This window comes from Ursus arctos, unplaced genomic scaffold, assembly GCF_023065955.2.
Source record: "Ursus arctos isolate Adak ecotype North America unplaced genomic scaffold, UrsArc2.0 scaffold_12, whole genome shotgun sequence".
Lineage (NCBI taxonomy): Eukaryota > Metazoa > Chordata > Mammalia > Carnivora > Ursidae > Ursus > Ursus arctos.
The window spans coordinates 14703847-14775935 of NW_026622786.1; the positions used below are offsets into that span (position 1 = coordinate 14703847).

At 40.0% G+C, this 72089-nt stretch overlaps 2 protein-coding genes across 2 annotated transcripts in view; one reads left to right on the plus strand and one right to left on the minus strand.

Annotated features, from left to right (window-relative positions):
• LRIF1 (ligand dependent nuclear receptor interacting factor 1) overlaps positions 1 to 16480 on the plus strand; it is a 21415-nt gene extending 4935 nt beyond the window's left edge. The window contains exons 2-4 of the mRNA XM_026484577.4: positions 7983 to 9492; positions 10679 to 10951; positions 12341 to 16480. Coding sequence (XP_026340362.3) covers positions 7983 to 9492; positions 10679 to 10951; positions 12341 to 12778 — 2221 coding nt within the window. The 3' untranslated portion in view covers positions 12779 to 16480. The remainder of the gene's footprint in view (positions 1 to 7982; positions 9493 to 10678; positions 10952 to 12340) is intronic.
• A 20066-nt stretch (positions 16481 to 36546) lies between these two features.
• On the minus strand, positions 36547 to 60179 carry CD53 (CD53 molecule). Its single transcript, XM_026484580.4, has 8 exons — positions 60066 to 60179; positions 43808 to 43887; positions 42153 to 42329; positions 40632 to 40706; positions 40020 to 40115; positions 39415 to 39495; positions 38247 to 38330; positions 36547 to 37414 (listed from the first exon to the last, which is right to left on the minus strand). The coding sequence occupies exons 2-8, from the start codon at positions 43868 to 43870 to the stop codon at positions 37343 to 37345; spliced, it is 648 nt and encodes a 215-aa protein (XP_026340365.1). The 5' UTR covers positions 43871 to 43887; positions 60066 to 60179; the 3' UTR covers positions 36547 to 37342.
• Positions 60180 to 72089: the final 11910 nt, after the last annotated feature.

A 72089-nucleotide genomic window follows, 5' to 3' on the forward strand; every position in this document is an offset into this window, starting at 1 on the left:
GTCTTGGTTTGGTTTGGTTTTTTAATGATGACTTGTAGGTGGAGTTAATTCAGCTAACATTGTTTACAATGTGCCAGTTGCTGTATTAGGTGTAGAGGATATACATATGAATTAGATAACCTACCCTTAAGGAACTTATGGTCTCTGGTAGATTATGTGAATCTCTATTGATATACTGACACAGAAGAAGCTGTATTTTCCTTCATTTTTTTGGAGGGGAAAGGAAGAGAAGAGAGAAAGAATCAATGATTAGACTTGAAAATAGTTTGTGCAATGTAAATGTTTTCTGTAAAGCAAAAACACAGAGGCCATATAATGAAGTATGTGAATGAAGTATCAGAAGCCTGTGTCCTTTGTTTAAAAACCATACCAATTAACCCTGTGTATTCCCATATGCAAATAAGTATAAAAGCATGATAAAAAGTCTGCTCTGTTGACGCTTCTAATCTGTGAGCCAGATGTTATTGACAGATTCATTGACAAAAGTATGTAAATAAACAAAAGGAGACTAAAGAAAAGGTATTGAGATAGTTCCGTTAAAGTGGAGATTTGAAAGAGCTTATATAAGTTTTTTGAGGGCATACTATACTTGGTATTGGGAGAAAAATTACAAAGTAACTGATAGAGTCTCTGTAAGAAAAACAAAATTTTTCTTATTTTTTAGAAGACATTATATAGAAGGTATTATATAACTCCTAGCATTAGTGGCACCAGTGGGAGTCCTTTAGGGGATTTTAAGTTGGAAGAAAATAATGTGAGTTTGAGGGACTTGCAAATATTTATGGAGAAGATGGAGTTGATTCTCAATTTATAGCTATGTTTTAAATTGTTGGAGAAAAGAAAAAATAACCTGAAGAATACTTGGAGTAAATAATGTACTTGGGATAATCAAGAATAGTAAAGAGACCTTTCTGGGAAGATCAGAGATCTTAAGTTGAGAAGTTATAGATGGTACTGTTGTAGGGATTGGTTGGGTCTAGATTTTAGATGATTTTCAAGTCAAGCTGAATTGGCAATGATGAATCATTGGAACTTTGAGAAAGGAGGTAACGGGATGAAAACAATGATTTAACCTGCCAGAGATGCATTATAATAGTTGCTGAAATCAGAAAAACTAGTTTAAAAGTCAAGCGAAATATAGGGGTGAGATAATGAGGACTAGACACAAGGTGTTGCAGGTCTGATCTAGGTAGTAGAAGTGGCAGTGGTGAAAGAGAAGAATGAGTAAGAACTGTAAAAAGGAAAAAAACTTTACAGACTCTGATTCATTCACTATGCGTTTATTGAATGTTTACCCTTTGTAAGCATCTATACAAGATGCTTTGGGTGAATCAAAGGTAAATAAGAAGGGTGCTAAAGGTAAGTCAGAGATGAATAGGTGATTTAAAACCTAATTGACTTGGGAAATAGTAGTGCTGACTTATGACTGGATGACTGGATGGTAGGATTAGAGTACTAGTTTTCAGTAGAGAGTAATTTTAACTTTAAAGTCGTGGTTTAAAAAAAAAATCATAGGGTGCCTGGGTGGCTCAGTCGTTAAGTGTCTGCCTTCATCTCAGGGCGTGATCCCAGAGTCCTGGGATCGAGCCCCACGTCAGGCTCCTCTGCTGGGAGCCTGCTTCTTCCTCTCCCACTCCCCCTGCTTGTGTTCCCTCTCTCGCTGGCTGTCTCTCTCTCTATCAAATAAACAAATAAAATCTTAAAAAAAAAAAAAAGTCATGGTATTAAACGTGAAAATGGTGAAACAACACAAATATGGAATTGAGGTCAATATTAGGGAACAGGAATAAAGGATTTAACTGTGGGAGTCATTATTGCAAAGGAAATCATTGAAGCAATTGACGCAATAGTGGAAATAGTTGGTACAATCTTTAAGGAAGAATGTCTTGAAGGAGAAACAGTCTCAAGAGTTGTGCTTTGGGGAACAGTCATAGTTGGATACTTAAAATGCAGAAAATGAAGAAGAAAAGAAACAATAAGAAAAACAAGCTAATTGCCCAATGGAAATCATATTTGGTAGAGGTTCACAATGCGCAGTTAGCTAGCAATGTCCGTTTAGGTAGGGAGCACTTAGACAATGAGGATAAAGACAGATTTAACTGTGAGAACAATATTTGATTATCTTTGAGAATGAGATATAGTAGAATAATGGGAAAGAAAATAGACTGCAAAAGAGAGTGAATTTCTAGACAACTTTCTGGCATATCAGTGACAGGAAGTTGGTAGGTGGTCTTAATTGATTTCCGTGGGCATCATCTTCCAACTTCCTGCCACTGCATTTGGAACATAGGTCATAATCATCTCTCTAATCCTATGTGACTTTAGCATCTATATGGATAATTTCTGTCATCTAGTCTTTCAGTACAAAGTTCTTTTTCTCTGGTGGTCTTATTCTTCATTATGTCGCCATCCATCCACTTCTGTAATTCTTATTGTCAGATGCAGTTGCTGCATCTATGAAATTCTTGATTCAGGCATTCTCTTTTCTAAACACCAGTTGCAGTATTTCTAGCTTACTTGTTTAAATACCCCACTCTGACTGTTTTTTAACTTTATCTGGCCCTCCAGTCCAATAATCCCTTTATTTTCTGCTTATACCATTGCCTTTTGTGTTCTCATTTTCTTCTCCTCCTGTTTAGATTCTATATTTCATCATTTTAATAATTTTTACCAATATCCTAAGCTCTTTTGTTCCTCTTTGATTTTTTTGCACCATTCTTCTGAAGCCACTTCAACCCTGGATGAACTCAGGGACTTGCTTTTACTTTGCTTATACCTGGTGTAAGAAAGAAAATCACAAAAGCACAGATTGGTCTCACTATAAAATCATAATCACTACCCATATCCTTGGGCCATCGGCGTTGTCTGATGACTCTAATATTTTCTGAAGTGAACTTATTCTCTCCCAGACTGCTTCAGATCGTTTTGATTCTCCTCAAATTTCTGTTTTTGCTCCTATTCTTAGCAGATGACATTATGTCCTTTTCACAGGAAAATTAAAGCCATTAGATCAGAATTACCTCAACCTTCTGCCTTGTCAATTTTTGCCATTCTAACTGGCTTAAGGTGGTATCTCAATGTGGTTTTGATTTGAATTTCCCTGATGGCTAATGATTTTGAACATTTTTTCGTGTGTGTTAGCCATTTGTATGTCTTCATTGGAAAAGTGTCTGTTCATATCTTCTGCCCATTTTTTGATTTGTTTGTTTCTTGTGTATTGAGTTTGAGAAGTTCTTTGTAGATCTTGGATAGCAGTCTTTTATCTGTAGTGCCATTTGCAAATATCTTCTCCCATTCTGTGGGCTGCCTCTTAGTTTTTTTGGCTGTTTCCTTGGCTGTGCAGAAGCTTTTTATCTTGATGAAGTCCTACAAGTTCATTTTTTCTTTTGTTTCTCTTGCCTCTGGAGATGTGTCATGAAAAAGGTTGCTTTGGCCGATGTCATAGAGGTTGCTGCCTATGTTCTCTAGGATTTTGATGGATTCCTGTCTCACATCGAGGTCTTTCATCCATTTGGAGTTTATCTTTGTGTGTGGTGTGAGAGAGTGGTCAGGTTTCATTCTTTTGCATATAGCTGTCCAATTTTCCCAGCACCATTCATTGAAGAGACTGTCTTTTTTCCACCTGATGTTTTTTCCACTGGATGTTTTTTCCTGCTTTGTCAAAGATTAGTTGCCCAAAGAGCCGAGGGGCCATTTCTGGGTTTTCTATTCTGTTCCATTGGTCTATGTGTCTGTTTTTGTGCCAGTACCATGCTGTCTTTCTGATCACAGCTTTGTTGTACATCTTGAAGTCCTGCAATGTGATGCCCCCAGCTTTGTTTTTCCTTTTCAACAATTCCTTGGTGATTCGGGGCCTTTTTGTTTGTTGGAGAGTATGTGGAGAAAGGGGATCCCTCCTATATTGTTGGTGGGAATGCAAGTTGGTACAGCCACTCTGGAAAACAGTGTGGAGGTCCCTTAAAAAGTTAAAAATTGAGCTACCCTGTGATCCAGCAATTGCACTACTGGGTATTTACCCCAAAGATACAGACATAGTGAAGAGAAGGGCCAGATGCACCCAGTGTTCATAGCAGCATTGTCCACAATAGCTAAATTGTGGAAGGAGCTGAGATGCCCTTCAACAGATGACTGGATTAAGAAGATGTGGTCCATATATACAATGGAATATTACTCAGCTATCAAAAAGAACATTTTCTCAACATTTGCTGCAACATGACGGCACTGGAGGAGATAATGCTAAGTGAAATAAGTCAAGCAGAGAAGGACAGTTATCATATGGTTTCACTCATCTATGGAACATAAGAAGTAGGAAGATTGTAGGAGAAGAAAGGGATAAAGAAAGGGGGGGTAATCAGAAGGGGGAATGAAGCATGAGAGACGATAGACTCTGAGAAACAAACTGAGGGCTTCAGAGGGGAGGGGGTGGGGGAATGGGATAGGCTGGTGATGGGTAGTAAGGAGGGCACGTATTGCATGGTGCACTGGGTGTTACACGCAAGTAATGAATCATGGAACTTTACATCAAAAACTAGGGATGTACTCTATGGTGACTAACATAATATAATAAAAAATATTATTATAAAATAAATAAAATCTTTAAAAAAATTATCTCAGCCTTCTGACATCAAAGGTATAAACTTAACTGCAAATGTGCCTAACCTATTCTTTCAGTGCCAATGGAAGAAGATATTTCTCCACCTGTCTTCAAGGTTCAATTCCTTTACCTGTCTCCTGGTTCCCATGTCCTATCTACTTATCAAATCTTACACTTAATTAGCTCTTTATCCTCTTCCTCTTGATAACTCATATGAGCTCTAATATAGTCTCTGGTTCATCTCACCTTAAAAAAGAGAAAACAGATCCCTTCTTGACCCCATTTATCCTCCATCTACTTGCCAGTCTTTATCTTACCTTTTGCAGTCAGAGTTCATAAGAGTTGCCCATGCCTTCTATCTTAATATCCTTTCTTCATGTTAACTCCTCTGCAACTTTTTTTTTCTCCACCAAACTGTTTTTTTTTAAGCCATAGTGACCCTCATGCCAGTTTATACATTAATCTACATGCTACTTGGCCTTTCAGAAACTTTTAAATAGACTTGCCCATTTTCTTGAAACTCTCTTCCTTTGGCTTCCATTGCATCAAAATCTCTTGGTTTTCTTTCTACTGCTCAAAGAAAATGGGAAGCTGCTGAATTTAAGCAGGGAAGGGTCAGTTTTAACGTGATGAAAGCTTTTAAAGGGAGAGGATGTGGCTAAAGAAGAGACCAGTTCCGAAGCTACTGTAATAGTCCAAGCCAGAGATGATGTTTGTTTGAATTAGAATGGAGAGAGAGAGTTTGGAAAGAATTGAAAAGATTAAGGGAAATTTAGGAGATAATACCAAATTTTGTGATAGATTAAATGTAGATGATTAGAAAGCAGGAAATTGCTTGTTCTGATTTAGGCATCTAAGATAGATGATACACCATGTATCATAGGGGAAGAAAAAAACCAAACACTGAAAAGGCCATGTTGAGTTTTAAGGTGCAGCTGAGATTCTGAATGGAAATTTCATGAGGGAAGTGGATATATAAGCCTGAATTTCAAAAGGGCTAAGATGCAGATCTTTTAATTGTTGCTGTATAAATGGTAATTTAATTGAAGTCATGCACATAAAAGAAATAATTGGGAAAAGCTTAAGAGTAGAAAGAAAGTTCAGTCTAAGCTTTCGTAAATTCCAACATTTGAAGATTGATTCAGGTAGGATGAGTTGACAAGGACAACCAAGGAATCATTACAGAAGTAGGAGAATGTCCTATCTAGGAAGCCTTGGGAACAGAACGTTTTAAGAAAAGGAGCAAGCATTTTTGTTCTCATCCAAATATAGTGTATCATTTATCTCACTTGATGATAATTGCCTGTTTACATGTCCATGTAACCAACAGTTTTAGTTCTTTTAGGGGTTGTGGGTTGAACTAGCTTGGAGACAAGCAAATATTTTCTGTAAAGGGCCAGATAGTAAATATTTCAGGCTTTATGGGCCATATGATCATTTCTGGGGTAACTACTCAACTTGCTATTGTAGCATGAGAGCAGCCGTACATTAAAGCCGTACATTAAAGATGAGTGTGACTGTGTACTAATAAAACTTTATTGATGGATGCTAATATTTGAATCTCATAATTTTCACAGATAACAAAATACTATTCTTGTGATTTTTAAAAGCCATTTAAAATAGAAAAAACGTTAGCTTGTGGGCTATGCAAAAACAGGGAGGGGGCAGAATTTGGCTGAAGGCTGTAGTTTACTGACACTTTTCCCATAATTGATCCTGGTGCCTGAACCATAACAGACACGTAAATTTTTGTTGAATAAATTAAAGTTGAATAAGTTCAGGCCTTTTCTATGTTTTTTTGGGGGTAGGGAGAATTCATACGTTTGTATTCATGCTTCTCTTTAGAGATTAACTTTTAATTTGCTAAAAGTAAATTTAACATTTTGAAGCGCTATCAAGTGGCCAGAAAACGGTTTTAAATATTTAAAAGGATGTAATATTATTTTGGGTTGCAGAAAGGTAAAACTGAGTTCCAGGGCTTCCTAGAATGCATAGGATTTTTGGCTTTGATTTTTATTAATATGTAGATTTTAAAAATACCTGTGGGCAGTAAAATACACCTTTATATCATTGAGAATTCTAATTATTATTATTATTAGTCTTGAATTTTTGTTTTCATTTGATCTTAGTCATATAAGATCATACTGTCAGTATGACGTGAACTCTGCATTTATGTTGCTAGAATTTAGCATGAGAGACAGTCTATAGGCAAGTGAACAAATAGATTAGTGTATATTGACAACTTGTGATGTGTACCATGAAGGAAATTACCAGGTATAATATTATACACTAATTACGAAAGATAGGCAAAGATAGTTAAAGTGGTCAGAAAATGTATCTCTTGGGAAGTATTATTTATGCTGAGACTTGAGTTCTGTGGGTGGGAGAGGAGAGGGGTACCTAGGTAGAGAGAGAGCATATGTGATTACTCTGAGTCCCGTGAGAACTTGGTATTTTCCAGGAATTGAAAAGTGGTTTTAGGCATAAATAACTTGAGATAACTGTATTGAAGAAATCTACAACTAATTGCTTATATAACAGAGACTGGTATATTTTGGATTTTTAAAAATCAGACAATCTGTACGAAGATATAGCTCCTAAGTATCAGGATCAAAATTGGCTAGGTTAAAAAAAATTTCCAGTGTGTTCCACATTTATTGAAAACCCTTTAGGTGAAATGACGTTGCTGTTGTGTATATGGATTGACAGGCAGTTGAAACTAATGTGAATAATTCTCATACCAAGGGGTGTTTAGCACCAAACTTCAAATGTGCTGAAACAATAAGTCAAGGAAGAAAATGGTTCCTACATGAGTAACTCCATTTAGTCTCAGAAAATGTGGCACACTAAGGTATCACCATAGGAGATGCCTTAAGCAAAGGAAGGATGGCTGACAGTAGGACTTGTGAGTCATTGTCAGTGGGAAGAGCACAACAGATTGATTGGAATGAGGACAGAAAAGAGTGAGGGAAATAGAATAAGCATAAGTGGAGGTGAAATGAGAATCCTGGGCAATCAGAGTGAAGGAGGAAGACAAAAGGAAAATTCAAGTAAAAAAAGAAGGGAGGATGCTAATAGTTTAAGAGGAAAATATTCTAATAGGCATAATTTTATACAGGGTAAAACCTTAGAAAAGTCTAATTTACCCATTGCCTAATCATAGGAGAAATTCTAAATCAAAGCCAATCATATCTTTGATTATCTCTTCTACTTCAAAATCTTTGTTTTGCAATATTTCACTTTGAAAACTCAAAGTGACAAATTATATATTTTTACCATATTTTATAAATTTTTATCTTTTTAAAATAATATTTGCAAATATTTGTTTTTAAATAAAATGTATATACCGTCTAGTATGTTGTATTGATTTACTCAATGTTCTTTTAAGTGTTTCAGGCTGCATGTACCAAGTAGTTCAGACGATTGGCTCGGATGGAAAAAATCTTCTGCAATTACTTCCAATTCCTAATTCTTCTGGAAATCTTATACCGCTAGTTCAATCTCCAGTCATGTCTGATGCTTTGAAAGGGAATACAGGAAGCCCAGTTCAAGTTACTTTTCAGACTCAGATTTCCAGCTCTTCCACAAGTGCATCAGTTCAATTTCCCATTTTTCAGCCAGCCAGTTCTTCAAACTATTTTCTTACAAGAACAGTAGATACAACAGAAAAAGTTAGAGTTACTTCTGTGGGAACTGAAACTCTTACCTCATCAGTTTCTAAAGTTCAGAGTCATGGTGTGAAAATTGATGGACTCACCATGCAAACATTTGCTGTTTCTCACTCCTCAACACAAAATGATTCACCTTATATTTTAGTAAATACTCAGAGTCTTCCAATGACTGTGAAGTCTCCAGTTTTGCCTTCTGGGCATCATTTACAGATTCCTGCCCATGCTGAAGTGAAATCTGTACCAGCGTCTTCATTGCCTCCTTCAGTTCAGCAAAAGATACTTGCAACTGCAACCACAAGTACCTCAGGAACAGTTGAGGCCTCCCAAATACCAACCGTTATTTACGTATCTCCTGTAAATACAGTGAAAAATGTAGTTACCAAGAACTTTCAAAACATTTACCCAAAACCTGTTACAGAAATAGCAAAGCCAATGATACTAAATACCACACAAATTCCAATGAATGTTGCTAAAGAGACACAATTAAAAGGTGGTCAGCATTCTCAAGCTGCTCCTGTGAAATGGATTTTTCAAGAAAAGCTACAGCCTTGCACTCCATCTCTTGTTCCTGTTAAGTCTTCAAATAATGTGGCTTCAAAGATTTTAAAAACTTTTGTAGATAGGAAAAGTTTGGGAGATAACACTATAAATATGCCATCATTGAGTGCTGTCAGTCCTAGTGGGACACAATCCAAAAGTATGCCTATTAAAGATAATGCCTTGGTTATGTTTAATGGGAAAGTCTATCTATTGGCTAGAAAGGGGACAGATGTTTTGCCATCACAAATTGACCAACAGAATTCTGTTTCTCCTGATATTCCACCAAGAAAAGATACATCACAAATAGTGAGTTCAAGTCCAGTCACAGAAATATCCAGAGAGGTTGTAAATATTGTTTTGGCTAAAAGTAAATCTTACCAGATGGAGACAAAATCACTTTCAAATATTCAGCCTGCTTCCATGATCAATCTAAGGGCAGAGAAGAATAAAAAAGTGGAGAAACCATCTCTTTCTACCCCAAACCCACATAATATGAATCAATCCATTAACTACTTAAAACAGAGTAAGACTTTATTCACAAAGCCAGCCTTTCCAGATGGATTTAGTACAGTACAAAATGCCCCCAGAAAAGGAACTATCATCCAGAGCATAGAGAAAATAAGTTCCTCTGTTGATGCAACAACTCTTACTTCACAACAGTGTGTTTTCAGAGACCAAGAACCAAAGGTAATTTTCCCATGTCAGGGTGTTCTTTTTATCTATCTATATAGCAAATTTTTCTTTCTTATTTCTCGAAGTTAGTTACCGATGATACCTCTTCCCCCCCCTTCCCATCCTCCACGCCATCACACAAATACCATACACACATGAATGTTTATTAAGTCAAAGCTTTTATCTGAAGGAAATGTTTGAGGAGGGTAATAGAGTCCAAGCTGTATCTTTCTCTTAAATCATTTAGCATGCCACATCTTTAAAACAAAATCAAACAAAAAACTCAGCAACAAGGTTTAGAAGAGTTGGTGAAAGATAATGTGAATTCAAAGCTTGGTAAAATTCTGTGTGTGTGTGTATATATACATGTGTACACATATATATACATATGTACCTACCTATATTTACTAGATTAATGTTAGTATGTGAAAAGATCAGTATTATGCATCTAGGAGAGCTGGGTTTTTTGTTTGTTTTGTGATGGTAGGGAGATATCTGGCAATTTTTTTAGGTAGATAGTAGAAGGGATAGAATGGGGCTAATCAGTACCTTTCAGTCATTTGTGGAAATAGGATTTATCAACATCTTTTTTTTTTTTTAGTAGACAAGTTTCCCTCTTTTGTTTTAAGCCCTTTCTGACTCTTCAATTATTCAACATATCCACATAGTTACCATTATGTTCTACTTAAGATATGTGTGTCTGTGCTAAGTATTTGTGCCCACTCTTTCCTTATGTAGAGGTCTACTTAATAATGTCAGTGTTTCTCCCCTTCGGTAGGGAATTCATTGAATTCTAGATATGTAAGGAGATAAATTCTGAAGTATAAGATCGATTAAAGGCATAAGACTTTTCCAGAAGACTACAATTTCCAACTAATGTTTTATAGATTATTTTTAACTTGTCATTAGTCTGTATTCTTATTTCAGTTTGAGAATCAACTGTTAACCTTTCTAGTTAGAAAGAATCTAGTTTGCCAGAAAGCAAAATAAAGGAGAAATTTTAAAGGAATAGTTTGTTTGTACTCAGTTAAATTCATTTTTTCAAGTGTGGGTGGTAAGGCAAGGGTAATGCAAATCAACCATTTAGGACTTTAGAGCATGTTGTTTTAAGAAAGATGAGATGAACATTTAGTTGCCAGTCTGATAAAATAGCTTGAGTAATTTGCAGTATTGTTTGTGTGTTTTGTTTTCCTAATTCCAGATCCAGAATGAAATGGCATCAACATTAGAAAAAGTTACTCAAGAAAGAAATGACAAGAACTATTCCCAAGGAGGAAGCAATAAGGCATCATATCTGAAGAATGATGCAGAATTTAAAAAAATATTTGGTCTCACTAAAGATTTGAGAGTATGCCTTACTCGGATTCCTGATCATTTGGGCTCTGGAGAAGGTTTTGATTCCTTTAGCAGTTTGGTGAAGAGTGATACTTACCAAGAGACTGAGTTGATAGTGAAGGAAGAAAAGAAAAAACAGGTAATAGATTTTTCGTGTCCTTTGTAGTTACTCCAAAGGTTCATGAATGCATTTTCTTGTTTTGTTTTTTTTTAGTCTGTACATTAATATGAATGATAGTTGTTATCAAATTTGCATATGTATATATATTATACCAAATCAGTGTTAAAAAGAACCATATATACAAAGGTAAAAATACACCCTCAGTTAATTAAAGATGTTGCATTAAGTGTTTCTATTCACCTGTTTATTTTTTTCATCAAAAAATTATAAGAAAATGCCCATAACTTTTTAAACTAGTTATCCTATTTTGAAGACCCTATCTAAAATAAATAATCCAACATGATCCAATGAGCACTGGGTGTTAAACACAACTAACGAATAATTGAACACTACATCAAAAACTAATGAGGTACTATATGTAAATAATCTAAATGTAGGGAAAATATAAGCATGTAGATGTTCATTGCAGTATTACCTTTAATACAAACGTTTTAAGAACTCTACTTGGTCAATAATGATGAAAAGAAACATCCCTATAACTTTGCCTATTGTTATTCCACTTAGAAATATGTCATTGGGGGGCGCCTGGGTGGCTCAGTCGTTAAGCGTCTGCCTTAGGCTCAGGGCGTGATCCCAGTGTTCTGGGATCGAGCCCCACATCAGGCTCCTCCACTGGGAGCCTGCTTCTTCCTCTCCCACTCCCCCTGCTTGTGTTCCCTCTCTCGCTGGCTGGCTCGGTCAAATAAATAAATAAATAATCAAAAAAGAAAAAAGAAAAAAAAGAAATATATCATTGGGGGCGCCTGGGTGGTGCCATCATTAAGCATCTGCCTTCAGCTCAGGGCGTGATCCCAGTGTTCTGGGATCGAGCCCCACATCAGGCTCCTCTGCTGGGAGCCTGCTTCTTCCTCTCCCACTCCCCCTGCTTGTGTTCCCTCTCTCGCTGGCTGTCTCTGTCAAATAAATAAATAAAATCTTTAAAAAAAAAAGAAATATATCATTATACTGTTTAAAATCATGAACTTTAGATCAGAGACCAGTGAACTTTTCCCAGTGAAAATCTTCCATATGTGCTTACTGTGGAAATGGGGAAAAAAATTAAGTCAATTCTTTTTCTCAAATTCTTTACAAATGGCTGTTATATTTTGGTGATAGATGAATACATCTAATACTTAAGCAGGAAAATGTGAATTAAGCAATTTCTTCTCTGTGAATATTATTAGGACATTGCTGTTCATTTTAGTACTGTACAGTGGTAAACAATTTTTTGCTGTAGTTGTTCTCAGTATATTTTGTTGAGTTGAATTTAATAAGTATTTGTTACCTGCAGACCCTGTTAAATTTTGAGAGCACACTGTGTATGTGGCAATAATTTCTTTTTCTTTTGGAATCTTAACATAACAACAGGGTTTTGATAAGAAAAGAAAAGCAAAAACCGGTAAGAAGATGGATCACACAAAGAAGAGAAAAACTGAGAGTGTTTATAACACAGCTGTAAATGGAGGAACTGATGTCACCAGTTCCCAACTCGTCAACAGTATTTTACCAACTTCGGGTGTATCACACCATAACATTCTCACAAGCCGCAACAAAACCAGAGAAGAAAAGAGAACTGAGGTTGAACGCTGTACCCCTGAGAACCAGGAAAAAGGCACATTGAGTTCAAATGCAGCTTTTGAGCAAAGTCATTCCTTTAATAAAAGTTATACTGAAGATATTTTCCCCATGATGCCACCAGAATTAGAAGAAACTATTCGAGATGAAAAAATAAGAAGACTTAAGCAGGTGCTGAGAGAGAAAGAAGCAGCTCTTGAAGAAATGCGTAAGAAGATGCACCAAAAATAATAAATGTTGTTATACTTAAAGACTGCAGTGAAATAGCTGTGTGTTTTTTTCATTAGGTTAATTATAGATGCATTCTGAAAGTGTCTTTGAATATGAAACTTGTTTTTTTGTCAATTAATGATTAAATTTTATTTAAGGACTACAAAAAAGGTTGATTCACACATGACTCTTGTGAATAATCTACATGGGGTATCTGAATCTTTGTCTAGATACCTTTTTTTGGAAGGAAATATTTTCTATTTTTCTATTATTTTAATTAGAATTCCCAAAGTTTGAATATTTGTGCAAGTTTTTTTTTTTATTGTTTGCATCTTTAGCTGAACCGCTCAGGTGGTATTCCAACAGTAGATAATTATTGTATACTACTGAATTATACAATGCAAGGGAGGAAATCAGCTCTAAGCTTAGCCTTGCCAATGGGCTTATATATGTACTCAGTCTGTATCCATAAAATAATACCATTGTTGTAAATTTTTTTAATTTCATGAAAGAAAATGTATTATAACAGTATTATTTAAAAATACAAACATTTCTCAGAGTGAGGGACACTTGTTCTGTGGCTTTTACAAAGTAGTTTTATGTAATCCAAAATGGGTTTTCAAATCCAGGCTATATAATGTATTGTTTGCTTAAAGTGATACGCTATTATTCCTAGATAAATGCTTTTCATTCTCTTCCTCCTCTTCTTTTTCTTCTCCTTTTTTGGAATATGTACATATGTAACTGTGAAAAGTAAATCTGAACAATGGCCACATTTAATACTTCTTAAAATTGTAAAGTGTACTTTTTCTTAATGGAGGCAAACATTTTTCTGTCTGATTATGTTTGCTTTGGAGACTTTGGGAATTGTGTGGGGATAGGGATTAATGGGAAGAAGGAAAAGTTTACCAAAAAAAAAAAAAAAAAAAAAAAGAAAGAAAGAGAAAGAAGACAAATCTCCAGAAGTAAGGACATGTAAACCCTATACATACTGAGAAGGGAGCAGAGCAAATGCAAACTGATCAACTAAATTCTCCTGCCTTTTGTTTTTTTTTTCTTGTAACAGTTTTATTGAGATAATTCACTTACCATAAATTCACCCTTTAAAAGTATACAATTCAGTGGTTTTTATTATATTCACAGAATTGTGCAACCATTAACATGACCTAATTTTAGGACATTTTCATTACTCCCCAAAGAACCTCATACCCATTAGCAGTCACTCCCCAGATCCTCCACCCCCAGCCCTAGGCAACCACTAATATAGTTTATGTCTCTAGGGACGTGTGGAAATTCATAAGCATGGTAGGAATTATTCAGTATGTTTTCTTATGTGATTCGTTTCTTTCACTTAGCTTAATGTTTTCAAGGCTGTAGCATATATTAGTACTTAATTCTTTTTTTAAATTGCTGAATAATAGTCCATTGTATGAAAATAGCACACTTTGTTTTCCATTCATCTGTTTATGGACATTTGGGTGGTTTATGCTTTTGGCTTCTGGATTTTATGTTGCTATGAATATTTGGGTATAAGTTTTTATGTGGACATATGAGTGTATACTTGGGACTGTAATTGCTGGGTCATATCCTAACTCTGTTTAACGTTTTATGGAACCGCCAAACTATACATAGTCAGATATTTCTTCTCCTCCTCCACCAAAATGGATCTTGTCAAAAACACCAGTGACTTCCATGTTGCTAGATCTCCCAGTTGTCTTCATTTATCATGGGAAAAAACAATTTCATGTATCATTGCCTCCTTTGAAAAATTTTAAAGTGTTTTATTAAAGAAGCAGTATGTATGCATTGTAGAAAATTTAAAAGTACAGCAAGCTAAAGTAATAAAAATTGAAGCTTCATATTCTCATCACACTATAAAATATTAATTTTGGTGCTTGGAGATACGTAATTACTTCTTTCATTGGGTTTACTCACAGGTATCTTATGGTTTTTGGTACAGTTGTAAATGGGGTTGATTCCTTAGTTTCTCTTTGCTTAATTTCTCATTGCTTCATTGCTGGTGTATAGAAATGTAGCACATTTCTGTATGTTGATTTTGTATCCTGTGACTTTACTGAATTTGTTCTAGCAGTTTTCTGGTGGAGTCTTTGGGGTTTTCTATATAGAGTATTATGTTATCTGCAAATAGTGGGGGTTTGACTTCTTCCTTGCCAATTTGGATGCCTTTTATTTCATTTTGTTGTCCGATTGCTGTGGCTGGGACTTCCAGTACTATGTTAAATAACAGTGGTGAGAGTGGACATCCTTGTCTTGTTCCTGACCATAAAGGAAAAGCTCAGTTTTTTCCCCATTAAGGATGATATTAGCTGTGGGGTTTTTGTATATGGCCTTTATTATGTTGAGGTATGTTCTCTCTAAACCTACTTTATTGAGGGCTTTTATTATGTGTGGATGTTGTACTTTATGAAATGCTTTTTCTACACCTATTAAGATGATCATATGGTTCTTACCTTTCTTTTATTAATGTGATGTATCACATTGATTTGTGAATATTGAACCACCCTTACAAACCAGGAATAAATCCCATTTTATCACAGAGAGTGATTGTTTTAATGTACTGTTGGATTCTGTTTGCTAGTATTTTATTGAGAATTTTTACATCCATGTTCATCAAGGATATCGGCCTATACTGTGTGTGTGTGTGTGTGTGTGTGTGTGTGTGTGTGTATTTATCTGGTTTTGGTTTCAGGGTAATGCTGTTCTCATAGAATGAATTTGGAAATTTTCCTTTTTTTATTTTTTGGAATAGTTCGAGAAGAATAGGCATTAACTCTTAAATGTTTGGTAGAGATCTCCTTTGAAGCCATCTGCCCCTGGACTTGGGTTTGTTGGGAGAGTTTTGATTACTGATTCAATTTCTTTGCTGGTTATAGGTCTCTTAAAGTTTTCTGTTTCTTCCTGTTTCAGTTTTGATAGTTTATATGTTTCTAGGAATTTATCTATTTCTTCCAGTTTGTCCCAGTTTATTAGCATATAGTTCTTCATAATATCCTCTTGTAATTTTTTTTTTATTTCTGTCATGTTGGTTGTTATTTCTCTTCTCTCACTTGTGATTTTATTTATTTGGATCGTTTCTCTTTTTGATAAGTCTAGCTAGAGGTTTATCAGTTTTATTTTTTTTTTTTCAAAGAACCATCTCCTGGTTTCACTGATGTGTTCTATTGTTGTTTTTGTTTTTGTGGTTTTTTGTTTTTTCTATATCGTTATTTCTGCTCTTTATTTCCTTCTGGCTTTAGGCTTCGTTTGGTGTTCTTTTTCTAGCTCCTTTAGGTTGGAAATACATAATTAAAGGCTGTTAGTAAATAGATATTTGAAGTCATAGGTCTGAATAACATCACTTACGGAGATGGTTTAAACAGAGGGTAAAATTGTGGGTTCGTGTCTGAGTACATTTAAAGGTTGGGATAGACTGGTGATGGGTAGTAAGGAGGGCACGTATTGCATGGTGCACTGGATGTTATACGCAACTAATGAATCATCGAACTTTACATCAGAAACCAGGGATGTACTATATGGTGACTAACATAATAAAAAAACATTAAAATAAAAAAAAAGGTTGGAAAAAAGGACAGTCATGAATTTTGAGGATTGGAAGAAGTGAAAATTAAATGAATTGTATTTATAAATCCTTGAATAGTGTCTAACACATAGTAAACAATATATCAGTGTTAAATAAAATAAAGTCAACTAAAATCACCCTGATATATTGCATTCATCTTCCATTTCATTTTCTTACCTGTTTGTTTTAGCCTGCTTTCTCCTTTGATTTTTCTGCTGCTTTATATTAAGGTTTTGTTGATCATAAAATCAAGTACCTAAATTTCTTCTGATATTATATACCATTATGCTGAAATGTGGCTTGAATCCTTTACAGCAAAAATCCCCAAAGTTTGTCTATGCTGATGGTCTCAAACTCTTACTTTCTGAAGTTCCCTCAAGTTAGTGTTTTATCTTTACCACTCCACTAAAACTGTGTTTTAAGGTCTCCAAAAACATTAAAAATTTGCTAAATCTAATGTCAATTCTTAGTCTCTATCTTACTTGGCCTGTCAGTAGCATTTGACAATTTTTATCAGTCTGTCAGTGAAATGTGTTTTTCACTCTGCATCTAAAGCAGCATATTCTTGTTTTCCTACTTCCTTATTGGCTGCTCCTTCTGTCTCTTTGGCTGATACCCTACCTTCTCCATGATTTCTTACATGGCTCAGTATGTCTTTTATGTGTATACTCTTGTGTTGACCTCTAGTTCTCACACATCAATGCTTCTGCATACTATCTATCCTCAGGAACTCTCATTTGAACTTCAGCACTGTATATCCAATCATCCTCTTGACATTACCGCTTAGAAATTTGATTGCCATCTCAAAATTAACATGACTCAGACCCAGCTTCTGATTATCATCCGCACCCCAAATTTGCCTCAACCAAGATTTTCTCTAAGTTAATGACAAATCTAGGTTTCCATTTATTCAAGTGGAAATACTTGAGAGTCCATCTTGATCTCTCTTTTGCTCATAACCTACAATGTGTCTGTCAGGAAAATTTTTCTGGTTCACATTCCCAGGATACCTGCAGTGTGACCATTGCTCACCACCTCTACTGTGACTACCTCACTTTAATTCATCTGGATTATTGAAATAACCAGCTGTCTCCCTGCTTTCATAAGTATCCTCCTACAACCTGTACTTAGTACGATAGCTGAGTGATTTTGCTGAAAGTATACTACAGTAAGGAGGGGGAAGGGACCAAAAATCCAATAGAAAAATGGGAAAAATACATGAACAGACAATTCACCATAAAAGATTTTAAAACAACCTAAAACATATAAAAAATGTTCACATTCACTCAAAATTCGACAAATGCAAATTAAAACCACTCAAACCATTTCTCATTGGTGAGACTGGATAAGATTTAAGAATATGGCAATACATTCTGTTGGCAATGCTGTGAGGAAATAGACATGTTCGTTCATTCATTGCTGATGGGAATACAAACTGGTAAGATTCTGAAGAGAAATTTGGCAATGTCAAACAAAATTTCATATGCATTAAATTTCAACAAATGCAGCCAGCAATTCTAAGACTCCACCTTGAAGATATGTCTCCAACAATATAAAAATACATATGCAAAAGTTTTTAATTACAGCATTGTTTTTTTAATTGCAAAGTATAGGAGACAGCCCAAATGCCCATTCATAGAAAAAGGTTGAAAAAATCATAGTATGTCTACACCATGGGATACTAAGTATTTGTAAGAAAAGAATGAAGAACTAAGAACTAATGAACTAATTACTAAGACATGCTGTTAAATGAAAAAAGCAAAGTACCTAAGAGTATATATAGCATCCTACCCATCTTATAAGGAAGAAAATACATAGACATCTGTTCATTTGTACAAAAGAAATATAGAAAAGATAAACCAAAAACTATTGACTGTCTAAGGGGAAAGAGAAGAGAAGGAACAGGTTAACAGGAATGAAGTACAATAACATGTCTCCGATAACAGCTTTTTGTATATACCTCTGACTCAGAATCATGGAAGTGTTTTCGCATACCTTTACATACCCCCAGATAAACACATGATTAAAGCCAAAAAGGAAATAGGGGAACCCAAAAAGGGAATGCAAATACTAACAAACGAAAGCATATATTACAAAATAATAGCACAAGCACGCTGAAGGGGATGGGAAAGAAAACTAACCTAAGTGACAGGAAGCGGTATCTTCACCAGGCACTGAAAAGCCAAAGGCTTAAGTGCTATAATCTACTTGGTTAAAGTGTTTCCCGCAAGAATATGAGTTAGCAATCCTGACACTACCTTTAGTTGTATACTAGAATTGAACAAATAAGTACATAGATATTGTAGATAATGAGAGACAGGTTTCTCACCGTTGGAAGATATAAGGTAAGGAGGCAGGCTAAAATAAACCCTGTGGTATTGGATTAGAATAAGAGGCATTAGCATAAACTCAGGTGTGTAAATATATATTCAGACCGATATATATATATGGGGGTATGTGTGGGTTATACATACATATATACACTCATATACTTCCTAACTTTGTTCATCGAGATGGCCTAGAAGCAGTGACACTCCAGAGCCCTGAGCACACCTAACACCAAATCGTGGTTTCTAAACACCATTCTTCAACATAAAGAACCAGGGCTCCTTGTAGAAGCGGATTCCAGGAAAGGCAAGCAAAATACAAAATGAGCCTAGAGCATCTTGTGATGTCGGAAGGTAAGGAAATGCCCTGCAAAAGATGGGGTAATATTTGAAAACAGGAGCCAATTTGAAGGAGCTCCTAATGGCCAAAACTGGAATAAATCGAACAATGAATAATGATGGTCTTTGACCTTAACCCCTAGAACGAATCTTACCCAGTGAGTCTATACCGTATATATATATATATATATATATATATATATATATATATATATATATATATAAATCAAATACATAAAGGAGAAAGAAGGAACAGTTCTTCCTTACAATTGAATTGCAATTACTGGATGTAGACAGAAAGGGGAAATACAGAATCATCATTGCAATTGCCCTAAATAACTTGCAGACAAGATTCACCAATGGATGCTAGAATAAATGGGCAAAAGTTTGAGAAGAAACAAGATTTGCAGTCTCAAAGTATCTCCCCAAAGATGTTTATTAACTATAAATGTAGAGATGGTATTTACTGGGGAAGCCTAACAGACACCAACCCATGCAAATGATCAAGGTAAATACCACCAATAATAAAACATACCAATATCACAAATCCATTATATGGTGCGTAAAGTCGTGTGTGTTTGGTAGTCTCCAAAAATATAGAACCTTTCTGTTATGAATGTTTGTTTCCCCCTAAAATTCATACATCTGAAGCCCTAACCCCCCCCTGTGGCTGTACTTGGAGATAGGGGCTCTAAGGAAGTAATTAAGGTTACATGAGATAATAAGGATAAGGCCCTAATCCAATGGGTTTAGTGTCCTTATAAGAGGAGACATCAGAGTGTCCTCTCTCCACACCCTCACCGCAGCACAAATGCACTAAGCCAGCACACGGAAAGCGCGAAAGGTTATGTGAGGACAGTGAGAATGCTGCCATCTGCAAGCCAGAAAAAGGGCTCTCACCAGAAACTGAATTGACTGGAACCTTGATCTTGGACTTCTAGAACTGTGAAAAATGATATTTTCATTGGTTAAGCCACCTAGTCTGTGCTATTTTGCTATGGTGGCCTTAGTAGACTAATACACTTTCCAAGCATGAGAAAATATCAGATAAACTCAATTTGTGGGGCATTCTACAGAATTACTGATTAGTATTCTTCCAAAGTGTCAAGATCAAAAGACAAGGAAAAGAGTGAAGAACTGTTGCACACTGGAAGAGACTAAGGAAGGAAAAAGCCCAAAGCAACTACATGCAGTGTGGGACCCAGGATAGGATTCTAGAACGGAAAGATGACATAAGTGGAAAAAAATATGTGAAATTTCAATAAGACCTGTAGTTTAGCTAATAATAACACACCAATGTTAATTTCCTGTTCTTGTTGTAGGGTGTTACATTTAGAAGTGGGATAGGGATATAAGGGAAATTTTGTACTATTTTTGCATTTTTTCTGTAAGTCTAAAATTAGATCAAAACAAAAAAGTTTAAAAACAAAAGAAAATCTTTTAAAAATGAAAATCAGAACATTTCCGCCCCTGTTCAAAATCCTCTAGTGGCTTTCTATCTCACTTAAAATAGATGCCAAATTCTACACAACAGCCTAATAATCCTCCACTAATTGTCTCCCTGTTTGCTCTGTAATCTCACCTCCTGCTAGTGCCCCCACCCCTACCGAACTTTAGCCAATCTAGCTTCTTGCTGTTCCTTAAATATAGCAGGCACATTCCTGGCTCAAGTCCTTGTGTGGTATTTCTCAACTACCATTGGTTGTTCCTCCTCTAGGTAACTGAATGGTCTGCTCCCTCACTATATTTTTTTAAAGATTTTATCTATTTATTTGATAGAGAGACAGTGAGAGAGAGAACACCAGCAGGGGGAGTGGGAGAGGGAGAAGCAGGCTTCCCGCTGAGCAGGGATCCTGATGCGGGGCTCGATCCCAGGACCCTGGGATCATGACCTGAGCCGAAGGCAGATGCTTAACGACAGAGCCACCCAAGCGCCCCTCCCTCACTATTTTTGTCTTTACTCAAAGATCACCTTATCAGGGAAGCATTCCCCACCACCCTGTTTAATTTTGCACCTACCAGCCTCCTGCAATTCCAAATTCTGATACTATTTTTCCCCATAACCTGTTACCATTACCAATTCTGTATTTTTTACTTATTAAATTCTATTAGTATATGTTGACATACAATAGAGTTTATGCTGCACCTAAGTTTAAGTTAGGGGAGGCTGCTTTACCTCCAGTTTGTCATTCCAGTTTCAAGAGTGGGAAGAAAGAAGCAATAAGGAAGAGATACATGAAGAAAGCAAAACTTTTCTTCGTGTTTTATTGGATCACTGGCCAAACTGTGTTGCATGGCCACCTTTAGCTGCAAGGAAGGGTGGGAACATTACTGTTCAAACAATATTTACCTCCTGTTGGTAAAGGAGAAAGAGAGTGAGTACTGGGGAGATTGCTGATGATGCCTGCCACAAGAACCATGCCTACCACATTTTCACAAAAGGTTTAGGTTATAAGGACAAAAAATAAATACTTTAAACTCTTCAGACAAAAAAAATTATTGAAGGTAGCCCAAAACGTTCATAATTTCTATTTTTGTTTCAGAAAACAACAGAGCTTTAGAGTTCTAAGGAGAAAAAAATGTAAATCAAGAATTTTCTACAGGTCTAAGTTTTTTAGAAAGATTTATTTATTTGAGAGAGAGAGAGAGCATGAGCAGGAGAGAGGGAGAGGGAGAGAGAATCTCGTGCAGACTCCACACTGAGTGTGAAACCCAACACAGAGTTTGATCTTATGACCCTGACATCCTGGCCTGAGCATAAACCAAGAGTCCAGCACTTAGCCGACTATGCCACCAGGCGCCCCTGCATATCTAAGTTTTGAATGGTGTATGATGTCAACAAAACTATATTCTCATATACTCAAGAGCCCAGAAAATATACTTTTCATCTTTTCTTCTTGAGTAAAATTGCTTAAATGTGTACTATTACAATTGCTCATTGTGTCTTCTTTTTTATATATTGTTAAAGTGTGCATACTGCCTAAAGCCGTCTACAGTTTATTTTTTTATTATGTTATGTTAGTCACCATACAGTACATCCTTAGTTTTTGATGTAATGATCCATGATTCATTGTTTGCGTATAACACCCAGTGCTCCATGCAATACATGTCCTCCTTAATACCCATCACTGGCCTATCCCAATCCCCCACCCCCCTCCCCTCTGAAGCCCTCAGTTTGTTTCCCAGAGTCCATGGTCTCTCATGGTTCTTCTCCCCCTCTGATCCCCTGCCTTCATTTTTCCCTTGTTTCTCCTAATGTCCTCCGTGCTATTCCTTATGTTCCACAAATAAGTGAACCATATGATAATGTCTTTCTCTGCTTGACTTACTTCACTTAGCTTAATATCCTCTGGTCCCGTTCATGTTGATGCAAATGTTGGGTAGTCATCCTTTCTGATGGCTGAGTAATATTCCATTGTATATATGGACCACATCATCTTTATGCAGTCGTCTTTTGAAGGGCATTTCGGCTCCTTCCATAGTTTGGCTGTTGTGAACATTGCTGCTATGAACATTGTAACAGCAATTACAGTGTGTTCTTTAAGAAAAATATTCCTGGGGCCCCTGGGTGGCTCAGTCATTAAGCGTCTGCCTTCGACTCAGGGCGTGATCCCGGAGTTCTGGGATTGAGCCCCACATCAGGCTCCTCCACTGGGAGCCTGCTTCTTCCTCTCCCACTCCCCCTGCTTGTGTTCCCTCTCTTGCTGGCTGTCTCTCTCTCTGTCAAATAAATAAATAAAATCTTAAAAAAAAAAGAAAGAAAAATATTCCTACCTTTGGTAGCTTGTCAATTTAGCTAGGCTGAACTACATTTCCTAGAATTCCCTTTGGTGTACATTTCCAGTTAGGGTTAAGAAGAGATTCTTGTGGGAGAATTGGAGGGCAAAAGTGAAGCAGCAGTCATCTTGTAGCTCTCACACATCGTCTCTGATCTATTGGCTCATCTTGGCATGAGACAGTAGCCAGGTCCAAAACTACTTTATCTTCCCTGAAATCTTTCCTCAGCTTCTCTTTCTCTTTGGGCAGATGACTGTGTTTAGCTCTGTGAAAAAGATGCCTGGCTTCTGGAGGACACGTGTATCATCGAGATCAGAGACAACCAGAAGTGACACAGATTTCAGTCTGTCCTGGTGCCTTCAGCTTGTGCCTATGTGTTCCAATTTGTTCTTGCTCTCTCTCATACTACATTCATCTTTTCTTCCTGACTTTCTGCCTTGCGGACTTCAAGTTTCAAGATCAATGAGAAGACAGTATCTTCTCACAAGGAGGCAAGAAGATCAGACTCCTGGAATCTTTTTACATACACACCACATTCTAGTAGTTCTGCTTCTTCGACTGAACTCTGACTGATACACTACTCTTGAATTTATAAAGAAATTCTCCAATAATTTCTTCTAAAGGGTTTTAGAATTTTACTTTCAAAAAATGGTCTTTACAGCATGTTGATTTTTGTGTATAGTGTGAATAAGAAGTCCAGTTCCATTTTTTTCCATATGCTTAACAAATTGCACCAGTATTCTTTTTTTTTTTTAAGATTTTATTTATTCATTTGACAGAGAGACAGCTAGCGAGAGAGGGAACACAAGCAGGGGGAGTGAGAGAGGAAGAAGCAGGCTCATAGCGGAGGAGCCTGATGTGGGGCTCGATCCCACAACGCCGGGATCACGCCCTGAGCCGAAGGCAGACGCTTAACGACTGTGCTACCCAGGCGCCCCTGCACCAGCATTCTTAATTGAAAAGTCCATCTTTTTTTGAATAAAGTGGAATAACAACTTTATCATATAGCAGGTGTCCATATGTGTGTGGACTTATCTTCCTTGTCTTTTCTTAGGTTCCATTGGTATATCTATGTCTCCGTGAATGCTGTGTTTTGATTACAATAGCTTTGATATAAATCTTAGCAAGTACTCTATTTTACTCCTCTTTATCAAAAGTGTCTTTGAATTCTAAAACAAAAAGTATCTTTGAATTCTTGATCTTTTTCATTTTAATATATATTTTAGAATTATCTTATTGAATTCCGTAATGCAATATGTTGGGCAGGTATTGGGGTCGAATGGAATCAATAGAATATTTTGAAGATAATTGACACGTATACAATGTTGATAGATACAATCTCTAAGCATGGTGCTTTTGAGTTTTCCGTAATGCCTTTCAATTGAGTTGTTTTTTTTTCTTCCAGAAAAAGTTTTATTGGAGCTGGTACAGAGTTTAAATGGATAGATACAAATAACACCAACAACTTAACTACAGATATTTGAAAATATGTTTTCAAATACAGATCAGATTCTGCCATTTATGTTCCAAATATAATTTCCAAAGGGAAACAGTATAGTGAATTTTCCTGTTACAGAAACTGAAATAATAAAAAATGGCTAATTTTATTGGAGGATTATATATACAGCATTTTCCTGTATATTTCTTTTTTATAATTTTTTATTATGTTATATTAGTCACCATACAGTATACCCTTAGTTTTTGATGTAGTGTTCCATGATTCATTATTTGCATATAACACCCAGTGCTCCATGCAATACGTGCCCTCCTTAATACCCATCACTGGCCTATCCCAATCTCCCACCCTCTCCCCTCTGAAGCCCTCAGTTTGTTTCCCAGAGTCCATAGTCTCTCATGGTTCATTCTCCCTTCTGTTTACCCCCTTTATTCTTCCCTTCCTTCTCCTACCGATCTTCCTGCTATTTCTTATGTTCCGTAAATGAGTGAAACCATATGATAATTGGCCATATGGACCCCAATGTTCATAGCAGCGTTGTCCAGAATAGCTAAACTGTGGAAGGAGCTGAGATGCCCTTCAACAGATGACTGGATTAAGAAGATGGGGTCCATATATACAGTGGAATATTACTCAGCCATCAGAAAGAACGGTTACCCAACATTTGCAGCAACATGGACGGCACTGGAGGAGATTATGCTAAGTGAAAGAAGTCAAGCATTTTCATATGCCTCAAATTGTGAAATGTTCATGATGAACATGAATTGCAAATTGCACCTTTACAATAAATTTGTTACTTTGAGAAGAAAAAAAAAAGCAGTCAAGCAGAGAAAGACAATTATCAATTGAGTTTTAAAATATTTTCTAACAAGATGTTGCACAACTTTTTGAAGATTTATTTCTAAATAATAATTTTGATATATTAAAAATGGTAATTAACAATATTTTTTAGTATGATATATAACACTCTAAAAGTGCTTAAAGGAATGATACTGTATGTATTCATCAGTGTGCTGCCTTTTCACTCAATATTATATTTTAAAGATTCAACCATTAGTTCATTCGTTTTCATTGCCATGTGATAGGTCATCGTATGTATGTACCAGAACTTATCCATTCTTTTGTTGATAGACATAGGGCTTTCCCCAGTGTTGGGCTGTTGCAGAGAATGCTTCTATAAAACAAATTTGTATTTGTGTCCTTGTGCGTGTAAGTGTGCTTTTGGTAGGACTTATCTAAGAAGGGAATTACTACATCATAAAAAATGTCATGTTGTTGTAAAGAGATTGTATTAATTTATATGCTCATCAGCAGTTTATAAGAGTTCCCAATATTCCACATTTTGTCCAACACAGGAACTAGTTAGTTCATTTGTTTGTTTATCCAAAGTGATATATCTAGGGGCACCTAGGTGGCTCAGTCGTTAAGCGTCTGCCTTCGGCTCAGGGCGTGATCCCAGAGTCCTGGGATCGAGCCCCACATCAGGCTCCTCTGCTGGGAGCCTGCTTCTTCCTCTCCCACTCCCCCTGCCTGTGTTCCCTATCTCGCTGGCTGTCTCTCTCTCTGTCAAAAATAAATAAATAAAATCTTTAAAACAACAACAACAACAACAACAAAGTGATATATCTATATATCTATATCTAGCTCTATCTGTATCTATACAGAGATATACATAGTGGTATCTTATTTCCTTGATTCCTAATGAGTTTGAGTAATTTATCATATGTTTAGTGGTCATTTGAATTTCCTTTTTGTGAAGTGCCATTTCAAGTCTTTTGCCTATTTTCTGTAGAGAGATTTTCTTGATTCTATAGACATTCTATAGATTGTATTTTTCTTGTCATTTGTAGGAATTCTTTCTATATTCTGAATATGAGATTTTTGTTCACTATATGTGATGCAAATATTTTCTCTTCCTCTGTAGTTTGTGTATTCAGTATTTGGGGATTTTTTTCATAGGTAGAATGTGATCAAATTCATCAGTCGTTTCCTTTCGCACTTATTGAGCCGTATTTTTAAAAGTCCTTATCTCCTCCAAGGTCATGAAGACATTTTTCTGTATTATCTTTTAAAAACTTTATGATTTTTCCTTTCACAGTTGGGTAATATTTCACCTTATCATGAAGTGATCTTCATATGGGTATATTTCTTTATTTTCATACTGATACTCAAATGTCACATCACCATAGTAAGAAATCCATCGTTTCTCCATGTTCTCTAGCACATCTGTTATATATCAAATTTCCATATGAGCATGAGTGTTTCTGTGTTTTGTCTTCTATTCCATTGGTCTAGCTATCCCTATACTGATACTGTGTTGTCTTCATTACCCTAACATTACAATGTCTTTTGTAGTTGAAGTATGGGTTGACACACAATGTTATGCTAGCTTCAAGTGTACAGCATAGTGATTCAACTTTATATATTATGCCACACTCACCACAAATATAGTTACCATCTGTCACCATACAATGCTATTACAATGCCATTGACTATATTCACTACGCTGTACCTTTCATCCTCATAACTTATGTATTCCATAACTGGAAGCCTATACTTCCCACTCTCCTTCATCCATCTTGACCAGCCTCCTCCCTCCCCAGCAAACACTAGGTTGTTATCTGTATTTATGGGTCTTTTTTGTCTGTTTTGTTGGTTTTTTAGATTCCCCGTACAAGTGATATCATATAGCATTTGTCTTTCTCTGATTTATTTTACTTAGTATAATACCCTCTAGATCTATCCAGGTTGTTGCAAATGACAAAAATCCCATTCTTTTTTATGACTGAATAATATTTCATTATATATGTACGTGTGTGTATCACAATTTCTTTATTCATTCATATGTTTTTTATGTTTTATTTAAATTCCAGTTAACACACAGTGTAATATCAGTTTCATGTGTGCAATATAGTGATTCAACACTTCCATACAACACCTGGTGCTCATCACAAGTGTGCTCCTTAATCCTCATCGCCTATTTAACCCATCCCTCCACCCACCTCCATTCTGATAACTATCAGTTTGTTCTCTATAGTTGAGACTGTTTCTTGGTTTTCTCTCTCTCCTTTTTCCCACTTTGTTCATTTGTTTTGTTTCTTAAATTCTACAAATCAGTGAAAGCATATGGTGTTTGTCTTTCTCTGACTGACTTATCTTGCCTAGCATAATACTCTCTAGCTCCATCCCTGTCATTGCAATTGACAAGTCTTCATTCTTTTCGATGGCTGAGTAATATTCCATTGTATATATGAACCACATCTTCTTTATCCATTCATCTGTTGAAGGATATCTTGGCTCCTTCCACAGTTTGGCTATTGTGGACATTGCTGCTATGAACATTGGGGTGCGGGTGCCTCTTCTTTTCACTACATCTGTACCTTTGGAGTAAATACCCAGTAGTGCAGTTTTTGGGTCATAGGGTGGCTATATTTTTAACTTCTTGAGGAACCTCCATACTGTTTTCCAGAGTGGTTGTACCATCTTGCATTCCCACCAACAGTATAAGAGGGTTCCCCTTTCTCCAATTTGTTGTTTCCTGTCTTGTTAATTTTTGCCATTCTAACTGGTGTAAGGTGGTATCTCATTGTGGTTTTGATTTATATTTCCCTGATGGCTAGGGATGTTGAACATTTTTTCATGAGTCTGTCAGCCATTTGTATGTCTTCTCTGGAGAAGTGTCTGTTCCTTCTTCTGCCCATTTCTTCACTGGATTATTTATTTTTTGGGCATTGAGATTGATAAATTTTTTTACAGATCTTGGATACCAGCTCTTTATCAGTAATGTCATTTGCAAACACCTTCTCCCATTCCGTGGGTTGCTTCTTAGTTTTGTTGACTGTTTCCTTTGCTGCGCAAAAGCTTTTATCTTGGTGAAGTCCCAGTAGTTCATTTTTGCTTTTGTTTCCCTTGCCTTTAGAGTTCCCTAGGCTCATAATGCCTTGTTTTCTCATATTTTTAGTGAATTTTAATTGTGAGTAGTTCAATTTAATTAAAAATTTGCTTTTTGAGATTCATGGAGACTTGGTATTATTATTATTATTATTATTATTATTATTATTTTCCAAGTTTTTATTTAAATTCCAGTTAGTTAACGTACACTATAATATTAGTGTCAGGTGTAGAGTTTACTGACTCATCACTTATATAAAATACCCAGTGTTCATCACAACAGACCTGATATTATTGTGGGCTCATTCAGAAAGTGTGTGCATTTTGCTTCTGCCAGAGCCTGAGATAACATTGTTTGGGACTACTTCAGACTAAATTTTAGTTTGAGAGTTTGAAGATCACTCAGACACTTTAAGTTTGCACTTTAAGTCTACATAATAGCCAGATTATAGATTCCACTTTTTAGGAACGTTGCCTTCCCTTGCTAAATTGCCAAGTTGCAGACAGATTTCCATGTAATCTTTTGTGAAAGTGAGTAGTATTTCTAGTTTACTCTTATACTTAGGTATAGCACTTTGGTGCCTCTGACTTAAAAGAGGAAAGATCTCTACTTAGACTCTCCACCTTAGACCCTGAAATTTGCCATGTACCCCCTGTGCCATGAAAACTGAAATCCAAGTTCACCTAGCTTGGTAAATCCTCAAATTCCTCTTGCCTCTCTGGTTCCCGTCAACACAAAATCTCTGGCGTAAGAATGCCTTACTTCCATTCCAGCTGGACAGTGCTCTTAATAAAATATTTTAAAGCTTTTATCTAGCACATTAGTTGTCTATAAAGTTTAATATAGTAATATTGTTTATCTTATCAGAAACAGAAATCTTCTTTTTCTGGAGGAGCGGTTAAGATGGCGGAGGAGTAGGAGACACCTTTTTCAGCCGGTCCCCCGAGTCGAGCTGGATAGGTACCAGACCAGCCTAAACAACCACGGAACCAGCCTGAGACGCAGGAAGATGCATCTGGATCTCTACAAATGAACATCTCCAGTGCTGAGTATTGAGGTACGAAGCGGGGAGCCATGAAACCGTGCACAGATATCGGAAGATAAACGGAAGGGGGAGGGAGCCGCTGGGTTCGGGCGCCGGGAAGCGGCAGCCACTTGCACGGGGGAGCGGGCGGACTTGTGGTCGGCACCGCAAACAGCAGACTAAGACCCTGAACCGGGTGTGCGCGCCACCAGGCTTTTCACAGAACTCCAGAATCCCGGTGCGCTCACCAGGCATAGACTGAGACCGGGAGCTCCGGGAGTGCGGGGGCGGCGGGCAGCTGGCAGCGTTAGAAACACAAAGGACAGAGACGCGCCGGCCCTGGAAGTGAGGGCTGGGACGCCGGGTGTGGGGCGCACATCCCGGGACGCTGCGGAGTTGAGCAGCACCAACAGTAACAGAGTTAAAGTGGCCAGAACATCAGTGGAGAACGGGCCGCAATCCCTCTGTTCCGTGACAGAGGCTGAAATTCGGCCGCTGCTGCTCTGACTCTCAGAAGAGCCACAGCAAACCGCCAGGGAAAGCCGCCAGAGAACAAAAGCCTGGAAATACCGGCTCAGGGAGTGCCCATCCCCATCCCCCCTCGCAGGGGACACGGAGACTCTACCCAAACAGGGTTGCCTGAGTATCGGCACGGCAGGCCCCTCCCCCAGAACACAGAAGGCAGGCTGAAAAATCAAGAAGCCCACAACCCGGGGCACCTGAGTGGCGCAGTCATGGAGCGCCTGTCTTCGGCTTAGGGCTTGATCCCGGCGTTCCGGAAAGGAGTCCCTCATCGGGCTCCTCCGCTGGGAGCCTGCTTCTTCCTCTCCCACTCCCCTGCTTCTGTTCCCTCTTTCGCTGATTGGCTCTCTGCCACATATAAATAAATAAAATCTTTAAACAAGAAGCCTACATCCCCAAGATCCCTATAAAACAAGGGGCATGGCCTGGGACCCAGTCAATAATTTGGGCTCTGGACAACCACGCAACCTCTCCTCATCAGAATGACAAGAAGGAGAAGCCCCCCCACCCCCGCAAAGAAAAGACAGTGAGTCTGTGGCCTCTGCCACAGAAATAATGGATATCAATGTAACCAAATTATCAGAAATGGAATTCAGAGTAACGATGGTCAAAATGATGAGTACAATTGAAAAAAGTATTAACGAAAAGGTTACTGAGGATATAGAATCCCTAAGGTCAGAAATGAGAGCAAATTTGACAGAAATTAAAAATTCTATGAGCCAAATGCAGGCAAAACCAGAGGCTCTGACGGCCAGGGTCACCAAAACAGAAGAACGTATTAGTGAATTGGAGGATGTGTTAATAGAGGAAAAAACGAAAATAGAAGCTGGTCTTAAAAAAATCCACGCCCACGAATGTAGGTTACGGGAGATTACTGACTCAATGAAATGATCCAATGTCAGAATCATTGGCATCCCCGAGGGGGTGGAGAAAAACAGAGGTCTAGAAGAGATATTTGAACAAATTGTAGCTGAAAACGTCCCTAATCTAGCGAGGGAAACAAACATTCGTGTCCAAGAGGCAGAGAGGACCCCTCCCAAGCTCAACCACGACAAACCTACGCCACGTCACGTCATAGTGCATTTCGCAAATATTAGATCCAAGGATACAGTATTGAAAGCAGCCAGGGCAAAGAAATTTCTCACGTACCAAGGCAAAAGCATCAGAATTACGTCAGACCTGTCTACACAGACCTGGAATGAGAGAAAGGGTTGGGGGGGCATTTTTAAAGATCTTTCAGAGAAAAACATGCAGCCAAGGATCCTTTATCCAGCAAGGCTGTCATTCAGAATTGATGGAGAAATAAAGACATTTCAGAATCGCCAGTCATTAACCAATTTCATAACCACGAAACCCGCCCTACAGGAGATATTAAGGGGGGTTCTATAAAGGTAAAAAGGCCCCAAGAGTGATACAGAGAAGAAAGTCACAACCGATACAAACAAAGACTTTACTGGCAACATGGCATCATTAAAATCATATCTCTCAGTACTCAGTCTTAATATTAAATGGCTTAAGTGCTTCCATAATGCGCCACAGGGTTGCAGATTGGATAAAAAAAATGACCCATCCATTTGCTGTCTACAAGAGACTCATATCGAACCCAAAGATGCATTCAGACTGACAGTAAGGGGATGGAGTACCATCTTTCACGCAAATGGACCTCAAAAGAAAGCTGAGGTAGCAATTCTCATATCAGATAGATTGGATTTTAAATTAGAGACTATAGTTAGAGATGCAGAAGGACACTATATTATTCGTAAGGGAAGTATTCAACAAGTGGATATGACGATTATAAATATATATGCCCCCAACAGGGGAGCAGCAAGATACACAAGCCAACTCTTAACCAGAATAAAAAGACATATAGATAAAAATACATTAATAGGAGGGGACCTCAACACTCCACTATCAGAAATAGACAGAACACCCTGGCAAAGACTAAGCAAAGAATCAAAGGCTTTGAATGCCATACTTGATGAGTTGGACCTCATAGATATATATAGAACACTACACCCCAGAACCAAAGAATACTCATTCTATTCTAATGCCCATGGAACATTCTCAAGAATAGACCATGTTCTGGGACACAAAACAGGTCTCAGCCGATACCAAAAGACTGAAATTATCCCCTACATATTCTCAGACCACAACGCTTCCAAATTGGAACTCAACCACAAGGGAAAATTTGGAAGAAACTCAAACACTTGGAGACTAAGAACCATCCTGCTCAGGAATGACTTGATAAACCAGGAAATCAAAAATCAACTTAAACAATTTATGGAGACCAACGAGAATGAAAACACAACGGTCCAAAACCTATGGGATACTGCAAAGGCAGTCCTAAGGGGGAAATACATAGCCATCCAAGCCTCACTCAAAAGAATAGAAAAATCTAAAATGCAGTTTTTATATTCTCACCTCAAGAAGCTGGAACAGCAACAGAGGGACAGGCCTAATCCACTCACGAGGAAGCAGTTGACAAAGATGAGAGCAGAAATCAATGAATTAGAAACCAGAAGTACAGTAGAGCAGATCAACAGGACTAGAAGCTAGTTCTTTGAGAGAATCAATAAAATTGACAGACCACTGGCAAGACTTATCCAGAGAAAAGATAAAGGACCCAAATTATTAAAATTATGAATGAAAAAGGAGAGATCATGACCAACACCAATGAAATTGGAAGGATTATTAGAAACTATTATCAACAGGTATATGCCAAAAAACTGAGCAATCTGGAAGAGATGGAGGCCTTCCTGGAAACCTATAAACTACCAAGATTGAAACAGGAAGAAATTGATTTCTTAAACAGGCCAATTAATTATGAAGAGATTGAGTCAGTGATAAACAACCTTCCAAATAACAAAACTCCAGGCCTGGATGGTTTTCCTGGGGAATTCTACCAAACATTCAAAGAAGAAATAATACCTATTCTCCTAAAGCTATTTCAAAAAATAGAAACAGAAGGAAAGCTACCAAACTCATCCTATGAGGCCAATATTACCTTGATCCCCAAACCAGGCAAAGACCCCATCAAAAAGGAGAATTACAGACCAATTTCCCTAATGAATATAGACGCCAAAATCCTCAACAAGATCCTGGCTAATAGAATCCAACAGTACATTAAAAGGATTATCCATCACGACCAAGTGGGATTCATACCTGGGATGCAAGTGTGGTTCAACATTCGCAAATCGATCAGCGTGATCCATCATATCAACAAGAAAAGACTCAGGAACCATATGATCCTCTCAATTGATGCCGAAAAAGCATTTGACAAAATACAGCATCCTTTCCTGATTAAAACCCTTCGGAGTGTAGGAATAGAGGGTACATTTCTCAATCTCATAAAAGCCATCTATGAAAAGTCTACAGCAAATATTATTCTCAATGGAGAAAAGCTGGAAGCCTTTCTCTTAAGATCAGGAACACGACAAGGATGCCCACTCTCGCCACTATTATTCAACATAGTACTAGAAGTCCTTGCAACAGCAATCAGACAACAAAAAGGGATCAAAGGTATTCAAATCAGCAGAGAAGAAGTCAAAATGTCTCTCTTTGCAGATGACATGATACTCTATATGGAAAACCCAAAAGAATCCACTCCCAAACTATTAGAAGTTATAGAGCAATTCAGTAATGTGGCGGGATACAAAATCAATACTCAGAAATCAGTTGCATTTCTATACACGAATAACGAGACTGAAGAAAGAGAAATTAGGGAATCCATCCCATTTACAATAGCACCAAAAACCATACATTACCTTGGAATTAACTTAACCCGAGACATAAAGGACCTATATTCTAGAAACTATAAATCACTCTTGAAAGACATTGAGGAAGACATAAAAAGATGGAAAAATATTCCATGCTCATGGATCAGAAGAATTAACATAGTTAAAATGTCCATGCTACCCAGAGCAATCTACACTTTCAATGCTATCCCGATCAAAATACTGATGACATTTTTCAAAGAACTGGAACAAATAGTCCTTAAATTTGTATGGAAACAGAAAAGGCCCCGAATCTCCAAGGAACTGTTGAAAAGGAAAAACAAAGCTGGGGGCATCACAATGCCGGATTTCGAGCTGTACTGCAAAGCTGTGATCACAAAGACAGCATGGTACTGGCACAAAAACAGACACATAGACCAATGGAACAGAATAGAGAGCCCAGAAATGGACCCTCAGCTCTTTGGGCAACTAATCTTTGATAAAGCAGGAAAAAACATCTGGTGGGAAAAAGACAGTCTCTTCAATAAATGGTGCTGGGAAAATTGGACAGCTACATGCAAAAGAATGAAACTTGACCACTATCTCACACCATACACAAAAATAAACTCCAAATGGATGAAAGACCTCGAGGTGAGACAGGAATCCATCAAAATCCTAGAGAAGAACATAGGCAGCAACCTCTATGACATCGGCCAAAGCACCCTTTTTCATGACACATCCCCAAAGGCAAGAGAAACAAAAGATAAAATGAACTTATGGGACTTCATCAAGATAAAAAGCTTCTGCACAGCCAAGGAAACAGTCAGAAAAACTAAGAGGCAGCCCATGGAATGGGAGAATATATTTGCAAATGACACTACAGATAAAGGACTGGTATCCAAGATCTACAAAGAACTTCTCAAACTCAATACACGAGAAACAAATAAACAAATAAAAAAATGGGCAGAAGATATGAACAGACACTTTTCCAATGAAGACATACAAATGGCTAACAGACACATGAAAAAATGTTCAAAATCATTAGCCATCAAGGAAATTCAAATCAAAACCACACTGAGATACCACCTTACGCCAGTTAGAATGGCAAAAATAGACAAGGCAGGAGACAACAACTGTTGTAGAGGATGTGGAGAAAGGGGATCCCTCCTACATTGTTGGTGGGAATGCAAGTTGGTACAGCCACTCTGGAAAACAGTGTGGAGGTCCCTTAAAAGGTTAAAAATTGAGCTACCCTATGATCCAGCCATTGCACTACTGGGTGTTTACCCCAAAGATACAGACGTAGTGAAGAGAAGGGCCATATGCACCCCAATGTTCATAGCAGCAATGTCCACAATAGCTAAATCGTGAAAGGAGCCGAGATGCCCTTCAACAGATGACTGGATTAAGACGTTGTGGTCCATATATACAATGGGATATTACTCAGCTATCAGAAAGACGAATTCTCAACATTTGCTGCAACATGGACGGTACTGGAAGAGATAATGCTAAGTGAAATAAGTCAAGCAGAGAAAGACAACTATCATATGATTTCTCTCATCTATGGAACATAAGAACTAGGAAGATCAGTAGGGGAAGAAAGGGATAAAGAAAGGGGGAGTAATCAGAAGGGGGAATGAAACATGAGAGACTGTGGACTATGAGAAACAAACTGAGGGCCTCAGAGGGGAGGGGGGTGGGGGAATGGGATAGACCGGTGATGGGTAGTAAGGAGGGCACGTGTTGCATGGTGCACTGGGTGTTATATGCAACTAATGAATCATCGAGCTTTACATTGGAAACCGGGGATGTACTGTATGGTGACTAACATAATATAAATAAAAATCATTAATAAAAAAAATAAAAAATAAAAAAATAAAAATAAAAAAATAAAAAATAAAGTAAAACACAAAGCTAAATCAACTACACTATAAAGTAAATCATAGATGATGTCTAAAATGGATAAATCAATAAGTTGCAAATGAATTATTTTAAAATATGGAGAAAGGCATCCGTAAGTATCACACTTAACAGCTAAGCCCACGGAAAGGGACTGCATCGGGGAAATGGATTGCATTAGCCCTGGGGTGCGGGCACATGGGAAGGAATTGGTTAAAAGACTCCTGCTTTCATTATAAGCCTTTTTTAGAACTATTTGAATTTTCATTTTTTATTTTAACTATCCATATGTATTAATTTAATAAAGAATGCAAATTAATTAAAAGAAAAAAAAATCCAGATACAGTAAAAAAAAAAAAAAGAGTAGGACATATCATTTAAGTCCTGGTCGACATAATAAGGAATCTGTCTTTTATCTGAAGAGAAGCATAGTATCAAATGTTCCCCTATAGCTACCTCTAAACTGACCAATTTTCCTTAAAGGGAGGTGGGAAATCCTACACAAAGCTTCAGGAACAAAACCCAATTCTTCTCTCCTTTTCTCTGCCTTCTCTACATTTGGTTCTGTATTAGATATGTTCTGATTTTATGATTTATTACATATGGTTATTAGATCATTTAATTTAGCTTATAAACAATCCAATTAAGCTTTTCTTGGCCCAAAAGACATGTGGTTGGCAACCTCGAAGATGGCCCCCAGCGATTTCCGCTCCCTGGTATTCACACCCAGTGTAACCTTATGCCCTTGGGTGTGGACTGAACTTTTTGACTCATTTCTAAGGGATATAATATGGCAGGATTGATGTGATGGCACTTCTGAGTTGGGTTATAAAAGAATTATGGCTTGTTTGGGGTACTGTATTTCATGTTCTCTCTTGGATGTTTTGTAATGGGGGAAACCAACTGTAAGGTCATAAGGCAACCTTGTGGAAAGTTGCATGTGGCGAAGAACTGAGGCCCACTGAGAGGCGCATGGAAGATCTTGAAAGTAGATCCTTTTCCGGTTGAGCCTTCAGATAAATGCAGCCCTAGCTGACACGCTGTAGTCATTTGAGAGACTATGATCCAGAATCACGCAGCTCAGCTGCTCCCAGATTCATCGCTCACAAAAAATGTGAGATAATACATGTATGTTTTCAGCCATTAAGTTTTGGGATAATTTGTTATGCAACAATGGATAACTAATATACCTGGCTTGCTGGCAGGGCAATCAGTCTGAGTCGCAGAAAATATATTTGAAATATAGGAATGAGAATGTAATGATTGAGATCATAAGCTATTTTATTTATTGAAGAGATAAAATAGTACATTAACAAAACCTTATTTGATAGAAAAATAACACCAGAACTCTTACGAATGTGATTATCAGCTAAACCACCAGAGATACTGGTCCTGTTGAATTCTTCCATAGCTATGTAACTCAAAGGCTAAGAGATTGGCTGAAGTCAGGATATGAAACACTGGACAGTTTCTTCTGGAAGGACAGAATGAATCAATAAGACCCTTAAATAAGGAAGTTGCAAGAAACCTTACCCTTTGGAGAAAAAGTACTCTGTCATTCCAGGGCCCAGGCCCAGCCAAAAGGAAGCAGAGGGTTGTGACAATGATCCAATGAGTCTGGCCTCAGAGCTCCCTTCAGCTTGTCTTTTGCTTGGCTTTGGAGAGTGGACTGGGCATGCTTTAGAGGCTAGAGCCTTATTTGACAATAAGAAGATACAAAAATGTAAGTCCCAGGCCCATCCTTTGATCTTGAACCATTAGTGCTGCAGTTTCTCTTGGCTTCTCATGTCCAAAAAATGCTCAGGTATTAGTGTCACCACCTTGAAGGGCATAGCTGCCCCACGAGTGGGTGAATTCTTGTTCTGGTGCCTGAGATGGGAAATGCCTGGCTAATACCCTCCTTTCTGGTTCTATGATACAGGGACCAAAACAGGGAAAAGATGAGAGGGGGACAAAGACACCAGGCCAACAGGTGATCATTTAGGGCTTCATGCGAATAACCGATTTTGGGTTTCCAGAGATGAAATAAGCCTCTCCAGCACAAGGCAGTATCATGTCACAGCCCTAGGGCCTGGCTGGTTTTATCAATCTGGCAGTTCAAGGTCAGCGCAAAGGACATCCCCAACACCTGAGAAAAGAGTTGAGAAAATGTGAGGTCTTAATAGTCGGAGCCATCTCTCCCACACCCCTGGGATTAGCCCCAGAGAAAAAGAAAGTATCCATCACACTGGAACCACCCTTCCTGCCATTACTTCCAATTCCTTCTCTATTCTCTCCTTTAGCTTTAGAATGGTAGTGGGGGTGATGGTGTCAAAACAGTAGAGGATAGAGTGTTGGGACATTTTTGTCTCCTTAAGAAGTCACTTGTATAGTCAAGCACTGCACGAGTCAACACTTTGTGCAATGAGTCTCTCTCCCTGTGCCCTGAAACTCCTTAGTTTCTAAGCAGAGAAAAATGATTTCACTCCGAGCTTCTTGATTAAATCTGAGCTATTCTGTGACATACCCAAAATACTTGGGTATAAAAATAGTAGAAATGTCACACAATAAAAAAGAACACAGAACTATCGGCAATTCGCCCCTGACTTATCATGCTAAGCAGAGAAACAAGGAGGAAATGGATGATTTTTATCATCAGCTCCTGCTTGGCACACAAGGCCAATTTTTCACATAGATTGTTTACCCATCACAAGCTTTTCCATACCAGCTGAGTGAATGACTAAAGTGGGGGTCTGCTTGATGACTTTTAATTTGACTATAAAGCACTCATATTTCTTAGGGATAAGTTGACCAGATAGATCTTGCACCATATTTTCTGTATGCTTTAAATTGGTAACGACATCATTCCCCACATGACTGAGGAAATACGTATTTATCGAGCATGTACCTGGTACTGTTCTAAAACGTTACCCGACTTACCTACTTTAATCTTCACAATAGTCCCATGATTAAGGTCTTACCTGGATCACGCATACACAGATAGTGATGATTCCAATGTGCAGGAAGTTGGAGTGAAACCACAGTTTTGCTTTCGCATAGCAACCCTAGAAAAAATTACAAGTACAAAGGATACCGCTACATTATTCAACTTTATCAGGAAGCTAATTTCAGAAGATAGTTTATATTTTGCCTTATGCCAAGAGACTTAGGCCACTTTGTTTTCTTTCTACGGATGAAGAAACAGGCATAAAGTAGAGAATATTAGACTACAGACTTTTCTGGTGGCGTTGTCATCGCAGTGGCACCTACTGTGGAAATCCTAGATTTCTACACACAGTTAAACTAGCTCCTGAGAGGCATTTCACCAATAGATGTCCTTACGTTCTTTAAACATCCACTGCTGACTTGGGACAAATAAATGGGGAGATAGCCTATGCAATTCTAGGATTCGTTGCATTTCAGCTTCTGCTGAAACCTGAATCTATCATGGCCCTACCAAGCTCCAGGGAAGGGCTAGTTGATGACTGTCTCATTCTTTCTTCATAGACCTCAACATTTCTGGAGATTTTCAAACAATCCCAAGGTGAATAACACCAGGTAACAGAATTTAGGAACTTAATCTCGTTGGGATACAATCTTGGCTTCTTCTCTGGGCCTAGGCTGGAGGTCTGAATTAAGTGGGCAGGCTGTTTGAACAGTTCTACCAACTCTCTCTCCCTCAACTCCAGACTCCTTTACTTATGATTCATTTCACCAAGGGGCTGGATGTTGACATTTCCAAGGAAGAAGAGCAGAGAAACAGGAAGAGGGGGAAGTTTTCTACCTCAACTTTACAATTTTCACTTTCAACCATAAGACCTACCTCTTGCTCAAGAAAAATGTAGATATAATCCTAGGCCACTATCACATAAACTTTTCCCCTCTAATGTAATAGTTTAGGGTAGCAAGATTTGTGATGGCATCTCTAGACTAATGAGCTTGTTTCTTTTTTTTTTCTTCCTTTTCTTTAGTTGTCTGGACAACTTTTGTCTAATTTGTCTAGTTACTTGGGTTTTCTCCCTGGCTTCTATTCTATCCAAGGTTCCTTGCTTCTGGTTGGGAGGACTAAGACCTGTATGACTGGAGTTTCTAAGATAATTGAAAGTTTAACCAAAGGGGCTAATAACAGAAAAGTTGCCAAAAAATTACCTGAACTTGTGGATCTGAGGGGCAAGATGCTGGTGGGTGACCGGCCCAATCACTCGTGCCATTTACACCACAACATTGCAGCTAAAAGCCAACCCCCCCCCCCCCAAAAAAACATAATGGTTAGAAAGTCAACAGAAGGAAAACTGGAACTTGGAGAAAATGTGGGCCCTTCATATCTGACTCTAGTGGAAAATACAGAATTGGTTTAACCACTATGGCTCCTTAGAACAAAATATTTTCAAATCCATTATACCATTTCATTCACATAAGACTCCTTGAAGTAGAAAGGGCATGTTTAACTTATTTACATTTTACAGATGAAAAATGAAGCACACAGGGGATTCAGTCTGACATTTGGGTCCTCCTTAGATCTTAGTAGGGCTTAGACAATGAGCCTACCTGAGAACGCGAAGGATGAGAGAATGTAGAGAACTTTGTACCAATCAGACTGATCCCTGTTTGTGACTGTTAAACATTATTTTGGACCTAGGGGCTGCAGACCCTAGATTCTGGACCCTTCGGAAAGGAAGTCCCTTTAGCCTCTAGGCACTGAGGTTGGAAAATTAAGTCTGGGCTGAGCTGAGGAGGATTCCGTCTGTACTCACAAACGACTGGATGGAATCCCATGCTGCCTTGGTGCTGTTGTCCGAGTGGTATCGCTGGATGCTGTCAGTCAGGCTCTTAGACACATAACTATTCAACTGGGAGGGGCATATTCCAGCAGAGAAGACATTACAAAAAGCAAGTGAGTTCAAGGACAAGCAATTTCTAATAATGGCTGGTGGTTCCATTTCTCCTCCCTCCCAAATGATCTCCTCAGAGCTAAGGAAGCGAGGAGAGGGAGTTTATTTACAGGGAGAAGTGCCGAGACTGAGATAGCATTCTAGGAAGAAGTACATAGTAGTCTTTTGTCCTTCCAGAACTCTGGTGTTTCAGTGGAAGACAATCAAACCATGGGCTCTCTTGGGCATGGAGACAGACATTTTCTACTGCCAAATACATGGAGAAAAGGAAGTAGGAGGAAGATAAACTTGTTTTTACTGCTCTTCCCCTTCATCTTTCAAAGCATGATTAAATTGCAATCTTTCATGAAATTTTTACCCTCCCCATTTACAATTACTGTCTTTCTTCCATTCTTCCACTTTGCCTCTAACTCTATTACAGGACTTCTTCTCTACGGTCAGAAACACAACAATGAGTTGCTCTTTATCGCTTACCTTCTGTTCATACACAAAGAGCAGGATGGCCATGGTCACCTCAGCAAGGAGGATAATCAGCAGCAGGATAAAGAACTGAGGAAAAGCAGAGACATGCTCATAGCACTGATCCTAGTTCTTCCCTCACTCCCTCTCCACCCTGGGAGCATCTAGGTGTGTCTCCACCCATGGACAGAAGTTCCTAGTCCTGCTTGCTCAGACCTTCATAAGCGTCTTGTTTAGTGAGGTCTATGTGCTGTTTTTCTACAACTAGACTTCAAGTCCCTAAAGGGTGGATCAGCTGTCTTCTAACTTCTCCCCTTCTCATGTGCCTATACAGCTCCATGCTCATAATGAGTATGCAATATTATTTGTTGAATCAGTGAAGCAATTTTGGCATGAGCTTTTTGAAACAGTTGAGCAAAAGAGCAGAAGCTATGTGTCTTTAGAGTTTGGGGCCTGTCCTTTCTGCAAGATCAGGGCTAGTTTGGGGTCTGGGACAGGTGATGGTGGAAGTTGAGAGGAGCCCTGTACAGATGGGGAGAAGAGGTATTCTAATCACGGTCCTAACCCTTATTTATCTCCAACTGTAGATGCTTACTCCCTTTATGCTAATCACACACAGCAGAAAACACATTTTCCCTTATTCTCCTTCACCTTTTTATCCCGACATGAATTTTGACTGCTTCAACCTGTTTAACATTTTCCCTCTATCATCTCCCACCTTTTGCCATTAATCTGGGAACAGAGAACAGGAACTTTTTTTATTCCACATCTTGGCTCCAGTTGAAGAGTTGATCCATAAGGGAAAGAAGATTAACCAAATGACTTAAGGAAGAACCAAGGTGACTGGAAACCCTTACTATGGATGGAGTGGCACTGTTATATCAAGCACTGTTCTGGGTGCACTTAGAGATCATAGAGCTTACAGATAAAACCCAAGCCTAAAGGTGCTCTTCAGGACACTCAACTGACAGGGAACAATGGAGAAGCTCTAGCATCTCTCATGTGAGATCACAGTGGCTGCCACCTAGGTCCTCACTTAGGTCAGGTCATCACATCATGGGAAGCACAACATGTATCCTGTGCAGATTTGAGGTAGAGAAGCATCTCCTGCCATTTTAGGAGGGTCACGGTACTCAGAAGAATCTAGAGACTAGATTTTCCATCAGTTAGTGACTCTGACTCAGATCCTAAAAATACATACTAATGTGAAAAGCATTTAGGCAGATGGATGACACATGATTCCAACCAGACATGAAGAGATAAAATTCCATGAAGGTAAATTATGACAAAGGTCATTATTAACACTGTACAATGAATCCCAAGGAGGATAGCAATGTCTTCTTCCACCTATCCCTGGGACCCCAGTCAGAAACATAATACTATTGGTCTGGACAGATCTGGCTGGCCTGAAGTGCCAGTCTTATGTTCTTATGATTTCCCTGTGCCCATAGGTTAGCCACCAGGGAACATCTTGCCTGGGGCTTAAGGCATCATGTCGCTCTACTTAGGGTACCCCGTCTACTGCAAGAGACTCACCGACATAAGCAGACACTTGTTCTCCTTGATGGAGCCCATGCAGCCCAGGAAGGCCACCACCATGATAATGGAGCCCACGATGATAAGCACATTGCCCAATGTGAGGGAGGGGAGTAGGCTGAAGTTGTTGTGGATCAAGAGATAGATCCCAAAGCCCAAAATGAGGCAGCCACAGAACTGAAAGAAAGAATCCCACAGCACTCTTGAATATCTGCTCACATTCTCATTTGAGATTGGGGTGGGGGGATGGGGTAACCGGGTGATGGGTATTAAGGAGGCACGTGTTGTGATAAGCACTGGGTGTTATACAAAACTAATGAATCATTGAACACTACATCAAAAACTTGTGATGTACTATATGCTGGCTAAATGAACATAAAAAATTTTTTAAAATGAAGAAGTTTTGCCACCAATGAATCAAAAAAAAAAATCACATCTTTCCATTGGCTCTAGCAAGACTCTCATGAACAACCTCTTTACCCAGCTTTCCCCATGCACCTAGAAAAGAGGTGATCCTACTCTCCTCCCGTGATGTCCCACTCCTGCTTCGTCCTACCCGTATCAGATACCAGGAGAAGCTCATTGTGAGTAATATAGTATCTTCATGCTTCAGATCCGCTACTCCTTGTTCCCACAACATCTTACACATGGTCTTCCCTTTGGAAACTACACCATGTAGAGGGGATGCCCTGGTTGAGCAGTTTATCTTGCTAGGCAGAACACTAGAGAAGCCAAACTTTTAAGAATCTTCCATGAGCGTATGAGTGCAAAGTGATTCTGTATTTGAAATTCGATAGCTAAATTTCATACTGTGAAACCTTCCCAGAAAAGGAGACATTCCTTTCAATTCATCCAAGGGATTAGGGGGAGGAGGGACCAAGAAAGTGTTATTTATACACAGAATGTGGAGTCTCAGGTTTCTCACCCATAGATGTCAGCAGTGAGCAATAGTAGCCTGAAGTCCTCAGAGAGAGAAATAGCATGCCTATAGATAGCTGCGCTGGATAGAGAAGATGTGGTCATATATACAGCGGAATATTACTCAGCTATCAGAAAGGATGATTACCCAACATTTGCATCAACATGGATGGAACTGGAGGGGATTATAAGTGAAATAAGCCAAGCAGAGAAAGACAATTATCATATAGTTTCACTCATACGTGGAACATAAGGAAGAGCATGGAAGACCAGAGGGGAAGGGAGGGAAAACTGAAGGGGGGGAAATCAGAGAGGGAGACAAACCATGAGAGACTCTGGACTCCGGGAAACAAACTAAGGGTTTCAGAGGGGAGGGGTGTGGGGAGATGGGGTAGCCGGATGATGGGTATTAAGGAGGGCACGTGTTGTGATGAGCACTGGGTGTTACACGCAACTATTGAATCATTGAACACTACATCAAAAATTAATGAGGTACTATATGGTGGCTAACTGAACATAATAAAAAAAAGATAACTGCACTGGTACTTTTCAATTTTACAGACTTATACAATGGCAGGATGGGAAGAGGGGAAATTATTATTCCCTTGTTGTAAGCTGGGCATGCCATTCAGACATGCATGGGTTGCTCTCCATACCAGGCTCTTCTGCAGAGGAGAGAGAAATAGAGTGTAGCTGGGAGGAGATGGGCTCCTCATGGTCAGAAGAGGCACACTTACCCAAAAGAGCAAGTTGAAGAAAAACAGAACGTACTTCAGCAATTTCAAGCCACTCATGCCCATGCTGGGATATTCTTACCCTAAAAAGTCAAAGGAAAAAAAAGAGGAAGTAAGTCACCTGGCTCTGTACGGTGGCACCAGTGCACAGACGGCATAAATGCTCAGGGTTCAAGATCTCCAGCATCACTTTGGGTTTGAGCTGTGACCCTCCTCTGGGAAGTTTCCTCAAACTCCATGTTTTCCCAGACTCTGAACTCAGGTACCAATTGGTTATCTTGGACACTCACTTTTGCTCCAATTCAGCAAGCCAAGAATTCTTCTCACTGAATTAAGCACTGTAAAGAAAAGCAATAGGGCTGCTCTTGGAGGAGAGTCCCGGTAACACACACTAGACCGATGCTCAGAGACTAGTACTTGGGTATTTACTCAAGAAGGCAGCCCAGGGGTCAGGAATTAATCAGCTGCGGACCTCAGCGACTTGATCAGCCAGTTCCTTAAATGCCTGAGATGCATGTAAATACTACATTTGGTCTATAAACCACTCCACATGAAAATGGGGGAACACACCTATGTATGATTCATTCTTTTACTGAAGAAACATTTAAGATGTCTTTTGCTCTAGATATTGTGGGAGATATAACTGTGACTACGCAGCAGCTATCTTTCCGGAGATGTCAATCTTACAGAAGAGATAAAACGAGCTATCAAATATCCAATGGAGAAGTGAAAAAAGATAGCAATGGGAGCTTGGTTTAAAAAATATATAATTTCATTTTCTCAGCAAGAACATTAATGTGCAAGGCCTTGTCCTCAGTTCCAGCGATCTGGAAACACCATTCTGAGTTTTCTCTCAGACACGATTGGGTTATATAGAGTAACTTATATTTTAAAACCACACATAAGATGGCTATATCAAGCAGAATTTCATTTTATTGGGTTTTTTTCCCATTAGAACTATGCCTTTTTTAGTATACAGATTGCTTGTCCAATCCATTGCCTGTACCCTCTTAACAGTATCAAGGTATCCAGAAATCAGGAGCGCCTGGGTGGCTCAGTCGTTAAGCATCTGCTTTCGGCTCAGGTCATGATCCTGGGGTCCTGGGATTGAGCCCCGCGTAGGGCTCCCTGCTCAGCGGGAGGCCTGCTTCTCCCTCTCCCACTCCCCCTGCTTGTATTTGCGCTCTTGCTGCCTCTCTCTCTCTGTCAAATAAATAAATAAATAAATAAATAAATAAATAAATAAATCTTAAAAAAAAGAAAGGTATCCAGAAACCAGATGGTCTCAAGGGATAGGTCATCTAGGCTGTTGATAAGCCTGATGAGCTATTTGTGTTCCCCAATAGAATAATCTCTGTTGAAAAGACCAAATATATATATTTATCTCATATTACTTTCCTTTTCCCTATTTTGTCCTTCTCGTTCCCTTTCTCCTTCTTGTTTTGACACTCAGGATTATTCTTAATTCGTCATCAATAGGTTAGCTGAGTTAGAATAAAATTGACTATAAGTGTGTTCGTATATACTTAGGAGGTTAAAAAAAAAGTACGATGATTTACTACATAGGCTTTGAGGCCACACTTGAATTCAACTCTCACACATGCCACTAAACAGCTATGTGAGATTTGGAAACTTATTTAACATTTCTAGTCACAATTTATTCCTATGTAAAATGGGGGTAATACTTACACCTCCTACAGTGGATGTGAAGATTAAATGATCTTACAACAGAGACTGATATATGGCCATACTCAGTAAATGGAACCCATGATTATTTAGTCTTAAAGGAACTCTCTGGGAAGGGAGAAATGGAAGGATACTCTAAGGTTCTATTATGTGGTGTGATAATGCTACCTGAAGATAGACTGTGATGAATTAAAGATGTACAGTATAAACCATAAGGCGGCCTCCAAAATAGCAAAACGAAAAATTATAATTAATAAGTCAGCAAAGGATAAGTAAATAAAACCTTTAAAAAATAAGCCAGCAATGGAATATTACTCAGCCATCAGAAAGAACGATTATACAACATTTGCAGCAACATGGACGGGACTGGAGGAGATTATGCTAAGTGAAATAAGTCAAGCAGAGAAAGACAATTATCATATGGTTTCACTCATTTATGGAACATAAGAAATAGGAAGATCGGTAGGAGAAGGAAGGGAAGAATGGAGGGGGAGTAAACAGAAGGGGGAATGAACCATGAGAGACTATGGACTCTGGGAAACAAACTGAGGGCTTCAGAGGGGAGGGGGGTGGGGGAATGGGATAGGCTGGTGATGGGTAGTAAGGAGGGCACGTATTGCATGGTGCACTGGGTGTTATACGCAAATAATGAATCATGGAACACTACATCAGAAACTAAGGATATACTGTATGGTGACTAACATAACATAATAAAAAATTATCATAAAAAAAGCCAACAAAGGAGATAAATTTTTTTAAAAAATACTGGATTATTTGAAAGAAGTCTGAAAAAAAAAAGAGTAAAAAGGAAACTGCTATGGTCTGAATGTTTGTGTCTTCACAACATTTATATGTTGAAATCCTAATGCCCATGATGGTGTAAGGAGGTAGGGCCTTTGGGAGGCAATTAGGTCATGAGGGTGGAACCCTCCTAAATGAGATTCGAGGTCTTATAAAAGAGACCCCAGAAAGCTTCCTGCTCCTTCCATCTTGTGAGGGCACAACAAAAAGTATGCAGCCCAAAAGGGTGGCCTCACCTGACCATGTTAGCACCCTGATCTTGGACTTCCAGTCTCCAGAACTGGGAGAGATAGATTTCTGTGGTTTGTAAATTACCCAGTCTGTCGTATTGTGTTATAGCAACCTGCGCAGACTAAGACAAAAACCGAGAACAGATGGGGAAAATAGAAAACAAACAGGAAGATGGGACAAAGAGAAAACAAATATGCTCAACTCTAACCGTATTAATAGCAAGTAAATGAAATGGTCTAAGGTCTCCAGGTATGTCCCAATTGGGTCAAAGAACATTTAGTAATGAATTATCAGAAAAAGTAGAAAACAATCCCATTTAAAATTGCATGAATAAGAAGAAAATGCTTAGGAATAAGTTTAACCAAAGTGGTAAAAGATCTAGACACTGAAAACAAGACATTGATGAAAGAAATGTTAAGAAGACACAAATAAATGGAAAGATAGTCCGTGTTCCTGGATTGGAAGAAATAATATTGTTAAAATGTCTACACTACCCAAAGTGATCCACAGATTGAATGCAATACCTATAAACATTTCAGTGGCATTTTTCACAGATACAGAAGAAACAATCTTAAAATTTATGTGGAACCACAGAGGACCCTGAATAGCCAAAGGAAGAAAAACAAAACTACACTTCCTGATTTCAAATTATATTATATTACAAAGCTATGGTAATAAAAAATAAATAAATCCATGCATATACAGTTAATTTATTTATAGCGAAGAAGCCAAGAACATACAATGGGGAAAAGACAGTCTCTTCAATAAATGGTGTTGGGAAAACGGGTCAGCTGCAAACAAATGAGTGAAGTAAGACCACTACCTTACACCAGTTACAAAAATAAAATAAAAATGGATTATAGACTTGATACAAAAATAGTGATTCAAAGGGGCACATGTACCCCAATGTTTATAGCAGCAATGTCCACAATAGCCAAAATATGGAAAGATCCCAAATGTCCATCTACAGATGAATGGATAAAGGTGTGGGAGATATATAATGGAATATTACCCAGCCATCAAAAAGACTGAAATCTTACTGTGTGCAACAATGTGAATGGAACTAGAGGATATTATGCTAGGTGATATAAGTCAGTCAAAGATAAATACCATATGGTTTCACTTTCATATGGAATTTAAGAAACAAAACAGATGAACATAGGTGAAGGGAAAGAAAAGTAAGATAAAGACAGAGAGGGGAGCAAACCATAAGAGATGCTGAACTCTAGGAAACCAACTGAGGGTTCCTGGAGGGGAGGTAAGTGGGAGGATGGGATAATTCAGGATGGGAATTAGGGAGGGCACTTGATGTAATGAGCACCGGGTGTTATATGCAGCTGATGAATGACTAAATTCTACACCTGAAACTAATGCACTATATGTTACCTAACTGAATTTAAATAAAGAATTAAAAAATGGATTATAGACTTGAATGTAAGACTTGAAACCTTGACATTGGCCTTGGCAAAGATTTCTTGGATATGACACCAGAAACAAAGGCAAAAAATGCAAAGATAAATGAGTGGGTCTGCACAGCAAAGGAAACCATCAACAAAATGAACAGGCAACCTACTTAGTGGGAGAAAATATTTGCATCATATATCTGATAAGAGATTAATATTCACAATATATAAAGAACTCATACAATTCAATAGCAAGAAACAAAAACAAAAATCTGATTTACAAATGGCCAGAGGAAGTGAATAGACATTTTTCCAAAAAAGACATACAAGTGGCCAGCAGGTATAAAAAAAGCAGCTCGACATTACTAATCATCAAGATGGAAAATGCAAATCAAAACTGCAGTGAGAGGGGCACCTGGTGGCACAGTGGTTAAGCGTCTGCCTTCGGCTCAGGGCGTGATCCCGGCGTTGTGGGATCGAGCCCCGCATCAGGCTCTTCCGCTGTGAGCCTGCTTCTTCCTCTCCCACTCCCCCTGCTTGTGTTCCCTCTCTCGCTGGCTATCTCTATCTCTATCGAATAAATAAATAAAATCTTTAAAAGAAAACTGCAGTGAGATATCACCTCATATCTGTTACAAGGTCATCATCAAAAAGACAAGATACAACAACTGGTGAGAGGATATAGAGAAAGACAGCCCTCGTGAATCATTCATGGGACTGTAATTTGGTTACAGCCACCATGAAAAACAGCATGGAGGTTTCTCAGAAAATTAAAAATAGAACTACTATACAATCCAGCAATTCCACTTCTGGGTATATATCAAAGGAAAGGAAATCATGGTCTCAGAGAGATATCTGCACCCCCACATTCGGCTCAGGGCGTGATCCCGGTGTTATGGGATCGAGCCCCACATCAGGCTCTTCCGCTATGAGCCTGCTTCTTCCTCTCCCACTCCCCCTGCTTGTGTTCCCTCTCTCGCTGGCTGTCTCTATATCTGTTGAATACATAAATAAAATCTTTAAAAAAATAAAAATTAAAAAATTAAAAAATGTGGTCTAGGAATGCTTGGGTGGCTCGGTTGGTTGGGCATCTGCCTTTGGCTCTGGTTGTGTTCCCGGGATCCTGGGATTGAGTCCTGCATTGGGCTCCTTGCTCAGTGGGGAGCCTGCTTCTCCCTCTGCCTCTGCTCCCCCTGCTTGTGCTCTCTCTCTAACAAATAAATAAAATCTTATAAAAATGTGGTATAAATATATAAAAGTATTATTCAGCCATGAGAAAGAAGGAAATCCTACCATTTGTGACAACAAGGTGGACTTTGAGGGCATTCTCTCAAAATTCAGAAGGCAAACAATCCAATGTGAAAATGGACAAAAGAAAAAAAATGGACAAAAGATCTGAACAGATAGTTCACCAAAGAAGATACATGGATGGAAAATATGTACATGAAAAAGTACTCTACTTCATTAATCATTAGGGAAATATAAATTAAAAGCAACATGGACAGCACTGGAGGAGATAATGCTAATAAGTGAAATAAGTCAAGCAGAGAAAGACAATTATCATACGGTTTCACTCATTTATGGGACATAAGAAGTAGGAAGATCGGTAGGAGAAGAAAGGGATAAAGAAAGGGGGGCTAATCAGAAGGGGGAATGAAGCATGAGAGACTATGGACTCTGAGAAACAAACTGAGGGCTTCAGAGGGGAGGGGGTGGGGGAATGGGATAGGCCGGTGATGGGTAGTAAGGAGGGCACGTATTGCATGGTGCACTGGGTGTTATATGCAACTAATGAATCATGGAACTTTACATCAAAAACCAAAGATGTACTGTATGGTGACTAACATAATATAATAAAAAATATTATTATAAAAAAATTATTGGGGATAGAGGCAGAGGAAAGTGGTGGTGGTACGGGAATTAGGTAAATAAAAGGAGAATAGGGACAGTCAGGAAAAGGCAAAAGACCATGAATAATCTTTTAGAAGTGATGAATGTTTGTTATTTTAATGTAGTGATTTTTTTTAATGTATGAGACATCTATCATGTTCTAGTTATGTAAACCATCTGATGTTTAAAAATAATTATGGAATACAGCACTTTTAGATAAATTACAATATATGGTGATTTTTTAAAAGATTTTATTTATTTATTTGACAGAGAGATAGAGAGCACAAGTAGGCAGAGCGGTAGGCAGAGGAAGAGGGAGAAGCAGGCTCTCCACTGAGCAGGGAGCCCAACGTGGGGCTTGATCCCAGGACACTGGGATCATGACCTGAGCCGAAGGCAGATGCTTAACCGACTGAGCCACCCAGGCACCCCTTGATGTAGTGATGGTTTTATGTGTGTATGTGCATGTCAAAAAGTCCTTCCTAATTTGCCCCCGTCCATCTCTCCAAATTGATGGCAACATCCCCTGGCTGATATTTTATTTTTTATTTAATTTATAAAAGCCCTTTAGATATGAATGATATATAAAAATACCGTACATACCAACATATACAACTCGATGAGTCTGGGGTAAGTGTACACTCATGAAACCATCACCACCATCAAAACCATAGACATATCCATAATTTCCGGAAGTTTCCTCCCATCCCCACTCTTGTTATTTTTATTTTTTGTGATATTAATATTTAATAGAAGATCTACTCTCTTAGAAAATGTTGAAGGTACAATACTGCATCGTTAGCTATAGTCACTATGCTGTATAAGATTTCAGAACTTATTTATTTTGTGCAACTGAAACTTTGTACCCTTTGACTGTCACCTCCCTATTTACCTTTATCCCACGCTGGTAGCAACCACCATTTGACCCTATGCTTCCATGAGTTTGACTATCTTATATCCCGCATATAAGTGACACTATACAGTATTTGTCTTTCTCTGTCGTGCTTATTTCACTTAGCATAAAGTCCTCCAGGTCTCTCCGTGATGTCACAAATGTCAAGAATTCCTTCTTTTTTAAGGTTGAATAATATTCCATTGTATGTACCACATTTTCTCTATTCATTCATGTGTTGATGAACATTTAGATTTATTATCATATGGTTTGTCTCATCTATGAGATGAGAGGTTTCATATCTTGGCTTTTGTGAATAATGCTGCAAAATGGGAATGCAGGTATCTCTTCGAGATCCTGATTTCAATTCACTTGAGTATATACCCAGAAGTGGGATTCCTGGATCATATGGTAGTTCTAGTTTGAACTTTTTGAGGTACCTCTATAGTGTTTTCCATAAGGGCTGCACCAACTTATATTTCTACCAACAGTGCACCAGGTTTCGTTTTCTCCACATCCTTGTCAACACTTTTTTTTTCAATTATTCATTTGTTTATTTATGGTGGGAGAAGAACGATCATTATTTTTGTTTGTTTGCATCAAGTTTTTATTTAAATTCTAGTTAATTAACATATAGTGTAATATTGTTTTCAGGAGTAGAATTTAGTGATTCATCACTCACAACACTCAAGGCTCATCACAAGTGCCCTCCTTAATGCCCATCCCCCATCTAGCCCATCCCCACCCCCCTTTCCCTCCATCAACTTTCAGTTTGTTCTCTGTAGTTAAGACTCTCTTATGGTTTGCCTCCCTCTCTTTTTTTTCCTTCCTTCCTCTATGTTCACCTGTTTCATTTCTTAAATTCCATGTGAGTGAAATCATACACTCTAGCTCTATCCAAGTCGTTGCAAATGGCAAGATTTCATTCTTTTTTTAAAATATATTTTTTATTTAAATTCAATTAGCCAACATATAGTACATTCGTTTTAGATGCAGAGTTCAGTTATTCATCAGTTGCAAATAACACCAGGTGCTCATCACATCACATGCCCTCCTTAGTGCCCATCACCCCAAAGATTTCATCTTTCTGATGGCTGAGTAATATTCCATTGTACATCTATACCACATCTTCTTTATCCATTCATCAGCCGATGGACACATGGGTTCTTTCCTTATTTGGCTACTGTTGATAATGCTGCTGTTTAAAATCTAGCAATCAACATTGACTACTTATCTCAGTGCCTCCTTTTTTACCTGTGCTCATGGGGTTCTTTGCTGGAATTTGCTGCTTTCTCTCCCTCTAACCCTTTAGTTTGGTTAGCCACTATTCATCCTGACACTCAACGCCACTGTCACTCTTCCAGGAAGGCCTCTCTGATTGTATTTATTTCTCTGCACCCAACCCACAAGGAGTGCCCGTAATACCCACACATCTTGGTTATTGTACTAGCCTCTTTGTTTTATAATATCTCTTTCCTCTCTAGAATGTGAATTCCTTGAGGGTGGGAGTTTATTCGTCTTTGAATCCTTGAGATCTAACACAGTCTAAGACTGTTCAGTAAGCCTTTGTCAATTAAAGAATCTGGTTTGGTGGAGCCAACATGACACTGCAGCATCAGAAGCCCCGGGCTTGAGATTTATTCCTCCAACAGACTAATCTTTTGGATGTGGGCAGATAACTTACACAGAAGATTGGGCCAGATGCCTCCTAGGGTCACCGCCACCCCAACATCCTGGGAACCCGTGATCACTGCTTCAGGCCCCTGTAATCAAATGGTCCACAGAACACTAACGAATGAAGCACTATCCCTACTGATTTTTCCCCTCACAGATGGGAAGAAGCACCTCTTCTTTCTCCTTCCCTGATTTGCCATGTGCTCAGACTCCCACTGGTTGAAGGAGAAAGCTGCCCATTTGGTGAAGATTGTCACTGCTTCTACCACGTGCGTGGCCCCAGTTCTCTTATTAACCCAGACAGAATGACATTCCGTTTCCCCTTCCTTTCTTCGTTGTGACCACATCAGCTCTTGGGCTCCTGCCCCTTCCAACCCAACGGTCTGGAAGAACTGACACAATGAATCATGGAACGCTACCCCAAAAGCTAATGATGTACTGTGTGGTGACTAACGTATCATCATAATAAAAACAAATTAAAAAGAAAAAAGAACTAGCGCCTCTGCAGTCAGACTCTGCGGCATGACTCATGGCTCGGTGAAGAAAGTCCCTGACGTCAGCTGCCAGGAAACCCCTGTGACCAAACTCCAGTTAACTGTGGCCAGGGATGAAGTTCACTTTTTAGTTCCCTCCAAGCAAAGATCCTGGGCTAGTAAACTGTCGTGTGGATTTCTACTTCAATCACTCCTTTTTTTTTTTTTTGGCCCATTTTTGCAGGGCCATCATATCTAGTCCTGAATTCAATCAAGAAGTAGCTAAGTTTGGGACAGAAGCTTCAAGAAGCTATCGATTCCACCCAGCCTCGTGTGATCCAATCTTGGAGCCACGACAAGACAGGTCTGGTGTTATGCAGACTATTATATTTATGAGGTGTTAATTCGTGTTCCCCAAACGGAAACAAGCAAACAAACAAAACCCTGGGAATGAAAGGAATCCGTGGTAAAATCATTTTGAAAGTAAATAGGATTAAATAAATATAAAAGAAAAAGCAATAAAGAGTTCTTTTGATGAATGACTTCCGAGAAACTCAATATATGCTAATGTAGATTGTTACAGCAAACTTATTCTTTGTTTTTTTAAGATTTTATTTATTTATTTGACAGACAGAGACAGCGAGAGAGGGAAGACAAGCAGGGGGAGAAGCAGGCTTCCCGCTGAGCAGGGAGCCCGATGTGGGGCTCGATCCCAGGACCCTGGGACTGTGACCTGAGCCAAAGGCAGATGCTTAATGACTGAGCCACCCAGGAGCCCCACTGCAAACTTATTCTTATTTTGAAGATTACTTATAACCGCTCAGAGAACACAGTGTTCCACGGAATACAGTTTGATAAACACTAGTAATGGAATCAGACAGATCTAGTTTGCATTCTGGCAGTGCTACATGCCAGAAATGTGGGCTTGGGCAACTCGTGTAACCTCTCTTTCACAATTTCCTCATCTTTAAAATGGTGATATTCACATGCAGTTCACACGTGGTTCAAGGGGTTAAATGAGAACATTTCCTGGATGGCTCAGCATCAGAGGGCCTGGTTCAGGGAACAGCGTCTAAAAGATCCAGTTTAGAGCTTCCCTACCACTCCATTCATATGGCCAACCCTGGGCTTTCTGCTAGATTTTCAGGAGTAAAATACATTAGGGGCCAGAAGGCCTTTAATGATTTTTTGCTTGTTTCATTTTTTGGTAAATACCAAAAAAAAAAAAAAAGGTTTTGGGCACCCTCTGTAAAAAAAAATCCAAACAATAGAGAAAGTACAAAGTCGAAAGCATAAAATCTTCTGAACTCTCATGTCCCAGAGATAACCATCATTGACATTTTTGGTGTACAGCTTTCCAGACATTTCTCGATATACGGATCTATTTGCCCACTTACATAGAAAAACAAGGTATTCAGTCAGGTGACTACTGGCTTCCTATCCCCTTCTTCACAGAGCCTGTGAAGGTTTTTGGTTCATCAGTGAAGAACGGTGGGACCTTGATTAACAAAAGATTTTTCTAGGGGCGCCTGGGTGGCACAGCGGTTAAGCGTCTGCCTTCGGCTCAGGGCGTGATCCTGGCGTTATGGGATCGAGCCCCACATCAGGCTCCTCCGCTATGAGCCTGCTCCTTCCTCTCCCACTCCCCCTGCTTGTGTTCCCTCTCTCGCTGGCTGTCTCTATCTCTGTCGAATAAATAAATAAAATCTTTAAAAAAAAAGATTTTTCTAAATAGGAATGAAAATCTGTTCTCTATGAGAGTCCCCCAAATAAGGGCAAAATAAATTTAAATAGATGATAGAGTTCACCGAAGCCTGCAAAACGCTGAATGCTTCACGAACGTTTCTTATTTATAATCTTCCTATCAACCGCTAACGTAGGTGTCAACAGCCCCGCTTTGCAAACAGGAAATCCAAGGCTCAGGCAGCCCATGTAATGGGCACGAGTTCGCCCAGCTAACGCACAGCAAACACAGGGCACGAGGCAAGGTCCCCCAGGCTCGCAGCCCACCTTCCTTCCGCTGCCCCAGGCTCCATTTTATGCCTCTCGCTTCCCAGCCTGATTCACCCCCTGCAGTGTGATGCGCCTCGGAGGCCTCCTTCCGTCTTTCAGAGTGAACCCCTTGGAGCAGAGGCTGAGGAGAAATGGGGGTGATGCAGGTATGTCTCTCTGAGGGAGTAATAAGCAATCACAAGGAGAGAGGTGATACCAAAAGCAAACCAAACCAAACCATCAACATTTATGCATTAGTTTCCTCTCATCTCTCCATCCCTTGGTCAAAGGAATGTGTTTGTCAGCTTAGTCCTCCCCCAAATTGTGATCTGATGAAAGCTTTTTCCTTTTCAAAGATGGTATCAGGGAGAGAAACTGGCGATTTGTAGAAGAAGAGAGAAAGAAGAAAGAAGCAAAGAAGAGAGAAAAAATGAGGAAAGACAAATCCAGATGATGTTGGAAGCTCATTTCCTAGAGGTTCTCTTTCCTTACCCTAAAAAGATGTAGAATGTTGCCGTGGAGGGTGCCTGTCCTGGAGACCCATCTGTGGTTCGTTCAGGCGAGCTATGTCCAGCATGAGCGAGGCTCTCTGTGGGCTAATAAAAGCCACTTCTGAAGTATTCCCATCAAAAGTCTGAATAACCTGAATCTAGGCATGAAGAAATATGAGACAAGCCAGATAGAGAGACGTTCTAGAAAATAGCTTGCCTGTCGCTTCAAGAATATCAATCTCATGAAACACAAGGAAAGACTCAGGAACTGTTCCAGGTAGAAGGAGACTAAAGAAACAGGATGGTTAAAAGCAAGGTATGTTTAGAGATTTCCAGTCACTATAAAGATACCAATGGGCAACTGATAGAATCGGAATAAAATCTATAAATTGATAACAGTATTGTATCAGTGTCAATTTCCTGATTTTGATCATTATAAAGTGGTATGTAAGAGAACGTTTGTGTTCATAGGAAATACACAGTCCAGGGGCGCCTGGGTGGCTCAGTCGGTTAAGCGTCTGCCTTCAGCTCAGGTCATGATCTCAGGGTCCTGGGATCGAGTCCCAGGTAGGGCTGTCTGTTCAGCAGGGAGTCTGCTTCTCTCTCTCCCTGTGCCCCTCCCCCCTCACGCTCTCTCTGTTTCTCTCTGTCTCTCTCACTCTCGCTCTGCACTCTCTCTCTCTCTCAAATAAATAAATAAAATCTTAAAAAAAATACACAGTAAAGCACTCTGTGGGAAAGGATATCATGCCAACAATTACTCCCAAATGAGAAAGCCAAGGAAGGATAAAGAAAATGTGATAAACTGTTAATATTTGGGAAATCTAGGTGAAGGGGAGGGTTCAGAAATTCTTGGTACTAGTTTTGCAAGTTTTCTGTAAGTCTGAATTGAGAGACAGAGAGAACGTTGAATATGAGTAGATGATCTAAGGAATTCTGATCTTTAAGTCATTCCATCATGATCCCTGATGGCATAAATACTGAGATTCCACGAGCTGTTTTTAGAAGAACAAACCACGGGACAATTCTTTAAGGCCTCTATTTTGCTCCTGTTAGAGAGTGAGTATTAAGCCACGAGTTCAAATTGAAAAGAGGCGAGGTATCAAAATAATTTCTCACTCCCATTCCTCAATCTAGTTCTTCTGAAATATAAGATGGCAAACTAACATGTGACAAATTAAATATATTTCAAATATTTCATTGGCTAGCATATTAACTTCAGGTCAGTTGGATTTATGATTAAATTGTATTTTTTAATGTTTGTTTATGTTAAAATGCACTGGAAATTTATGTAAACAAAGAACACAGTCTACCGATGTCTATTTAATAGGAAGTTTATAAGAAAAGGAGTATAGTGTGTAATGGGGAGGGAAGAGCATTCCACAGAGAATCAGGAATTACTATTTAACTAGTTTTATGACTTCAGACAAGTTTCACCTTACCTGGAAAATAAGCAGTTTGGAATGTTCTAAGAATAGCTAATATTTACTGGGCTCTCACTACGAGTTGAACACAGTATTTGAACCTAAGTAATCCCGAATTGCATTTAAGTAACAACATTCTAACACTTGGACAACAGGGCTCTTATTTTAAATGACGATAGAAATGTATCCTTGCGGCCCCTTTTCCTTTACAACAGTGCTTGGCCACAGCTGTGAGGTGCTGAGGTTCCTGTTTGGGAAGGTGCGGTTGTGGGTGCTGGTGACCTGGGGAATGAAGATGACTTGGCTCTATATTCCAACACAGAGATCCATGGCCTCCACTCTGGGAGCGCCCCCCAATGGCCTTGGAAAGGGCTTCCTTCCTCTCAAAGCCTGCGCCCCAACAGCTCCCCACACTCACCCTCCAGTAGCAGTCCTTGCCTCCACTGGCCCAGCCTCCATCCCCGGAGGCCCACTCTGTGTAGTGGTCTCGTCTCTCTGACCCTCTGCTTCGGTGGTCTGTCCCTGCAGTGACAGCTGGGCCCCCAAGCCTGCTGCGGCAGGCACCCAGTCTGCAGGCCCAGGGAGATCTGCACACACTAGGCGCTCACTCGGTACAGGAAGTACTGGGGGAGGACTAACGTAGGAACACAAACCAAACCACTGTAACTAAATCAACACAGCGTTTCCTGGAACAGAAGCTGAGAGGCAGTGGCCATAACCTCGCAAAGAGCCCCAAACTTTGCCCTAACTAGGGGGAAATCAAGATTAAGGAGTAAGAGACCTGCCCCTTCACGCTCATTTCAAGCCACAGCGCATCAAGTCTGATGTCTCAGGCACAGCCACGGCCCGGTCTAGACCTCGGACCTGCCGGGGTTGTTGACTCTCCCCTCTCACTTTCAGGGGCTGGGTTCTAGAACCCAGTAGGAGAGAGATTTCCACTTCCTGTGCTCCTGCTCCCTTGCTTACTCTCATCTCAAATGCGTCCGGGGGGCGGGTCACACCCTTGGAGTGTGCACGTGTTGTGCTCCATCTGGAACGCTGTTACCCCCAGTCTCCAAAGCAAACCCGTACTTCTCTGAAAATGAACCCAAGCGGTCACCTCCCCTCCGAGGCCTGCTCCTTCCTACACTCCTCCCACGTTGTGTGCACGCTCTTCCCCCAGTAGAGAAAAGATCACATTGTGCTTTGTGCTGTGTCGGTGTGCTGTGTCTATACCCCACGCCAGAATCCACAAACACTTTGAGGTTGATAAGTGTGTCAGTTATTCCCGTGTGCCCGGGATTTAGCACCATGCCTCGCCCTTCGTAAGCTGTGGGGTGGGACTGAAAAAGGGGAAGAGGCTTCAGATGGGCAGTCTGAAGCCCTCTGGGTGGTCAGAGGTCAACCTGAGGACTCCAGAAACCAAAGACCAGTGGAGTTTGACCTTGCCCGTTTGTGCCGGTCAATTATCAAGGGTGAAGTGGCTTCGGCAGCTTTGGGGGGGGGGGAGGCGTGGGCTTTGAATCATTCCCTGTGGGCATAAAGGCGCCCGATCCTTTCATTTAAAAGCCGAGTGCTCTTAATTTGGCCCACACAGAAAATAACACAGGAAATCAAGCTTCAGTTCAGTCTCTGTTCCAAACCAACCGCAATTTCAAAACAGTGCAGAATCCGGTGGAGATTGAGAAAGCAAAACTTCTTTGTTTAGCCAGCCGCTAGGACTGCGTTTGCTCAGTTCTCTTCCTGGGCACCGGTATGTCTTAAGGGCAGGACTATTTTCAGGACAAATCTCTACCATGCTATTTTTGTCTCCCCACCAGAATCTTCCAAAGCACGGTGCCTGGCCCCAGGAGGCGCTTAATATAAGATTATTAAATGAAGTCATTAAAAAGTCTGGTCTTGGGGCGCCTGGCTGGCTCAGTCGGTAGAGCACGCGACTCTTGATGTCGAGGTTGTAAGTTCGAACTCCACATTGGGCGTAGAGATTACTTAAAACTAAGATCTTGCGCCTGGGTGGCCCAGTTGGTTAAACTTCTAACTCTTGGTTTCAGCTCAGGTCATGATCTCGCAGTTGTGGGATCAAGCCCTGCCTCAGGCTCTGTGCACAGTGCCTGCTTAAGATTCTCTCCCTCTGCTCCTCCACCCCTCCCTCCTTCTCCCACCCCCAACCCCCCCCCCCGCCCTGCCCCACCCACACACTCTCTCTCTCAAATAAATAAATACATAAAATCTTTTTTAAAATCTTAAAAAAAATAAAATAAAAAATCTGGTCTTTATTTTTAAATTCATGGCTCAGTGGCCCCTGAGGTGCTTTGGGAATCAAGAGCCCTTGGTGGCCTTGCCATTCCTCATTGTTAGGTTGGTAAGTAATGGTCCTTGAGGGTTTTCCTCTTCCCCTAGGGCATAATCAGTGGAGATTCCTGCAGGTCTTAGAAGGAGAAAGCTCTGATTGAGTGTTTCCTGTGGTCTCCTCACCTCCAGTCATGACTACGGTGATCACAGAAAGCCAGGACCAAAGCTTGACTTTGAGTTTCTGAGTCCCTGAGACCGCAGGCACTCGTTACAGGGCATGAATTAGAAATCATTACAATATCAAATGTTGTTGGTTGGTGCATGTCGTATTATATTTATCAATAGTTATGTTTTGTACACCAAGGACAAGTTTATTCGGCAGAACCCTGAGGACCACAACGTTCTTCCTGCTGTTTGAAAACAATCAATCAAAGCAACTCGTAGGGGTGTCCAGCTTTTACCTCTTGATATACAGGCAGTGAGCATGCCCTGTGTTCCTGACTCTGAGCTACGTATTGTCATTTGTAGCTGTCCTTCTATTTAGTGGCTTTGAGGAATCGCAGTGAGAGTCATGAAAATTGGTCGAATTAAGAACTGCCGTCTCCCAGCTGCCATTCTAAAGGGCTCTGGCCGTCGGTTCCCTCCTCACTCTAAAATCACAAGATTAATCTTTTAAGAGACCTGAGCATGTATGAAATCTCCCCAGCGTCATGTCCCACAGAAGGCTCCAGGCACCGGAAATGACTACATACAGAAATTCAAGTTCGGAAGCATGTAAGCCCATGAATGCCCTGACCCAAAGAGGTATCAGAAAATGGGAACCTGGTTAGCGAAAAGTCTTTATGGCCTGCTTATCTTTTGAGAGGTGCCAGCATCTCTGATCTTTTTAATTTCCTGCACTAAATATTTGTGAAATGGAAGTTGCAGGAGATTTTAGGCTTACTGAAGAGGTGTACGGACAATCCTAGAAACCCTATCCCACATAACATGGTTCAGGTCTGGTCAAGCCAGATTAAAATGTCACCAAGCTTACCTTTCGCAGGCACTCTTCCTCAGTCCTTTAGGCAGGATCGGTGATTGTCCTTGAGGTGGTCACAATGAGGCTGGTAACACGGATGTCCGGGGCTATTTGTGTAAAAGGAGAAGTGAAGGGAAAATAAATGTGTTCACACTGTGACAACAGGAAGCTCAGTTGACGAGAGGGAGGAAGTGAGGCTGGGCCTGCTCTCTTTAGCCTTAGAGATGCAATCCTTCCCCTGTGGCTTTTTAGACACCTACTCCCATGACCCACCCAAATATGTAAGCTTGTTTCTATGAAACACAGGAGAAGTCAAAGACCAGGCTGGTCCAGGCACTCACCAGTGAGCCCTGGCAGGTTCTGGGGTGATTTCGGCGTTGATTTCTGCCAAGAAAAAGTTAGTGCTTCTCAGTCGAGGGGGCATCTCAGAATTACGTGCGGATCTGTTCCAGAATAAGTATGCCTGCACACACCCCCCCCCCCGGTTGGTAGATGGAAACTGGAGTAGAACCCAAGAACAATTATTTTAAAAATTTTCTAAGACTGAGACAGGAGTGTCTCTTAAGCCACTTGGCCTTCTCCCCACCCTCCCTTCAGCTGCCTTCCAGAACATCTCTAGTTTCCTGGTGGATTGGGATGCCATTTTCAGACTTCTGTGTCTCAGAAGCTGGACTTTCCTTGTGTAAGGATGTTGTAAGGGTAAACCCCAAGGCACAATCCAAGCGACACTGGCTGAAATGGTTTGGTTAGTAAAGGGAGCCCCAGGTTTAGAACCCAAAGTTCTGAGTTTCAATCCCAGCTTTATCTCTATTAGCTCTGTGGTACTGAGCAAATTTCAATCTCTCAGCTTCAGTTTATTAATAGTAACATCTAATAACAATCCTGCTAGATAGTTACTGCTATTTCCCCATTAGTAGATGAGAAAACAGAGGCTCAAAGAGGCTACATATTTAGCCCAAGATTATACAGTTAAGAAATAGCAGTTGGGGGGTGCCTGGGTGGCCCAATCAGTTGTGTGACACACTCTTGATTTCAGCTCGGGTCATGATCTCAGCATCCTGGGATTGAGCCCCACATCAGGCTCCCTGCTCCGCGGGAACCCTGCTTCTCCCTCTCACACTCCCCTTGCTTATGTTCCCTCTCTCACTGTCAAATTAATAAATAAAATCTTAAAAAAAAAAAGAATCTGCTTATCCCTCTCCCTCTGCACCTCCCCCTGCTTGTGCTCTCTTTCTCTCCATCTCTCTCTCTCTTTAAAAATAAATAAATAAAATCTTCAAGAAAAAGTAAAAAAAAATAATAATTTAAAAAAAAGGAATAGCAGTTGGGACTCAAATTCAAAGTCACAGAGAATGCTATTTTAGAAACCCTACCACCACTAGATTTTGAAAATTTTACTTCCAGTTTTCTCTCTACTGTGTCTACTGGGATTTTCTTAGCTTGAAACAGTTAGTGGCTAAGTGGTAACCCCAACACATCCCTAGCCAGCTGTGAAATGTGGGACCTACCACTGAGCCATAATTTTTTTTAATCTGATAAAGGAAGAAATGGACATTCTCCCCAGTGCTCGACTTAGAAACATTGTCTGGGAAGGCTAGCTTTCTTGTCTTCCTTCACCCTGACACATTCAGATTCTGGAATCACTTCTGACCAGGGCTGGCTTGTGGAAAATGCTGAGTTAAAGAGAAAATAGATCTTGACTGTGGAACGTGTCAGTCCTTCATATCCTCTAAGCGCACAGATTTTTTCCAAACATGTGATCGTGGAACAGCATGTGTGTGTGGGCGTGGGTGTACAGTTTTTTCAGGGAACAGTTTTTCAGCATCACTGCACCATAGGAAATGCTGTTGTCAATTCTCCTCTCCTCGTCTGGCATCAGTCAGAGGAGTCGGTGCCCCTCCCTCGGGTCTGCTGTCACCATGCGGCAGTCGAGGCGCTGAGAAAAGACTTCTTGCTTGGCTCCCATTTTCTGTGGCTTCCATTACTCTTTGTGCCAAAGATTCACAATCCGAGTTCTCACTGAGCTCCACGCAGGTCCCTGAAGTCCAGTAGACAACATTCAGCTTAGGAAGCTGGGCATTCGCCTGTGGAAGGCTGCTCCTCTCCTGTATTCACCATCTCAGGGAAAGGCCCCACTCACCACCCTGTTGCCCAAGTCAGGCACCCTCTAGGGCTACCCTCTGCCCCACATCGCGGCATATTATCACCCACCAAGTCCTGGAAATTGTACCTTTGCCTCAATATTTCTCCAATCAGGCAACTTCTCTCCAACTCCAGAACCACACGCTGGTCCTTCTCTCTCACCTGTTTCATGGCATGCCAGCCTCCTTCCAGATCAGCTTGGATGTTTTCTCACTCAGCCCTGACAAAGAAAGCCTTCCAAAACTGATCATTTAATCATGTCATTCCCCAGCTTACAACTCTTCAATGGTTTCCCCTTAGGTGTTTGGTTTTGTTTGGATTTTGTTAAGTAAGCCCTACACGCAATGCATAAGAAGTGGTCCCCTTGTGCCAAAGACTCTACCTTCCACAAGAAAGTTATGACTGTCTTGTTAAGGTTCTATCTTCCTCCAGCTCAAGTGGGGATGGATATGTGAGACCCCAAGATGGTATGGGGCAAAAATGAAATAGGATTTCTTGCCCTCCTGCCTGAGCTCAGAGAGAGCAGGGTGACAGGTCTCTCTGCAAATACAGTTACTCTCTGTGTCGTCTAAAGCGGCTATGAATTCCTCTCCTGAGCTCCTCATCCAGCCTTGACTGGACATCGACATCCCCTTCCATCCATCAGCAAGGACGGCCCTGCCCTGGGACAAGAATCGGGACCTTCTAGATCATTGTGTATCATCCCCTTCGCTTCTCCTCAGAAGGGATCTAAATCAGGGTGATAAGAGGCTGCTTTCCAGGACAATTCACTCCTAAGTCTCAAGGAACAAACATGTCAGGGTGTGGCCATGCTAACTTGGGGTATCCAGTGCCCCACAAGCGCGGGCACCCTAGATAAGCCTGGGGACGTCATGGGCAAGTGTTGGTTTGAGACCTGACTTATGGGTGACTATATGGGTCAGCTATAGAGATTTAGAGGGTTAAAAAATACCATGCAGATAACTGCGACACAAAATCACCCATGGAAGCCGGGCAACCCAGAAGCTGGGGCTTTCTCTAAATATTCCCTCCTTGTTCTCTTCTGTCAGGGCACGCCAAATGTCCTCCGCCTTACAGGGCATAAATTAATGCAACTGTGAGCTCCTTGTTTTTGTGTATCTTTCCAGCAGAGAGAGGAAGGGAAGCTAAATTGAAAAGGTCTAGTTAAAAAAAAAAAGGTGGTGCGTGTGAATGTGTGAGTATATGTATATAGTAGCAAAACTCTTCATTCAAATAAAGCTTAAAATGGAACAGCCATAACTAAGATAGAAGAAAGCAGAACTGCTCAGAGAACACAGGGGTGGGGCTCATTCTCCCCCCTCCGTCCCTTTAGTGCCTTCTTGGCTTCTTTGCCCAGCCCTAAGGATCGAAGAGCACTGGTCCAGGGTGCCTGGCTCCTGGTTCCCTTGCCAGTGTTGGGGTTGGTTTTCAGTCATGGGCCCACCGGTCTTGCAGCCCTCACTAGCTTGGAAAAAGTTTCATTGCCATGGCTCAGTGGACATAGGAAGCCAGTTCCACACCCTACAGCTCCTCTTCCCCCTTTGGGGGGCTGGGAGTTGTGGCTTCCTGCAGAAAGGATAATGGGGAAAGGTTTTTCTCAGCAATTGTACTGGCCACAAACACCCTGAGGCTTCCTTACCAGATTTGAGGCTGTGAACTCATAGCAGGTCCCATGTGGGGCTTGGGGCTGGTGTGGGGTGTCACCACTCTGTGCACCGGGATACACGCTCTCCAAGCCAAGAATAGCAAAATGGTGGTCCTACAGGCAATTCGGGCATATACCGGCGGAGCTGCTTCTGGTCCCTGGGCAAGGAGAACAGCCAGAGATGTTTTAGGTGGTGCGGTATAGGGGGAGAGAGGCCTGGACTCAGAAACAGAAGTGCTGGATTCTAGTCTTTGTTCTATAATTACTCAGGGAAAGTCCACTTAATCTCCTAAGGGCTCACTTCCCTGTCTGTGAAAGAAAATAGACCAGGCAATCCACACATTCTCTCTGGGCCTTGAACATTCTGAACATTTATTACTTCATAATCACAAAAATGAATTCCTAAAATATAGTTATTTGGGTAGCATCTGGTGCCAAAGGCGGAACCTTCTAGTTCTTATCTAGCCTTCCTCTTCTTATGTAGCAGCAGCATGGAATAAGCGTGGCATTTCCTCCTGTATCAGAGAAAGGCTAGGATCGGTGAGTTCAGGTCACTTGCCCAAAGCATACTGCTAGAAAGTGGCAGAGCCGAAACGACAAATTTGCCTGTGACACCAAAGCCTGCTCTCCTCTCCAGCTCTCCAGCTTCCCCGCAGAGCTAATCTGACCTTCTAATACGTGTTGCAATTTTGGATAATTGAAAACTTACAATGTTTCCTTTCATCAGGAAGACGGTAAGGTGATCTCTCAATTCTTTCCAGGTTTATTAAAGAGGGGCAAGAAGAGGGGCAAGAAGAGGGCAATTCTTCCTTCATAAAGCAAAGCCTGAGAATGTTTTCAGACGCCCAGGACAGGCTCCTACGTGCTGTTTCCCAGCCAGGGTTTTCAGTAACCTCCATGAATGGTGAACATAATCTCTGCTTAAGTCAGGAAAAAAAAAAAAAAAAAAAAAAAACAACCCAAAACGCTTCAAGAGAAAGGTATAGGCAAGACCTATTTGCATTGGGGGAACATAATCTGAGGAGCCAGAGGCAGGCAGCGCCTGAGGGCGTGTTGCTGACCTCAGTTTTTCTACTCTGAAGTCAGCTCAGCTCTTTAGAGTTATATGGAGCCAAGAGCTAAGACATGCCCACCACACCCTATGTTCTAAGTACTGAGAGCACATGCCAGGAGGAAGGGGAGTGAGCGTGGGCAAGAGCCTGGCAGGGGGCCTGGCAAGAGGAGGTGGCCCTCGAAACAGAGCCCCAGCTCCCGGCTGAGCCTGCTGCTAGGGCAGCACCGGAGATGGAGCGCTGCGGGGATTTTTGCGGGTGCTTTGCCAAGCCGCATCTCCCCAAACCTTGACCTCCCACCGGGAAGTTCTCGACTGCAAGGGATTAGAAAATGCTCTGCCTCGACCAAATCTACTCCAGAGAAGGAAGCCGAAGCTCCAAATTCTCGATAATTGATATCTTATAATTAGAGCTATTATTATTTTAAAATAAGTTTATTTTTGGAGTCTTTTAAGGTTCTTGGCAAAATTGAGCGTAAAGTACGGAAAGCTCTTATATATCCCCGGCCGCTATGAGAATTAGAAGGAAACCTTGTTTAGAATGGAGTCAGGAGGCCAGCAGGGGGAGCTCTCACACACTACCTCTCTTGGTCAATTGCGGCCCCAACAGGAAAAGTTGGATACTTGTTTGGATGCTTTTTTACTATCCCCGCGGAAAGAAAAAAAAAGGCTCTCCCCTCGCCTGGCAACAGCCCGCCCAATGAGAGACCGTCACAACTCAGCCAATGAAAAGTCACTACACTTCCAACTCCCAGTTTACCCCAATGAATGTTCCGTTTAGAACAGCCTTCCCGACTTCCCACTTTCCTCTATAAAAGAGCCTTCCTCTCCTTCGTTCTCCTGACCTTCTGTGGTTTTGCTGCCTCCTGGTTGTGGGAGATTGCAATTCTCCGCTAGTCTCAAACTCGTTTTTGTTGGCAAGATAACTGACAGTTTTCTAGTTAAGGTTAACACTACTTGGTGATCTGAAGAGGGATCCAGAGGAGACCCCCAGCTCTGAGGCTGGTTCGCGAACAGGTTCCTGTACCCGCGGATCCAGCTGAGCTCCCTGTTTTCTTGCCCCGCCCCCGTGACTTAGAGGGTAAGTCTTCTCCTAGATTTCAACTTCGTTCTCTTTTGTGTTTGAGCTCCGCAGGCCTGTCACCAGGATGCCGTGAAGGCACACACACAGGAGTTGGGTCTTCCCACAATGTCAGCTTTATTCAGTCGTAACACAAGGTTAACAGAGCTGTAAGGCAGGTTCAGGAGTCCAAACTCAGTGACATCACACTAGGCACCTAACGACTTGATACATGCCACACAAAGCAAAGCCCAATACGGAGTCACACGACAAACAAGCTCCAATAAGGGGGAAGAGTTAACGAACCGCAGGTGGAGTCAGTCCCGGAGCGGGCAGTTGAGCCATCTGTTGAGTCTGGGTCAACCCTTGGCACTTTACAGCTTATGTTCACGCAGTGGAGGCTCGGCTATCGTCAAGAGACCAATCGGGCAGAGCCTTTGGCCGCAGGTGCCTTTCTGATGTGGGCAGACATGGACGAGTCAGCATTTGGAGAGTCTGACAGTTGGCTGCAGAAGTCCTCCTTTTTTAAAGGGGTCTATTCACTCTTGGGGCTTTGCAGGTCTCTTCCGGTTCTAGTGATTCTCAACTCCCAGTTCTTCCAGGCTCTCTTGCCTTTGCTGGTGATCAGGTCTGGATGCCGTAGGCCTGTGCTGGTTTCGGTGATACCTGGTCTTAGCTGCAACACCCCTGGCTGCTTATGTCAGTCACTGTTTGACAGGGGTGACTCTATCTTGCTCTCTACATTGCACCCGGTGATTCCTCATGACTACTCTGTCAGGGTCATTCAGGAATCAAGTATATCTTTAACCAGGGCAGCACGTGGTTTTATTAAGGTAAATTGAAGTCATCCAATCATGGTTCCAATCACACAAAATCAAATCAATCTCAAATCGTATGAAATGTCAACTGACATCATCAAATGAAAATCACACCAAATAAAACAAGTTCGATTGAATTCGATAAAGGTAAATCACTTTAGAGTAAAGCAAAATTAATTATTAAATCAAATATCAATCAAATCAGGTTACAAAGTCAAATCAGAATCAAAACTCAAACCCAAAGTCACATTTAATAAGAAGTCAAGTATAAAAAAGCCAACCTAAATCTGAATTTAATTAAGTCATCAACAGAGCAATCAAATCAAATGAAAATCATACTATTAAGTACAAGTAGATAGAAGCCCAAAAATACATATGGCGGCTTCAACATGGGCTCTCGTGCATACAGAAAAGAATGCAAGGGTTAATCATAGTTATTTCTGTAATTTTCCCTTCTTAAGCCTGAGGATGCATACCATTCAAATAGCATGTTTAATAAGATATGGAACATACGTAATAGCTAAAAACAGGAGAAGAATTTCCTTAATGGATTCCCTAATGTGAGTAGAGAAATAGTTCCATCCCATCTTTAAGTATTTTAAAAGGTTGTAGTCAGGCCATAAGCCAGAACAAATCACATGTTTGAAAGGTTTTGTTAGCAATTCTAGAAAGGAACATTCTTAAGCAAATTTTGTATGTCTGTCTACTGCAGCTACGCTGGTGTTGATGAGTGCCAAGGCCATGCGAGTAGCCTGCACAGCCTGTTCAAAGTGGGTTAGCTTGTGGGTCAAGGTTTCTTGGGTTGCTTTGAGCCCTTCTAAGCTTTCATCTAAACGTTTTTCAATTCTGTCAGTTTTTACCCAAGGTAGTTCTGTTATTTAAATATGATAGGATGTTGGAATATCTTTATATGAATATTCTGAGGTAAAAGTACCCATATTGGTAACATCACTAAATATCACATTAATAGCATATAATAAATATATTAATGCACTCACTGTCCATGGTGATGGACATCCCTCATCCTCGTGTGATTAAAGCACATGACCTCCGAGAAGTTCTCAGCATAAATTATCCAGTTAAACTGTCCCATGTCTAAGAATAAATTCTCCATGGATGTTCTTGTTAAAGGATAAAGATTAGCATTGATTTCTAATTCGTGGCAGGCATGATAAATGTCATTAGACCATTGAAATATCATCTCTTTGGGTAGCAAATATCCATCAATCCGTAAGAGTGTGTGGGTTGCCAAAAGAGCTGTGTTGACGTACTTGTCAATTGTGTATGTGTCATATGCTAATAGACTTTGACCCCCTCCCAAGTCTTAACAATGAAAGTTTACATTGGCGTCTATTGTCAATACCATGATGGTCTGAAGGTGTCTCACTGAAAGGGAGACTCTGTCTGGTCCAAAGAATACATTTTGCCTGTTATAATGTTTCTGATATCATTCTATGCTCTCTCCAGTAGGTTATTGATTCTGTAGCAACAATTTTTAGATTGTTCCCTTATGTAGAAGTTTCTAAGATTGAGTACATTCTGCTGGAAGGCCTGGACCTTATAGTCAGTGTCACAGCTAAAGTCTGGTTGGTAGGCATGGTAACCATGCATAGTTGAGAAAATAGGATGTAGGGGCGCCTGGTGGCTCAGTAGTTGCGCGTCTGCCTTCGGCCCAGGGTGTGATCCCACGGTTCTGGGATCGAGCCCGGCATCGGGCTCCTTGCTCCACTGGGAGCCTGCTTCTTCCTCTCCCACTCCCCCTGCTGGTGTTCCCTCTCTTGCTGGCTGTCTCTCTGTCAAATAAATAAATAAAGTCTAAAAAAAAAAAAAAAAAGAATGTAGTTCTCTGAACACTGGAGAGATTTTGGGACCTGAATTTCCTACTGCATTAAGTAGGGGTTCCCATGGTTTTTTAAAAATGTAAATAGCTCCTGTTTAATGGCTTGGATTTCTGTTTCTTGAATTCCAGAAATAATTTAGAGAGATGCCTATTCCTCCCAGGATTGTAGGGATATTCTAAATCTAATCGTGTCAGTGGGTGGTAAATCAGTCAATTCCTGGATGGCTACTCCCAGTTGTGCTGCATAAATCTTACATTAAGACTATATATGGAACAAGTTGAATTGTTCCTTTTGGAAGGTTATTTGAACTCTCTGTGGCATAGGCTTGTATGCAGTTCTCATAGGGTTAAGTAATATAGGTCCAAACATATTTGGTTTGAGAATTTTTGGTGTTGGGTTGGTAATGCCATGTGTGCATTATGGTTTCCAATGGAAAGTTCTCATACAGTGTGTAGTATTCCAACAACCCCTCTCAATAATACATGGGCCTGAACTATTGGGTGATACATCCCATCGGTCAAGGGTAATTCCTTTAGCTGTGTAAATTGGTATTGATGAATCAGTTCTGGTTATATTCTCATAGTTAGGGTGCTGTGCCGACCATGTGTGTTCTATCCATTGTGCATCTGATGTTGGATCAATGAAAAGACATATTTTTGCATACCTGAATCAATCTGTGTCACTAGGTCTGCATTAAAATCAATTCCTAATGTTTCCCACCATGCCCATGATCTTCCTTGTATAATTGAGGTTTTATTAACCAAAGGATAGTAAAAATATATTGAATCTAACTGTTCTAATGGACATACCAGTATGATCACTTCCTTTGTTATGTTATATAAATTGATATTAAGGTAGCATTAGAGTGTTGGCAATTGAGTTGTGTCTTATACTAGGTAGGTGTGAAAGGACCCAAGGTGGCTGGAGTCATAGGTCCAAAGCTATTAAAATTGTCTAGAGTATGATCGCAGGTAAAGACTGTATTACCCCATTTACCTCTCATGTGCTGAAACTTATTTAAGTATGATTGTATAGGTGTCATAGACAGTATTGGGAAACGTTTGGCCTTAACTACAGGGTGACCAGATTTCCCACAATTAGTTATATCAGCTGGTAGTTTGTAAGTTGTGACGTTAGCTTGCAGTAGGGGACTCCATAACAGGTAATCCCTAAAGCCATAAATATTATCTCTAGAAATATTCTACTATATAACATTGCATTCAATTTTTGATAAGCCTGGATTATATCTCAAAGTGCTATCACTGGAAGAGATGTCAACTCCATGAGGGTGTGACACGATAATGATATATTCCGTGAGGATGTCTTCAAGGATGGAGGTGTTGTGTCGTGTCCTTGTGTAACCTTTGTTTGTGTCATCGTTCCTTATTTACTATATTCTGTGTTATTGAAGTGTAACTTAAATTCAGCTACCCCATTAAAAGGGAGTTGCCCAATCATGGTATTGTTCAAGAGTTTTGATTCCGTTCCATTATGATTTGGTATGCAGAAAGTTTCAAAGACTGACTTTGAGGTTATCTTTCCTGCTCTAGTGCAATTTATCCTACCGGGTAATGTCCATGAACTAACAGTTCATAAAACTGTAAACCAGTTTTAAAGTGTGAATTGTTCCAAATCGTTGGTTAGTTTAGGTGCTGGTTTTCTGAGTATTCTGCATAAGAGTGTCCCATCATGTGTGCTGTAAGGTTCGATTGAAAGCACTCACGGATTGGTCTTAAAAGCATTGGTCTTGGGACACCTGGGTGGCTCAGTCAGTTAAGCGTCTACCTTCGGCTCAGGTCATGATCCCAGGGTCCTGGGATCGAGACCCACATTGGGCTCCTTGCTCAGCGGGGAGCTTGCTTCTCCCTCTGCCTGCTTTGCCTGCTGGTCCCCCTGCTTGTGCTCTGTCCCAGTGACAAATAAATAAATTAAATCTTTAAAAAAATAAAATAAATAAATAAAATCATTGGTCTTGTAGCATTGTCCCTGTGTCAGTGTGTGGTAAAATTACCTTTAAAGCCCCTTGGGCATGCCAGTGTCCAATTATGGCATAATGGTTTCATTTAATAATGAGCGTTTTTTGGTACATGTAAATCAGGTCTGGCTTGATGTTTGAAGTTGTCATCCAGCTGGGTAAGCAAGGTTGGTCCTATTTTTAATTTCCAATCTAATTCTGTAGGTGCAAATGTTCCATTTCCTCTTTTCTAAAATTCTTCAGATGTTAAGTAGGTTGATGAAGCCTTGGGGTACCAGTGCCATGTGTGGTGTCGTTGCATTGTGTATCTTTAGGTCTCACACAAAAACTGCCAAAAAATGGGAAGTCTGGAAAATCTGTTAAATAATAGTCATAATATGTAATGTTTTCATTTGTGGATATGATGTGATCCTTTGGGTATCTGGTTGACCTTGGAACCTTGTCTAGGGGTGGGTTAAAGTATGGAAAGTGATATAATGAGGGTTGAGCAGTAATAGTACTTTCAGGATATTCACATTTGTCATGTTCATTAATACTAGTAGTATTTTCAGGATATTTATATTCATCATATATATCTTGTTGTCCCATACCTGGTTGGTCCCCAAATTCATACCATGTGTTGACAAAAGATTTGTGCGACTGTATTATAAGGCTAGTGCATGTGACGTCTGGACATCCTGCAGTGTGTACGGCTCTATGTTGGGTACATATGCTTGTGTGGTGAGATAATGTAGGATGGGACTAATGTTTTTATTTTTTAATTTTTTTCTGATTTCTGAACATTTTATTTTCTTTCAAGGTTATTTTCAGAATTATTTTTTAGAAGAGGGTATGTCCATCCCTTTTTGTTTCCAGTAAGAATTTTCTTTTTTTAAGCTTTATTTAAATTCCAGTTAGTTAACATAGTATAATATTAGTTTCCGGTGTACAGTTTAGTGATTCAACACTTATATGCAATACCCAGTGCTCATCACAAGTGCACCCCTTAATCCCTATCACCTATTTAACCCAGCCCCCCACCCACCTCTCCTCTAGTAGCCATCAGTTTAAGAGTCTATTTCTTGGTTTGCCCTACCTTTTTTTCTTTGCTAATTTGTTTTCTTTCTTTTTTTTTTTTTTTTTTTTTGGCCAGGCAAACACTAATTTATTTATTTATTTCTACTATTTTATTTTATTTTATTTTATTTTATTTTATCTATTTTATTTTATTTTATTTTTTTATAATAGTATTTTTTATTATGTTAGTCACCATACAGTACATCCCTGGTTTTTGATGTAAAGTTCCATGATTCATTAGTTGCATATAACACCCAGTGCACCATGCAATACGTGCCCTCCTTACTACCCATCACCAGCCTATCCCATTCCCCATCCCCCTCCCCTCTGAAGCCCTCAGTTTGTTTCCCAGAGTCCATAGTCTCTCATGCTTCATTCCCCCTTCTGATTACCCCCCCCTTCTTTATCCCTTTCTTCTCCTACCGATCTTCTTACTTCTTATGTTCCATAG

Excerpts from the sequence above, each read along its gene's own strand:
- CD53 (XM_026484580.4), bottom strand. The coding sequence starts at position 43,870 with ATGGGCATGAGTGGCTTGAAATTGCTGAAGTACGTTCTGTTTTTCTTC. Across the intron at positions 42,330-43,807 it reads TCTTCAACTTGCTCTTTTGG|TTCTGTGGCTGCCTCATTTT; the intron begins GTAAGTGTGCCT and ends TCTTTCTTTCAG. Across the intron at positions 40,116-40,631 it reads TCTTTGTGTATGAACAGAAG|TTGAATAGTTATGTGTCTAA; the intron begins GTAAGCGATAAA and ends TGCCCCTCCCAG.